The sequence below is a fragment of the Triturus cristatus genome, chromosome 12 (genome assembly GCF_964204655.1).
Source record: "Triturus cristatus chromosome 12, aTriCri1.1, whole genome shotgun sequence".
NCBI classification, from domain to species: Eukaryota; Metazoa; Chordata; class Amphibia; order Caudata; family Salamandridae; genus Triturus; species Triturus cristatus.
Window position 1 is genome coordinate 450,686,686 of NC_140595.1, and position 72,089 is coordinate 450,758,774.

Sequence of the window (72,089 nt, forward strand, 5' to 3'; positions counted from 1 at the left end):
TTGGGTGCCACCAGCCAGGGGTCACCCACATGCTGTATCACAGATGGGCTTCATGCCATTGTAGCACATTCCAAAAAGCCCATCTGTTTGTCAACTTGACATGCCGCTGTTTCACTTAGTTGTTGGCCATGGCCCTTTCTTTAGACGCAGCATGTCTAAAGAAAGGGCTACGTCCTAAATGAATGTGAAAGTGCTGCATCTGCGCGGGTAATTTGCAGTGCAATAGATCGCATTCGCCAGAGTTTAAGTTATTGCATTGCCAATAGCTCAAACTCTCGTAAATGCGAGACCTATTGCATTGCAAATGCTCTGTAACTTCGCCACGTTCGTACTTTGCAAAGCTGGCAAAGTTTTCAAAAACTGTATATGAAGTTGCAAACCATTTGGCTTCACAAATTGACACACTCCAGTTATAAAGTATGTACATCACTTCTAGGAGAAGGGCTCAACTTGAACCTTCACCCAGCTCATGATGGATGCGCGTATGGCTTCCTTGTCTCTAGGGCAGCATATTTCCGTGTTAAATATGTTGAGGTCCACACACCTAACATAACATGGAACCTCCAGCACCTGGGCCTTGGGGAGCCCCTCCCTTCAGGGAGCCCCCCTCTACTTAAAGCCTATGAATATCTTTGAGATAGGAATCTCTGATGGGGCTCCTCGCCTCATTCTGCAGGAGACCCCATCCTTTTGTGTCAAGACACTGTCCACAGGTCTATAATATTACCACAGATAGCTGCAGCCACTTCCTCTGGAGACAGCGTTTAATGTAAGAGAAGCCAGTCTCGGTGAAAAGCAGTTGTTCTGTGAAGGGCCGTGCATGTACAGCAGGCCCAGGTGTCGCTGGCTGCAGAGCAGCTGTGCTCTGTCTGGAGGCGTCGGCTCCCAGCTGCACGTAGGATTTTTCATTGTCACAACTCGTGACAAGAGTTTCCCAGTGGGGATATCAGTGAATGCCTAAAACCCCTGAATCAGTAATGTCCTCACCAGATGGCGCCTGGGTGGGTCATTACAGGTCAGTTATGCTTAATTCAAGAGTGTTCTGACTCGCATTCTTATTACATGTTTATAAGGCTGCTTATCTGTCCAGACAAAGTAAAGTATTGCAATTAGCACGAAATAAAGCAAGTTTTTTTTTAACTAGCATCCTAATTAGGCATTTAAAATGATAAGTAGATCACTCATAGCATAGATACCCAACAGCCTGCGATTCCGATTCATATCTGAGTAAATGCATTTTGATCCAGGCAAACATTAACATTTGCAAGTTATTTCAGTAAAGTCTCCTCCTGATAGATCATGGCTGATGAAACAAGTAGTCACAGATAATGATCGGAAAGTTGATTCGCTGAACATTTTAATTCTGTCCTAAAATTTATTTTGGTAGTTCGAATTCAGACCAGCGTTCGGGCGCTGGCAGATTGCCCTGCAGGCTAGTCCAACCCAGCAGTCAGGTGAGAAGTCTTTCCTAACTTCTTCAAAAAAGTTAAGTGCTTCGTGAAAGTGTGTCACATCAGCACAAAGCAAAAGATAAAATAGGACTCCATTAACGACCAATGACCTCAGTCTTTCAAGTCATCTCCTCACAAACCGAGGTAAACCAGTGTATGAGACAGGTATGAGGCTGCTAACTATATCAAGTGATAAACCAATCCACTAGCCTTCAGCCAATCAGGATTCATGGCCCTAGTGGACATCCAAAGTTTCCTACAAAGAAATGGACATATGGGTAAGTGCAAGCGGCAACATAGAAAATACACATGCACATACATTTGTTTATATACATAATTTGAATCTGAAGCCATTGTATACATGTTACATTTTCTAGTTTGCTACCACTCGTCCAGTGATAAAGTTCTCATGGTCATTTAATGCTTTATGGCTATCATAAGCGTTATTGTTAAATTGTAAGTGTGACGTTCCGTCAGTGAATTTTGGGTCATAAATAGCACGTTCACCATGGAGTTCATCCAGAGAGCTCTGACTATACACAATATCAAAGAGGTGTGTGTGTGTGTGTTTCTGCAGGGTCACCCACAAACGCCTCCTCCCTTTTTTGCTGAATTTGTTTTTGTTGGCAGTAGGACTCTGGTCACCTTACCATTGCTAACCAATGCTGAAGTGAATGTGTTCCCTACTTAAGACATGGTAACATTGACTTATCCACAATTGTCATATTTAATTTACTATACGTCCCTAGTAAAGTGCACTACATGTGCCCAAGACCTGTACATTAAATGCTGCTAGTGGGCCTACAGCACTGAATGGGAGCTTAGGAGTGCCTGATTGTCCATCTGAATACAGCATGTTACAATGCATGCTATTACATTGCTTCCCTTTACAACGCGGTCATTACAACAACCTCGTTGTTAGAACGCGATATCTTTACAAAGCAAGTCATTAGATCAACTTGCTGTAGGGGGCGCGCTGGACTTAGGAATAGTATAATTTACTATTTCAACTCCAGCCTGTGCAGCAGTGGGGAAGGTGTTGGAATAGTAGATTATACTATTCCTTAGGTTAGAACGCCCCCTACAGCAAGTCAATCTAATGACTTGCGATGTAAAGGCATCCCGTTCTAACAGCGTGGTCGTTGTAACAACCGTGTTGTAAATGAAAGCGATGTAACGGTTTTGTTGTAAACCTTGTTTCCCGGGCCATCCACATTCTGATGGGCCATCCTCGGCAGGATGGGAGGGAGAAGCTGGCACCTACACCTGAATAGGCTGTACCTGTCAACGCACAAGGGCCTGCATACCCCCCTGACTCTCTTTGGAGTCTCCCCCACTTCAAAGGCACACCTGGGTATAAGTACTGGACCCCTCACAGAACCAACTGAGTACACTTCCAGACCTGGAGACACTCTGCCAGGAAGAAGGACTGCTGTGCTGCTGAAATGACTGTCACCCTGCTGGACTCTGCTTGACTTTGCTGGACTCCTTTTCTGCGGTGTCTGCCATCCTTCCCTGAGAGTGAGAAGGACTGGGCCTGGATCTCTACATCCCCAGAATCAAAGTGACTCCAAGGGCTTGCTGGCTTGGCACCTGTTCTGAAGTCTCACGGACATCAAAGACTTCCAACAACCCTTCCACAGCACTCTGACTCTGCCAAATGTGAGTCTTGCCCTGCCAAGTGGTGCCAATCTAGTCCTGGGTCCTTGGAAGTGGGTTTTGTGTGCTGTTTTCCTCTAAATCCATGCATCACCAAAGTTGCGCCAGTCGGAATCAATGCATCTCATAGGGAGGCAATGATTTGCCTGCTTCGAGGACATAGATAGATAGATAGATAGATATTGAACTTTATTCGATATGTATAAAAACAATATCAGAAAAGTACATACATGTAAAAAATCCAATAAAAACAATTAAAATTACATTCAATTTGTAACATAATTAAAATCACAAAAAACAAAAGAATAGATACAATCAAAGCATCAAGATATAAGACCACTTAGGTCTGCATTGATGTTCTAAGCCTCATCGTCATTTTCAGATAGGATGAGATGGCTGCCAGGGCTAAAGGTGTTTCCAGGGTTTTTAATTTTTGGTAAGCCAATTTACATGAGCGTAATCCCCATGATTTAAGCAACGGTTTTAAAAAAGTGGTCCTTGGCAATTGATAAAATCTACAAAATAGAATGCAATGAATGTTGGATTGAATCGAAAGGCCATCACAAGGGCATTTCTGTAAGTCACCGGACCAGCAATTTGGGTTAGGAAAGGTTAGAAGTCTAAAAAAAGTATTGGTACGAAAGCGGGTCAGGAGCATGCGGGTAAACGGTGATGGTTCTAAAAGTAAATATTGTTGTATACCACTCACAGTAATCATATTTTGATAATCAGCAATTGTACTCTTCTGTTTTTCTAGGGACCATCGTTTACAGCACAAGTGATTTAAGACAAGTCGCTTTAGCTCGACTTTTGCTATGTTAACTAGGGTTGATGGGTCAGCAAAAAATTCAGGGTGCCCGATATCAGTGGACAACCTTTTGACGTAATTCAACCGTTTGATGTTCCTGACCTCTTTCAGTTTTAGACAGTCTGTGATAATTTCCCTATTAAATGGAGTTTCTTCGTTGGTCCAGACTTTATGCCATAAGAGAAGGGGGGAGGAATTAATCGTATCCGCAATGTAAGTGAGGCCCAGTTCAGTGTGCACCATATAGGTAGAAGTGCCTGAAGGGACAGCCAGAAGGTAACGTAGAAAAGCACTCTCAAGTCGCTGGATTTGTTCGACGGGATCAATCCCCCAGATCCCAGATCCATAGGTACCAGTTGAAATGCACTTCGCCCGATAGATCTGAAGTAAAGGGCTTATTGGGCGTCCCCCTAGTTTTTTAGAAAAGTTGGTCAGTGCACCTATGGCTTTAGACAATGCTAGACCTCTGGCTTGAGCCGCGGCTCGCCAAGTTCCTCTCTTATTGAAAGTAATGCCCAAATAAGGGAAACTATCAATGTTGATTAATTTTTTGCCGTTCAAAAAAATGGTGCATGGCTTTTTTCCAATCCCGAGGCCACAGGACATAGTGTAAGTTTTAGAGGTGTTAACATTTAGGCCTCTCTTTGACATGAAGTCGGTAAATTCAGTGACTGCCCTTTGTAGCCCAATACGGGTCTGGGACATAATTGCCGCATCGTCTGCGTAGAGCAAAATGGGAATAGGTTAACCATTGATTGTGGGGTAATCATGGAAAGTTCTGGTCAGATGGTGGCTAACAGAGTTAATATAGAGGGTAAAGAGTAAGGGAGCTAGTATACAACCCTGTCTGACACCTCGTCTGATAAAAAACCTGTCAGAAAATTCTCCATTGTTACCATATCTCACGTGGGCCGATGCATCCCTATACAGCTCTTTGATGAATGATATAATGAGGGGGTCTAAGCCAATCTCTGTAAGGGATTCCCATAACTGCCTGTGTTCAACGCAGTCAAATGCGGAGCCGAGGTCTACAAAGGTTATGAAGAGGTTTCCTTTTTTTGCCTGAGTGTATTTGGCTATTATTAGGGTCAGGTTTAGGCCCTGTTCAATAGTACCCTTGCCTTGTCTGAAGCCATATTGCATATCAGAAATAATATCTTGAGTGCTTAACCAATCATGTATTCTATTTAAAATAATTCGCCCGGCTACCTTCATAAGGGAGTCTAAAAGTGAGATTGGGCGATAGTTGGCGGGATTATCTCTCGCGCCTTTTTTAAAGATCGGGACGACAATTGCCTCTGGCCAGGTGGAAATAAAGCCGGTGGTGTTCAGAGAATTCAATACATTAGTTAGCAATGGGGCCCATAGGTCAGGCTGTGACTTAAAAACGTCTATTGGGACGCAATCTGGGCCTGGGGCTTTCCCGGAGGGGCTATCTTTTAAGGCCATCAATACTTCAGCGTGGTCAAAAAAGATGTTTAGGGGAAAGAGGTGAAAGTAGTTAGGTCAGGAGAGGAGTTGGGATCAGTTTCCCACTCAGGTGGACGATTATCCAAATCAGTAGGATTGTATAAGGTGCTGAAATGTTTAACCCAAGTTTCGGGGGTAATGGCTGAGTCCAAAATCGGGGGCTGAGAGGATCGAAAAAAGGGGGCATTAACTGCCCTCCAGAATGCAGTATTATCCCTCTTCTCAGAGGCTTCCAAAAGGGCTGACCAGGCCAGCGACTTCAGCTGGTTTTTCCTTGCCTGACGCTTGATACGATAGTTTGTCTGGCTTGCTGGACCTCTAAACGGTTTCTAGGGTTAGACTTCAAAGCTAGTATACGAGGTTAACTTTAGAGTTACCTCGATAGGATAGTGATCGCTAATAACAGTGTCAAGGGTCTCCCAGGTAAGTATCGACCCTGAGTACCTAGAAGATATAAGTGAGTAATCAATCGTGGTGTGACAGCCTCTCCCATTATAAGTGGCTTTAAAGCACTTGGGTGGAAGGCATAGGTCATTGAAAAAGGATAAATTAAAATGGGATATTATTCCATTTAAGAGATCTCCCAATTTAGTATGGCAAAAATGATTGGGAGAATCGTCCATATCAGTTGTCAGGCCACAAATGCCTTTAAGACTCTGGGGACATAAAGGGCAATTAAAGTCGCCTACCAAGATGATTAGGGTGTCAGAGTTATTTTGGGACTCTTTTTTTATTAGGTCGGATTTTAATCCATTGAGCGCCAGGTCCAAATGTGAGTTTGGGATATTATTATAGAAGTTGACCAGGACAACGTTTTTAAAGGAGCCACCAGTCAAACTAATTAACTGATAGTATGAAGACCCTGTGATATAAGTTGGTTTTAGTCGGGATTCTACAGAAATATAAGTCGTAAGTCCTCCCTTGTTTCTGCCATGGAGGCTGGGAGAAGCTGGGGTATGAAAAGTCTGGTACCCTAGAAGATGAAGCTCTGTAGTGGTCCAGGTTTCCTGCAGGCAGATGATACTGTATCGTGAAACGATTTGGATCCATGCGGCATTAGACAATTTGTCGAGGAGACCTGCCACGTTCCAAGACAAAAGGCTATCGCCCAGGAGGGACTCATCCGTACCAATAATACCAGTCGTAGAGTCTGTTACAGCCTCAGCAGTTTCTAAAAGATGCGAGGAGATTTTAGGGGGAGGAATATCTCTGTGGGCCGAGTGGGTGAAAAGAAGATTGGTAATCGGACCAGCAGACAAAGGCGTTGACTCCGAAGATGAAAAATGAGGAGCAATATCAGAAGTTGGCGTCCACCCCATGTTGTTAATGGGCAAGGTGTTATTCTTGGGGTTAGGGTTGTGTAGTACTGGAATGAACGGCGAAATACTCATGATAGGGGGATTGTCAACCATGAATCCAGGATTAGGAAGTCAATCCTGTTCGTCCAGGCCTGAAAAAGTGGCATATCTGTTTGAAGTTGGAATAGTGAAATGGGATGTCTCGATGATAGCCCTCGATGAAGGGTATGAAAGTGTGGAATTTGTCAAAAGAGAGCGGGGGTAAAAATAACTTAGATCGACCGTTGAGATTCCTGAACCCCTACCCGGGGTATACCAGTCCGCTATGTGGGGTAGCACCCTACGGTCTCGAAAGTTAATTATAATGACATCACCCTGTTTGTCCTTAGGTCTAGGGCCCAACCATTTCAGCCTCCTGACATGTAGTATTTCGCCATTAATTTCAGGGGGGAGTGGTCTATTTTGAGTCAACCAGTGTACTACTTTATTTTTGAGTTCCTGGTATCTCTCCGTTTTACCCTGAACGAGCGCAGGGACACCAATGAGAGTCACTACGTAAGGAGCCGCTTCGGGGGGCAAGTCAATATGGGAACTTTTATCCAGTTTGTAATCTGAGGAAGGCTGCCTATTGATGTTATTGCCCGGGGGCGCTACAGGGTTGGAGATTTGATCTTCTCTTGAATCCCCCTTAACGGTGAATTGTTTCTCTGGCATGGGCAGGGAAACTTGTATGTTCTGTGTGTGATTTGATATGTTAGACTGAGTAGTTGTTTGAGTGAGAGGAGGAGGCATAATAGCCACAGTGGGATTTTTACGTAAGTGAGAATTCAGATCGTTGTTTGATGCAATGAGAGAGGCATGAGATGCTTCCAAACATGTTAGCTGTATCGCAATGTTCTTAACTCTCTCTATTAAGGGTGAAAGTAGAGATCTTACCAGATGCTCTATATCCGTCAGTAAGTTAGTAAAAGGAGAAATGGGAGGCTGTGTCGGGGGTGTTAGAGGCCTGGTTCGTGTAGGAGTCGATATTGATTGGGGCATAGTTTTGGGCACATCCGGATGGCAATCTTTTCTCCTTTTTTTTGTTGGAACAGTAAGGATTTTTTTTGCTACGATCTTCGGGCAAGAAAACCTATTTTTTTGCGGGTTTTCTCTTAGAAGTCTTAGCAGTATAAGTGGAGGATAAGTCCACGAGGGAAGTGCCCGTTAAAGATTGGGAGTTCGAGGGAGATATGCCAGTTTCGTTTAAGATAGGCACTATATCTGTTGGATCACAAAGTTGCGCGAGGGGGCCAGGGTCGTTGGATAGTTCAGGATCAGAAGTCCTGATTGACGGTGAGGAAACCTGTTGGATGTGGCCCAGAGAGGAACGCTTCTGAAAAACAGGGTCCAATGATAGACGGCGTTCCGTGATGGCGATCTCTTTTTCTAGCACGGAGGCCGCCCTGGTAATAAAATGATCTAGGGTCCCCCTAACTGAGCCCCCTACCAGGGAAAGCCTTGGTTTTGTAAAATGTGTGGCCATATTAAATTACTTTATGAAATTAAAACACAGATAAAAATGGGAGCCAATGCTAACATGCAGTGAAGGGGATAGGACACATAAACCAGAGGACAGTCAACGGCTGTAGAGAACAGCCCCCTTGTACCCAAAGGGGAGACAGAACAGATGTCAGTCACCTGGCTCTGGAGCAAGTTGTAGCGTTTGAGTAGGCAACGAAAGGGGGGTGGCCCAGCCCAGCCTCGGTCGGCCTTGGACGGCCGTAGACGGCCCGCCCTTTGCCCGGGCTTAGCCCGGCGTGTCCCGCTGCGCGTCCCGCGAAGCGGGAGGCGCGAGGTCTTTTTAAAGTCCGCCGCCGGTGGAAAAGGAGGGGCTGCTGGTGATGACACTGCCCCCAGGTGCCTCTGGTCGTAGTAGTTCTGCAATCACCCAGTCGGCAAATCCGTACACCATGCGATGCGCGTCCCGCGAAGCGGGAGGCGCGAGGTCTTTTTAAAGTCCGCCGCCGGTGGAAAAGGAGGGGCTGCTGGTGATGACACTGCCCCCAGGTGCCTCTGGTCGTAGTAGTTCTGCAATCACCCAGTCGGCAAATCCGTACACCATGCGATGCGCGTCCCGCGAAGCGGGAGGCGCGAGGTCTTTTTAAAGTCCGCCGCCGGTGGAAAAGGAGGGGCTGCTGGTGATGACACTGCCCCCAGGTGCCTCTGGTCGTAGTAGTTCTGCAATCACCCAGTCGGCAAATCCGTACACCATGCGATGCGCGTCCCACGAAGCGGGAGGCGCGAGGTCTTTTTAAAGTCCGCCGCCGGTGGAAAAGGAGGGGCTGCTGGTGATGACACTGCCCCCAGGTGCCTCTGGTCGTAGTAGTTCTGCAATCACCCAGTCGGCAAATCCGTACACCATGCGATGCGCGTCCCGCAAAGCGGGAGGCGCGAGGTCTTTTTAAAGTCCGCCGCCGGTGGAAAAGGAGGGGCTGCTGGTGATGACACTGCCCCCAGGTGCCTCTGGTCGTAGTAGTTCTGCAATCACCCAGTCGGCAAATCCGTACACCATGCGCGCTTCGAGGACATTGCATAGCCAGCTGCAAATTTTAACAATGATGCAATGCCTATATCCAGGGCTGTTCTACGACTATGCATTTTCATGTGAACGGCTCAACGACAACATTTCACCTATGAAACGTAAGGGTTGGAACCGACACATCGCCTCCCTGCTCCTCGCACTTCGCCATCGACACTTCCTCCAACCAAGGTACTTTTTTAGCAGGACAAGGTTGGTCCTTATATCCAACCTGCGCTCCATTGTGGTTGGCCTGAATCTTTGGATTTGACCCTGTCAAGCACAGGCATATAGCCCCGGCTGGCGCTACATGCTTCAAGCAATATATTTGCAGATATTCTTTAAAAATTCAGAACGCTGGTTCTACTTATTGCATTTTTGTCGTTTTGGTCTTCTTTTGTTTATTAAATTAATCTCTTTGTTTCTAACCTGGTATGGATTATTTTTGTGTGGTGTTTGCACTGTTTAACTGTTTTTAGTTTTGCATAAATACTTTACACATTGCCTCTTTAGTTAACCCAGACTGTTCAGTGCCAAGCTACCAGAGGGTGAGCACATGTTGATTTAGGGTGTGTTTCTAACTTACCCTGAATAGGACTGTGGTTCTGTTCTAGGTTGGACAGGGTGCATACCTCTGTCAACCAGAAACCCAATTTCTAACATTGGTGATCGGAGGTTAGGATAGAACTTGTGTTTGTGCATTACTTTACAGTAATTTAGTGTATACTACCAATCCATACCTAAGACCAATCCCAATTTTTTTTTTCTGATTGGTATTTTTCTTCTTACACTTCCTGATTGGCTTTTAAAAGTTTTCTATTCTCCCCGATTGGCATTTTTGCTTTTTCCTAAAATCATGTCTTTGACTGGAGGTTATACATCTGCACCTGCACTGCTAGAATGGAATTTGAGTTAGCCATACTTAAAGGTCATACTGTGGCCCAGCTCATGGATTTTTGCGATGGGCTTGACCTTTATACTAAAGGCTTCACCTAGAAGGTAAAGCTGCAAAAGGCGCTGAGGGCCTTGATAGAAGCTCATGATGCAGCACATGTGACCCCGGAGGAGGAGGAACTGGATGATGATGAGGTGCTGGACCAGGATTCACTGAAGAATCTGGGACTGCCTGTGGGACAGGGGGCCCACATCCTGCCAGAAGTAGTGGTTCCCACCAGGACAAGGAGCAGTGTATCATCCTGAGGCCGATCCCCAAAGGAGCTGAAGTGCAGAAGGAAGTGTAGAAAGTTGAAATTGGAGCTGGACAAGCTCATATTAGAAAAGGAGAAAACTTTGGAAGAGAAACGATTGGCCATAGAAGAAAGGAAAAGGATGTTGGCTCAGGAGCTGAGCCTTAAAGAGCTGTACATAAAGGCCAAATATCCAAGCTCCAAGTTTGCCCAAAGCAATAGGATTGAGAACGACATCTGCCTGTAGAGGCCCGTTTGCGTGCTTGAAATGTTGCTACCGGCAGCAAATTGGTGCATGAAATGTTTCCGGGACTACAGTGTCCAGAATGGTCTATGGTCCTTTCCATTTCCATGGAAAATCTATATAGTAAAGAGACTAATAAAGGACTCGCGATACCGTGATCAAGGCTGAAACGTTGGTGGTGGTAGTGGTGTAATATGCGCTTGAAATAAAGCATTAATTTCAAAGCATTATGGGACGATATTCTAGAGTGCAGTGAATATTATAGTTAAGCGTGGGCGTAGTGCTCCGCTCCGCCTGCAGAGTGCGCGTAGTGCTGCCTACTTCACGGTCCGTGAAGTAGGCGTAGCAGGCAAGCTACGCACACACCACGGCAGAGCAGAGTTGCCTGCCACCTGCCTTTCTCCCGCCCTCTTTTAAAATCCTTTACAATGTTTAAAAGCATGTAAAAGTAATGAAAATGACTTACCTGAGCTGCGGCATCCAGGGGCTCCCTCTTCCTGCTCTATCGCCGACTTCTTCCTCACAAATGCGCCTCTCTGATTGCCTGATGTTTTTCAATTTCATTTTTGTGAAATGGTTATATGCTTTTTAGCATGTAAAGGTAAAGTTGATTTACCAAAGGGTTATGGGTACAGCAGGTAATTCCATTGCGTAGTGGAGTGGAAATTTATGCACAAAATCCGTGTTTTCAATGAAATACGTAGTTATCAAATCTCCGCAACTTCAACTTCCGCTAGCGGGGCGGATTTCATTGCCCAGGATTAGTCGCTACGTCCTGAATAAACGCAAAAACAGAAAATAGGTCTGAAGATGTTTTTTAAAGAAACTTTGAAAGAAGTATGTATATAGCAATATGTCTAGGGCATAGATAAGATAGGTTTTAGGACAAATCATTCATTTAGACACTTATATACCCATTTATTCTTCCATCAACCTTGAGATATACATATATAAAACATATGTAATTTTCAGAAAAACACACATTCACTGGATGCTGTCATCAGTGATGTCATCAGTGATGTTATTTGAGATGTCATCAGTGATGTCATGGGTGATGTCACTGACCATGTCATGAGTGATGTAATATGTGACGTCATCAGCAGTTGATTGTGGGCGCGCGAGTTATAGTTAGCTGAACTAACTATAAAGGGGAATTTCAATGGTTTTGTACAAGTGAAAAGTCCAGCTAAATATAATGCCCCTGAAACCAATGTTTTTTTCAGTGAATATATATATATATAAAAAAAAAATATATATATATATATATATATTATCTACTGGCGGTCGCCAGTAGATAGTTATAGTTAGGACCATGTTTCCATAGGAAATCCGCAACATTCTATTTGGAATAACTTTGGCGCCGATTGACGAATCCTCGCGAAATTTTCAAAATAGGTGGGGCGCTCCGCTCCGCTCCTTCCCTGAAAGTCTCGGGGGGATTCGTCAAGCGGGGGCTGAGAAAAAGGGGGGGTCCCAAAACGCGTTTTCCCCATGCATTTTTCCATAGGACCTTTAGTCCAAGCTACAGCCCGAACGGCTGAACAGAATTACTTGAAATTTGGCAGAGAGGTAGTCCTCAGTTCACGGATGTGCCTTTTGCAGGTCTTGTGTAAATCTGTTCATTAATTCCTGAGAAAATTGCAGTTAAAAGCATATATATATCTATAAGCGCGCACCGTGCGCGTACGGTAAGCATACCGTACGCGCACGGTGACGTGCGCGAGCGCAATTCTGATTGGTTGTTAGATGTCAGTAAACATTCGAATCAGTCGAAATCAGGAAGTCTCGGCCGCCATTTTGTCTCTCGCAGTCTGAGGCAATGAAAAACAAAGGGGGAAAACATGAGAAGGGGGCAGGATGGACAGGTCCTGACCCCCTAGCCTTTGTCAGGGGGTCACTGAAGGATCCCCAAGGGTAAAAAAAAATCACGGCACGAACAACGCATCGTGGGCGCTTGGTGCAATCCTCTGCTGATGACGTCAGATATTACATCACTGATGACATATGTGTCTTTCTGAAAAATAAATATTTGTAATATATGTATAGCTAAAGATTAATGGAAGAAGACATGGGTAAATAAGTGTCTAAATACAGTGATGTAATATCTGACGTCATCAGCAGAGGATTGCGGTCGCGTGAGTTATAGTTGCCTGCACTAACTATAACGGGGGAATTTCAATGGTTTTTCACGAGTGAAATGTCCAGCTAACTATAACATGTGTGAAACCTATGGTTTTTTAAGTGAATTTGCAAGGTTTTTTAAATGCTAATTCCTAACTATAACGTGTGTGAAACCTATGGTTTTTTCAGTGAATATATATATATATATATATATATATATATATACATATATGCTTAATTCTTCGTCCAATGCATCACCTTTGACATCGAAATGACAATCACAGACCCAGATTCGGTGCAATTTATTAATTTATTGTGTTTAGACGCCCTGCACCACCGCCATGACGCGTTTCGGGCAACACGGTGCCCTTGATCACATGACGCGCTGGTGGAGTGCTAACCAAAAAAAATAAAATAAAATGAAAAAAATATATATATATATTCACATTCATTAAAGATCTTATCAATTTAATTTCAATAGTCTAGATATAATATTTGTATTTATTTTTTCCATTTGGATTCCAACTATCAACACGACTGTCCCTGTGACGGTGGCAAAACATGCTCTAGATGAGAACATGATATACTGAATTAGATAGACAAGCTGCCATTAAAATTAATTTAGTTGCTTAGTGATAAGCTTTCTCCCTTAGGTAATTGGCTTAATATCTGACCACCCATAAAATAAAAGGATCAGTGAGTTAAAAGCCATTTTATTTGAGGCATTTGTCAAAACTATTTTTACCTCTCACTTACATTAGATCACTTGGTAAATTAGGGTAAGTCTCCAATACAGTCAAAACATCTTTTTCATCTTTAAACAAGGGAAGGACAGAATATAATGCATGGGTTAGCTTTAATCATTTTACAGGCTAAATTGTATTCAAAAGTCTTAGCTTACAGGATAAAAATATAAAAATATTGATAAACCTGAATTTGCCTACTATAAATTGGCTATTAACCCTGAGAGCAAACATACCTTCTAGGTGTTGACAAACAAAGACTTTCACTACATACATTTTGCCACTTGTTAATGTGGAGGTAAATTGTCCAGCTCAGTGGTAATTTCTGGATAGAAAGGGATCAGTTATTCAAACTTCTCATTCCCTGGCAGGGAAACAATACAAATATCAGGGAGAATGGATTTCCTTTTCTCCTGTCCACTTCCAATCAGCAGTCCCCACAACTTGTCTCTCGGGTGGAGTGTACCATCTGGTGTAGGCCTCTCTAGTATTGTGAAGTAATTTTTCATTGCCGAGTTGGAAGTGTAATATTGCATGATTCACTTCTGCGCGCATTGTCGTTTTTAACCGAAAACTATATCGTAATTTAGGATGGGTAAAATGTCTTATTGTTAAAACTATGTTGCGAAGAGCAGTGATCATTATGTTTGCACAAAATTATTGCATTCAGTTCTCTCATAAGTTTGATTAACTGACACTGTTTGTTAACTGTTGGGCACCTTTTTCACTGTTTAAACTTTATTAATTGAACAGAGCGGCTTCGTGAAGTAACGGAGAACGAAATAGTCTGTTTTTACTTTTCACTGTTCTATGGTCACATGATTATTTAAATGCTGTTTGACAAAATAACACGATACTCGTGAGAAAGGGAATCTATCCCGAAACGCGTCGAGTTGGTCGTTGTCTATGCTCGGAATAAAAAGTTTGTCTTGAGAGCAGAAAAGTTGTCCGTGGTTGCTGTTTGCTCAAGAAATGAACGTTACAGCGTTATGTGTATGTATATATATATATATATATATATATATATATTTCCCAAAGTTGCCCCTGAGCTTGAAGACGCCACTCCACAGAGGAATAGGTAAAACCTTTTATTTAACGAAACCGGGTCACTTTCCCAACTGGTACACCGTCCCTGACGCGTTTCAATGCTCCTGCATCTTAATCATAGGGAAGGGGAAAGGCAAAGACACGGAGCAGACTGCAATGTCATTTTCCCTTCTTAAATGCAACCACACTCCAGTGCGTGGTATGCTGGGTATTGTAGTCCGAAATTACACCCTCCGGTGGGGTCCGTGTGATTGTCATCATTTAAAACTCCCCAATTGTATTGTTCAATGTTTACAGCCCTCCGGTGGGCTTCAGGAAAATGCTCCGGTTTCCATTGATGATTCCTCCGCGCTGAAAGCTGGCTGCCGTTTTTCAAGCAACCACACAGACCTGTTTGTCAGTTGGCCAGGCGGTGCAATCTCCCACGGCCGAGGCCGCCGTGTAACAACATTTCCCAAAGTTGCCCCTGAGCTTGAAGACGCCACTCCACAGAGGAATAGGTAAAACCTTTTTTTTCACACACGTTATAGTTAGGAATTAGCATTTAAAAAACCTTGCAAATTCACTTAAAAAACCATAGGTTTCACACATGTTATAGTTAGCTGGGCATTTCCCTCGTAAAAAACCAATGAAATTCCCCCCGTTATAGTTAGTGCAGGCAACTATAACTCACGCGACCGCAATCCTCTGCTGATGACGTCAGATATTACATCAATGATGACATATGTGTCTTTCTGAAAAAAAAAAAAATGTAATATATGTATAGCTAAAGATGAATGGAAGAAGACATGGGTAAATAAGTGTCTAAATACAGTGATGTAATATATATATATATATATATATATATATATATATATATATATATATATATATATATATATATATATATATATATATATTCCAAAAGCCTCCGCGCTCAGAAATGCACTCCATGTGGAAATGTTCAACTGAACCTTTATTTCAGTAAGCGGTTTGAAACGCCCAAACAATTCATGTCCCATACGCGTTTCGGTGCACACCTGCACCTTAATCATAGGGTTAAAGCAAGTTAGAAAAAACGGCATTGGACTACCACATATTATACCCTCTTAGGTATGTGTGCTCCAGTGCACAGCATCCTGGGAGCGGTAGTCCCGATTCTTCTCCTTTGGTGGAGTCCGTTTTCACAACAAGATTTTATCTGCCACTATCCAATTAATTATCATCGCCCTCCAGTGGGCCTTAGGCTTGAAAAACCGCTCCCCCAAATTTCGGATTTCCTCGTGCTGGAACAGGCTGTGACAATGCACAGACACACAGACCTTCCTTCGATCATTAGGCAGTGCAACTTCTCACGGCTGGAGCTGCCGTGTGTAACATGTTCCGCTTGCTGAAAGGTTCAGTTGAACATTTCCTCGTGGAGTGCATTTCTGAGCGCGGAGGCTTTCGGAACATATATATATAATATTATCTACTGGCGGCCGCCAGTAGATAGTCATAGTTAGGACCGTGTTTCCATAGGAAATCCGCAACATTCTATTTGGAATAACTTTGGCGCCGGTTGACGAATCCTTGCAAAATTTTCAAAATAGGTGGGGCGCTCCGCTCCGCTCCTACCCTGAAAGTCTCGGGGGGATTTGTCAAGCGGGGGCTGAGAAAAAAGGGGGGTCGCAAAACACGTTATCCCCATGCAATTTTCGATAGGGACCTTTAGTCCAAGGTACAGCCCGAACGGCTGAACAGAATTACTTGAAATTTGGCAGAGAGGTAGTCCTCAGGTCAGGGATGTGCCTTTTGCAGGTCTGGTGTCAATCTGTTCAGTAGTTCCTGAGAAAATCAAAAGTAAAATCATAAATATATGTGGGCGGAGCCTAACCACACATCTCATCCTGAGATCTGATTGGCTGTCAGCACTTCATCCAAGAAGTGTTGGCAGCCATCTTGGGACCAATATACATGAAAGCACCTCATTAAAAAGCATTGCAGTTAATAGAAGGTTTTAAGACTTTAGTTACATTATAAATCATTTGTTGATGGTACCATACTCATTTTAGGAATTGTGGTATGTTCTAAGGTGATTTCACCATGTGAAAAAGCCTTCTGCTGGGATATCATGATTGAGAGAAAAATATTTTCTCATGCTTTTCCCACAGAGGTTTGGAAGGTGATCTATAAGCTAAACTGAGAGCTTATTTTCTGTAAATTCACATTATCTTTCTCAGTCATGTGAGAATGAAGTCTGACATTCTCAGTAAAACATGTACATCCAACAAGGGCAGAGACTGTCAGTTGATTCCTTTGTGTTCTACTGCAGCTTCCCAGAGTGTTCCAAAGAACAACTAGAGCGCTAACAGTCCTACTTATGATAAACGTATGGCACACCTGAAGCCATCTTGCTTGGATTAAAGTGGTAACTCTTAAAACATTTAAAATAAAAAGGAACAAAATGAGGGGTTTCATTTTTCCATAAAAAGTATGATGAGTGACTTCTCAAATCCTCTTCTATTTCATTAAAAAATTCTGACATGCAGACTGAAACATGCACTTTCAATACCAGCAGCAGTTTTCCCTGGTGAGCAGTAGCTTTACTACAGTGATCTAATGAGCAAAAAGAGTGCTAACATTCTGAATTTATGGCAAATGTGTGACACATCTGAATGCCTTTGGAATCAAAGTAAAAAACTGAAAGTATTTCCTACTGAGGAGACTGCAGTAAATGAGGAAATTAGGAAACTTCATAACAAATAAGTCTGCCAAGATGGCCACCAGAGACAAAAGAGCCCAAATGTAGCCCAAATATCACCCAGATGTAGCCCAAGTATAGCCCAATGACAGAATGTCCCAGAGTGTTCTTAAAAACAATTAGAGCGCTTACTGTCTTCATTATGACAAAAGTATGGCACACCTGAAGCCATCTTGATTGGAATAAACTGGTAATACTTAAAACATTTAATTTAAAAAGGAACACAATGAGGGGGTTCATTTTGCCATAGAAATTATGATTAATGCTGAAGAAAGAAAATGAGGGCACATTTTGAGTGACTTCTCAAATCCTCTTCTATTTCATAAAAAAATTCTGACATGCAGACTGAAGCATGCACTTTTAATACCAGGAGCAGACTTCCATGGTGAACAGTAGTTTTACTACAGTGATCTAATGAGCAACTAGAGTGCTAACATTCAGAATTTATGGCAAATGTGTGACATATCTGAATACCTTCATGATGGAATCAAAGTAAAAAACTGAAAGCATTTCCTACTGAGGAGACTGCAGTACATGAGGAAATTAGGAAACTTCAGAACAAATAAATCTCCCAAGATGGCCACCAGAGACAAAAGAGCCCAAATGTAGCCCAAAATCACCCAGATGTAGCCCAAATATAGCCCAATGACAGAAGTGTGCAAAACACTTATTATTTTGTGTTTTTGCAGTGTTATATAGTGCAGACTTGTCAGGTATTGGAGTGCTTTACATGAGCATTGGTTACATCACACAAGAACAAATTCATTTTGGTTGTAGACATGGGGAGACTAAGTGATTTGACCAGAATCACAGAATGTCGAGCTGAAGCAGAAACTCCAACCTGGTTCCCCAGTTGCAAAGTCTGCAGTTCTGGAAGTAACACCACATCCTCTCCCCTAAGTGCAACATTTAATCAAGTGGTCAACTGGATAAAAAAACATAAAGGTAACAAATAATTTAAAAGTGCTTTCTCGCTATTTGAAAACTCAGAAAATATGTCCTTATTTTAGTCTTTTAGAGCACTAACCATAATTTTGATGCCAATAAGACCCTCTCATATATGTAATCTCTAAAGGAAATGCTCTAGGTATTACAGTTTTGATTACATCAAGATGACGTCAGGCGTTCCACACTTTTGTAATAAATATAGAATGTTAGCAATCTAGTTGTTCATTAGGATACTGTTGAGAGGCAGAGGCCAGGGGCACGGACTCTGAAAATTGAAGGCAGGTAGGAGGGTGCAAAGGCAACAATTTAACCACACTGAGCAGGCAGGAAGGGCCGTGGCAGCACAACAGACTATGGAGGGCAGTGGAAAGGGGGGCAGGGGCAACAAACCAACAATACAGGACTTGCAAGAGAGGCTGTGGCAATGTAATAGACCATTGTGGGCAGAAGGAAGAGGCAATGGTAGTACAACCATACATGCCAACAGACCCGATTCAGCCAGGAAACGTCCAATGTTTTTAATCTCAAATGGACTTTATTTTATCTGTCTCCTGTCTACAATCTCCTCTTTTTCAATATAACTCAAAGGGGAAAATCAGTACTCCAGTTTTTTTTCAAAATCTCCCTCTTACCAAGTTCAAAATGTTCGCAAGTATGGTACATTGGATCATGGAAGGAAATGGGGTAGGGACATGGACTTGGATAACAGAGGACAGGAGGGACATGGAGAGGTGCACCAAACTGACCCTGCAGGGCAGGCATCAGGGTTTGCAGCAGCACAATACACCACACAGGGCATGCGGGACGGGAGTGCAGCACAACAATCCATAGAAAGCAAGAGGGAGGGGACAGGACCATGCACATGGACAACAGAGAACAGAGGGGCAAGAGGCAGGACCATAAAGGACAGACAGGAGAGAAAGCTGCAGCATAACAGACCATAAAGGGCAGGAGGGATGGATCAGGGGCATTACAATGGAACAGACAAGCCAGGAGGGAGGGAGTAGGGGTCCGTACATGTAAACAGAGGGCTGGGGGCAAGGGGGCAGGGCAGGAGCAGCAAGATAGCCATGGAGGTCAGGCAGGATGGGCACTAGAAGCAAGACACACCATGAAGAGCAACAGTGAGACTGTGATGGCATACACACATACCATGGAGGGAAGGTGGGAGGGGTTCAGGGGCAGCTAACTGACCACGCAGGGAAGGTGGGAGGGGCCATGGCAGCACAGAAGACCATGCATGGCAAGTGGGAGGGTTAGTGGTAGCACAATGGCTATGATGGGCAAGAAGGAGGGTGCAGGGGCATGCACAAAGGACGATGGAGGATAGAAGGGAGGGTCAGGACCTGTGCACAGACAAGAAAGTTCAGGGGAAGGGGCCTCACAACAGACCGCACGGGGCAGGCAGGAGGAGCAGTTGCAGCACAACAGACCAGGGAGGGCAGAAGGGTGTGGCAGTACAATGGACCATGTAGGACAGGAGGAAGAGGATAGGGGCATGGCATGTGGACAGGCAGGGTGGAGGTGGCAGGGACAGGTTACAGTCATCTGACAATACTAGGCAGGTGGGAGGGGAGTGGCATCTCAACAGAACACTCAGAGTAGATAGGAGTGGCAGGTCCATGGAACATGGTGGGCAAAAAGGATGGAGCAGGGGCATGCACAAAGACATCGGAGGGCAGGGGGAAGGAGAATAGGGGCAGCAAGCTAAGCACAGAGTTTAAGCAGGAGGTCAATGATGGGGCATAGAATTGGGCAATGGAGGGCAGGAGGAGTGGACTGGTACATCATACTAAATTGAGGGCAGTGGCAGCACATCAGACCATGCATGGCAGGAGGGAGGAGGCTAGTCCATGGATTCACACAACAGAGGATAGGGAGGAGGGGGATGGGGCAGCAAGCTAACTGTTCAGAGAAGGCGGGTATTAGGAACTTTATTGTTTTTAAAACAGTGTCTGTGCAAACTACTTAAAATATGAACAAGTATGCAGCATAATCTCACTTTTATTCAGGAAGAAGAGGACGTTTGTGCCTGTGACTCCGGGCTCACTTGGCAGAAACACCCCCTGACCCTCCACCCCCTATCGCAAAATGTAATGCCCGTGAAAAGGGTAGGTGAACACAGTGTTATATAGAACATAGTCCTGAGAGCACGATTGAAAATGAAAACTAGATATAGTGTATGGTATAAACTATGCACCAAAAAGTGTGATATAAGATGAACCGGGCGTGAAATATAATATGCAATACATTGTGCGCAATGACAGATTCATTGGAGAGCGCGAGATAGCACAGGCACTAGCGCGTGCTATGCGATATGCGCCTTGGAGTGTAATATGCACAGGGCAGTGTTGTGTAACCTAACTAGTCTCTAAAGTTGTAATATAAAATATGTGCTGGGGAGTGTAACGTTGCATGTGCACTGTGACAAAGATATGGATCCCAGATTGTAATATGTATGGCATACAACTGTGCGTTATAACATAGGCATCGAGGAAGGCACGTTAGATGGGGCAATATAACCCGTGCGAAGACAAGTGTGGCATGACATATTCACGGGGTGGTGTTACAGTGCACATGGGCTAGAGAGTGTCATAGCATATGCACTAGCTAGTGGAATACAACACAGAGGTGTGTGGCACTCAGCAGGCAATGGTGGGTGTAACACAGCATTGGGCTCTGCCAGGAGCGCGCTGTGACTCTCAAGTGATGTTCGTCCCCTTTCCAGAGAGTAAAATAAAAAGTATTACACATCCGGCAGTGGATGTGTGTTTTATTAACCGTGAGGGGGGTTTCTTGCATAGTTTTGGTCGAATTTTTGTCGAATCCCCTTTGAATGGCTTGGTGTGCATGTGTATTAAATGTGCCCGTCAATAGCTACCCATGTTTGTATAAATAAACGACAAGGGTGTCTACCGGGATTAGGCACGGTAGGGCATCAGACATGTCAGAGCTTCACTAGTGGTGTAAATACATTCCACGTGGATTCATTGTATGCATAGTCGCCTTTTAATGAATATCACGCAAATCGTCATGGTGATAGGTACGTACGGTTTGTCCAGCATGCCCTAGGTGTGTCTATAAATATATATTTTTTAAAAATAATAAAAAACAGTGGCCGGCCCTGGGGATTGGGGTCAAAAAAATATAATTAGGAGACAGGCCCTGGGGGATGGGGTCATCAGGGCCAATAAATTAGATTAAGAAGGGGAACCACACAGCCCCCCTTCTTAAAAAATTAAAATAAATAAAAGACTGGCATCGTGCCGGAGGCCACGCCCCCTCCTTGCAGCACTCTGCAAACGCGCCCCCTGGCGAGTTGTAAGTTGGGGTATTAATTCCTCTTCAATACTGAGGGTCCCTGAGGGCCAACTAGCCCAACAGGCATCTCCAGTATGCACCAGGGAGCTGCGCTGCAGACAGGTGTTCTGAGGCCAAGCCCCTTTTTACACCTCTCTGCAACGCAGCTCTGTGGCGCTTACTGGAGGTACCTAGTGGTCTAGTTTGACCCTAGGGACCCTTAGGATTCAAGGGGACTTAATCTCTCAACTTAGAACAGCCACAGGGCGCGTTTACACAGTGGTGAAGGGAGGGGACGGGCCTGAGGTGACGTGTGCAAACACGCACTATGGCACGTTTTAAATTGGGGATATAATTTCCCTTCAATACTGAGGGCCCCTGGGGGCTAACTAGCCCACCAAGTGCTTCCAGTAAGCGCCACTGAGCTGCATTGCAGAGAGGTGGTCCAGGCCGTGCCACTTTTTACACTTCTCTGCAACGCAGCTCTGTGGCACTTACTGGAGGTACCTAGTGGGCTAGTTGGACCCTAGGGACCCTCAGGATTCAAATGAACTTAATCTCCCAACTAAAAACGGACACAGGGCATGTTTACACAGTGGTGAAAGGAGGGGACGGGGCCTGAGTTAACGTGTGCAAAAACGACCTGTGGCCTGTTTTAAGAGGTAGTTTTAATCCCCCTGCCCTATTATATACTAGGGGCTTACAGAGGAGGTCATGCTAATCACAGGGGGACCCCAACGCATAATGTTCCCTAGTGTATGTAGGTGTTTTCACTGTATTCTAAGTGTCTTTTAACATAGCACTGGCTCTAGGACTGGTTAGTCAGACTCAGTTACCACCAGTATCCGTCTGAAAAAGTTGAGGGTACAGGATGATTTTGCAACAAGGCTTCTTTCTGCTCTTCTTTTTGTTCTTTCTGCACGTTATCCTTCTTCCTGCACTTTTCTTCGTCTTTGAGGACTTCTGTTGCTTCTTTCTGCACTTCTTTTTTTTCTTTCTGTGCATTTTTTCTTCTTTCTTCACATGTCCTATCTCTGTAGGCATAGTTAGAAATTAGCATTTAAAAAACCTTTGAAATTCACAGAAAAAACCATAGGTTTCAGGCACGTTATAGTTAGGAATTAGCATTTAAAAAACCTCAGAAATTCACAGAAAAAACCATAGGTTTCAGGGGTGTTATAGTTAGCTGGACTTTTCACTTGTACAAAACCATTCAAATTCCCCCGTTATAGTTAGTTCAGCTAACTATAACTCTCGCGCGCGCAATGCACTGCTGATGACGTCACATATTACATCACTCATGACATGGTCAGTGACATCACTCATGACATCACTGATGACATCTCAAATGACATCACTGATGACATCGCTGATGACATCATCCTTGTGAGAGAGTGGCAGACCTCCTCTCACCCTAATATAACCTTTGATACACACATTCAAAAATAGAGACTAAACTTTTCAAAACAATGGACATACCAATACCAGTTACAACAACCTCTTCAGTAATTCTAAGATCCACATACACATCCACTCATTCACCAACAGTCCTATACAGTCACTCATACATGTATTCACTCATCATATGTACTCATACACCTATACATCCTGTTACACAATGCCACTCATCCATAGAGTTACTCACACACATAGTCACTCATGCTAATAAAGAATCAAACATACATTTATTTGCATATACAGTTATACACACACCACCACACTTACTTCTACGGAAACTTACACATACTTAGTCTTTTAAACAATCACTTATAGAAACACATACTTATTCATACAGGAACTCTTTCAATCACTCACTCTCACATATACTCACTTATATACACCAATAGTCACATATACTAGTATAAAACATATGTAATTACTCATAAAGACACTATTGAGACAGCCATTCACTCACTAACACACCCATACACACACTCATCCACCCATACAGTCCTGCACACATGCTGTCTTCAACACATACAAAGAGTGAGTCACTCATTCATGCACCTATGCACTACGTAATACCCCCCACCGAACCATGCAGACACTCAGACTGATACTCAAAAAACCAACTAATAACCTATATAGACACCCATGTAGCTACTCACCAACCCATGCAGCCACTTATACACAAAGTGAGAGACTGATACAGATATTTACATATTTAAACATTACTCACTAAGCCATGTATTCACTATGATACACTTAATCAGTCAGTTACACAATCAATTTTTCAAAAACAAATCATCCATTTAGACACTTATATACCCATTTATTCTTCCATCGACCTTGAGATATACATATATAAAACATATTTAATTTTCAGAAAAACACACATTCACTGGATGATGTCATCAGTGATGTCATTTGAGATGTCATCAGTGATGTCATGAGTGATGTCACTGACCATGTCATGAGTGATGTAATATGTGACGTCATCAGCAGTGCATTGCGCGCGCGCGAGTTATAGTTAGCTGAACTAACTATAACGGGGGAATTTGAATGGTTTTGTACAAGTGAAAAGTCCAGCTAACTATAACACCCCTGAAACCTATGGTTTTTTCTGTGAATATATATATATATATATATATATATATATATATATATATATATATATATATATATATATATATATATATATATACAAAACTTTTAAATGACATTTCAGGCTGTTTTTTCACAAATTTGAAACAACTTTATTGATTCTAAAAAGTACGTTCATTATCTTCAACTTTGAATCCCTTGTCAGTGTCTGATAATTTTGAGAATTTAAATGGAGAAGCAACTGAATACATGAGTTCTGCATATGATTAAGACCCGGTTGAGGGTTGAATCGTTTTATGCTTTTTGATGGACATTTGTATTATTGCTGTCATGCTGTCATGCTGCGAGGTGCGTGACTGGTCGTTTGGAATATATTAAGCGGGAGACTCTCCGCAATCAAGCCCCGACCCCCTTGACTGAGGTGTCCTTCAAGCATCAGTTTCATTTGGAATCGATATTTGGGACGCCCGCCGGCTGCGAAAGAACTTCGATTGGAAAAAGTGGTTTGAGGCTTGGCTTCTCCTGGATAATAGGAGTCCCGCCCGCTATTGGCTTTATGAATAGCTCGCAGCAGCTACGATTTGTGAGGATTTTTGTTTCTTCGTGTGGCGAGACTTGAATGAAGTTCTAAAAGAGCATCAGCCATCACGGGAGAAACTTGCTACAACAACATATAGCTAAGTGGTGTTGCCTTGAAAGATACAATGATGCTAACAGAAAAACTGAAAGCAAGGGACTGATATAATAAGTAACAGTGTGTTATTCAAATTCAGCGGTGATTAAATGCGATACTACTATAGCTTTTATACACGGTTTATTTAAACCTGAACCCTAAAATGACATTTCCCCCTGTTTCTTCACAAATTTGAAACAACTTTATTGATTCTAAAAAGTACATTCATTATGTTCCTCTTTGAGTTCCTTGTCAGTGTGTGACAATTTTGAGTATTTAAAAGGAGAAGCAACTGACCACATGTGCTGTGCATATGATTAAGACCCGGTTGAGGGTTGAAACGCGTTATGCTTTTTGATGGACATTTGCATTAATATAACCTTGTTACTTGAACTCAGCTGGAGGGCTTGCTTTATGCTGCGAGGTGCGTGACTGTTTGTTTGGAATATTTTAAGTGGCTATCAAGCCCGACCCGCTTGGCTGAGGCGTCCTTCAAGCATCAATTTCATTTGGAATCGATATTTGAGATGCCTGCCAGCTGCGAAAGAACTACGATTGGAAAAAGTGGTCTGAGGCTGGGCTTCTCGTAGATAATAGGAGGTCTACCCGCTATTGGTTTTATGAATAGCTCGTTGCAGCCAGGGTTCGTGAGGATCTTTGTTTCGGCGCGTGGAGAGACTTGAATGAAGTTCTAAAAGTGCAACAGCCATCACGGGAGAAACTTGCTACAACAACATATAGTTGAGTGGTGTTGCCTTGAAAGATACAATGATGCTAACAGAAAAACTGAAAGCAAGGGACTGATATAATAAGTAACAGTGTGATATTCAAATTCAGCGGTGTTTAAATGTGATACTACTATAGTTTTTATACACAGTTTATTTAAACCTGAACCATAAAATGACATTTCCCGCAGTTTTTTCACAAATTTGAAACAACTTTATTGACTCTAAAAAGTACGCTCATTATGTTCCACTTTGAGTCCCTTGTCAGTGTCTGATAATTTTGAGTATTTAAACGGAGAAGCAACTGACCACATGTGCTGTGCATATGATTAAAAGTCGGTTGAGGGTTGAAACGCGTTATGCTTTTTGTTGGACATTCGCATTAATAAAACTTTGTGACTTGAACTTGGCTGAAGGGCTTGCTGTCATGCTGCGAAGTGTGTCTTCATGATTGGCGTTGAAATTGCTTTTGCTGCACTTCTTGGACTCAAAGATGCATTGTGCATATTGTTTTCATTGCAAGGCAACAATGATGAAAATCATTTTAGAAGCGTCAGAATTCTATCATATTGGGGTGGATATAGTAATAGAAGAACAGCATCACATCATGTGTGGAGGAAAATGTTTTAGTGAACTTTGTTTTTTGATCATTAGCACACCTTCATTAGTAATATGACTAGATGACACCATGTCACATGTTTAACCAGAATTGAAACTTTCAAAATGCACTGGGTGTAAAATAAATGCCTATAACTGGACTAGGGTCCACATGAACAAAGCTCAGAAATTGCGATTCCCTAGTAGCGAAAAATAGCAAAATGCAATTAGAGAATTGCAATTAGGAATGTACGTGGGCCTCGCACAGTGAAAGTGAGACTCGCAAAGCATGCGAGTAGCAAATCTAGGAATCACATTTTGCGATTTCCAAATTATCGAATACATTCCCCAATCGCGAATGCAATTTCAAATTTGAGAAACACACTTCCTGGAACAAGGGCCACACCCAAAGCCCAAACACCTGGCACAGGAAGTGCTAATTAGGGCATGCCAAAGAAGGAGAGAGAGAGGGACAAGGCGTGGCAGACTTCTCTGACTTTTAAAAGCTGCGACACTGGAAAAAAACACCCCTACCCCAAACAACATGGCAAGCCAGGAAGCAGAGAAGGAGACAGGGGGGAGAAGGAGGAAATATACATTTAGTGAGAAGGTGTTAGAGTCGGGGATCTCTGGTTGGCGCAAGGTTGCCCTTGTGTCAAGCAGGAACCCTCTCCTCCACGTCAGGGCGCAGGATAACCCCTCGCGAATGACCCTTGCTCACCCTCTAGGTGCGTGGCGTGAGCAGCCAAGGCGATTCCTCAGGCGTTGTTGGTTAAGCACTTACAATCGTACACACAGTAAATACATCAATCCCCCCAGAGACGGACACCAGACTTGGATATATATAAAAATACGATTCTTTATGTAAAAATAAGGTATATATATCTCAGCAGACTTATCACAAGACCAATAACGTTTTCGCTATGCCACCAGGTTGTACGGCGGGCAAATGTTCGTTGTTCGTAGCTTCAGATGGATAGTTCGTAGTCTCTTTACTTGTAGTCCCAGTACTCACAGAGATCGGTTCCTGCGAACGGGGAAATAAGGCGTTGCGGGCCCCGAGCCCGATACTGGACTTCTTTCGTGATTAGGAGAGTCGGCACAGGTCGGTGCGACTCTCAGCTTGGGAAGTGTTCTTGGGTCCTCAATCAGCAGGTGTGGGCAAGTAGGCAGGCGCGGCCCGCGACCCTTTAGCACGGCGGTGCAGGGGGGTCTCCACAGCGGGGGCGGCGCGGCCTGAGATGTCCGGGGATAGCGAAGCGGGGTCACAGGGCACGGTCAGTGCAGCTGGATGACCCGGCGTAGATCACAGTCGTCGGACGGCTTCCGGCGGGAGGGGTGATAGCGCGGTCAGCGCGCTCCAGTAGCAGGCGGTGACAGGGATGCAGGCGGCCTGGCCCGGGAACAGAGAGCGGCTCGGGACGGAGCGGGGCTCTCATGGGTTGGAGGCAGGCGAGCTTCTGAGTGTCACGGCCCTAGGAGGGGCGATGAGGGGCGTGGTCTCTTTTCCAGCGGGATGCCCACACGGCTCGAATTGGAGGATGAGCAAGAAGCACAGAGAACCCACTGGTCCTGGGGTTCAGTTCAGGGGGCAAGCTCAGATCAAGCCCTTGGAGAATGTTCAAGCACAAAGTAGCAAAGTCTTTTCAGTAAGTCTCTTCCTCTCCTTTCTCAGCAAGGCAAGCAGCAGGCCAGCTCCTCCGGCGTCTTCTTCTCCTTCTAGTCGGGCAGAGGTTCTTTGTGGTAAACAGGATTCTGATTTCTTAGGAGCCAGGCTCCTACTTTTATACCATGATTCTTTTGTTCTTTAGCGCCAGGGGGCCTAGGCCTGGCTCAGTCCAGTTCTGGAGCACTTTGTTATGGTGACTCTGCTCTTTCCTTTCAGCAGCAGGGCAGAGACATCAGCCGCCCCACAGGGGGTGGCGCCGGCTTTGTGGTGGCAGAGCACAGGTCTATTCACGAGTCAAGGTGTACTCCTCCCACCCATCCAGGTGTCACCTCTCTACCCACCACCTGGCAGCCAACCTGTCTCTGGGGATTCCCCAACCCTGCTCCTTACTGTTGCCAGGCAGAACACATACACACAGCAGAGGCGGACTGAGATGGTCAGGTCAGTAAATACTAACTTTCTAAAAGTAGTATTTACAAACCCAGGATATTAAAATAAACTTGACTACAAGAAGTATTTTATCATCCTGAGTTCAGGCATACTAAACTTGACACTTCTACCATGCTCTCTGAGTCCACTGGGGTCACAGCGTTGGCGTGATCCCGGCAGCCCATTCTGGCCTATGGAGAGCAGGTAGCCTTCAATAGTGAAGAACGGAAATGGCTGTAATTCACTACTAAGACATGCCACACACATCAGGGCCTGTCCTACCTTATGCCTACAATGCACCCTGCCCTTGGGCCTACCAGAGGGGTGGCTAATATGTAGGTAAGGGAAGGTTTAGGGACTGGCAAGTGGGGGCACTTGCGTAGTCAGCGCTACGGTCCCGGACCGCGCACAGGGTCTGCGGTGGCAGACCCTAGACACATTTTACAAGGCCGCTTCTGTGGGTGGCGCAACCAGCGCTGCAAGCCCACCAGCAGCATTGGCATTCACGAGCCCTGGCACCCCTGGTGCACTTTACTGGGGACTGACAGTGAATCCAATAAACCAATCATGGACATCAATTACAGATACACTTTACTTAGGGAGCACTTGCACTGCGGCACGGATTAGCCGTTACGCAGTGCCCTGAGCGGACAACACCAGCAAAACAATCGAGGCACACCATAAAAAAAAGTGGAAGGGAAACTCACGCCAAGGTGCCAGGTCTAACACGTGTCCCCTCCAGCTGAAATGTGGGGAGAACTACCCTTGCCCAGGGGGTTCCTCGTCACTAAGGCGGAAATACCTGGACAGACCGTCAGCGTTGGCGTGATCTGTACCAGGACGGTGTTCCACCGTAAAGTCCATACCCTGTAGGGAGATGGACCACCTCAACAGCTTCGGGTTCTCACCCCTCATTTGCATCAACCATCTGAGGGGCCTGTGGTCCGTCTGAACCCGGAAGTGAGACCCAAACAAGTAGGGTCTTAGCTTCTTCAGCGCCCAGACCACAGCAAATGCTTCTCGCTCAATTGCATTCCACCTACTTTCCCGTGGAAGTAACCTCCTACTGATGAAGGCTACGGGTTGGTCCCAGCCCTCCTCAGTCATCTGTGAGAGAACAGCCCCTACACCATGCTCTGAAGCGTCTGTCTGTACTAGGAATTCCTTGGAGAAGTCAGGGGCCAAAAGCACGGGCGCCGTGCACATGGCAGTCTTCAGGGTGTCGAAAGCTTTCTGACAGGTGTCAGTCCAAATCACGTTCCTGGGCTGCTTCTTCGAAGTCAGCTCTGTCAAGGGGGCAACGATCGTTCCATAGCCCTTGACAAACCTCCTGTAGTACCCAGTGAGCCCCAGGAAGGCCCTCACTGCGGTCTGCGTCTTGGGGGGCTCCCAAGCCAGGATGGTCTCAATTTTGGGTTGCAAGGGTGCCACCTTGCCACTCCCCACTTGGTGTCCCAAGTACACCACGGAACCCTGCCCGATCTGGCACTTGCTTGCCTTGATCGTGAGGCCTGCTCGGCGCAGCGCCATCAACACTTCCCAGAGGTGGCGCAGGTGTTCAGGCCAGGTGGCACTGAACACTGCGATGTCATCCAGGTAGGCGGCACTGAACGCATCCAGCCCAACCAGTACCTGGTTGACCAACCTCTGGAAGGTGGCAGGGGCATTCTTCATCCCAAATGGCATGACTCGGAACTGGAAGTGCCCATCTGGGGTAGAGAATGCTGACCTCTCTTTGGCCCCATCGGTCAAGGCGATCTGCCAGTACCCAGACGTTAAATCAAACGTACTGAGGAACCGGGCAGCCCCCAGCCGATCAATGAGCTCATCAGCTCTGGGGATGGGGTGCGCGTCAGTCTTCGTGACTGAATTGAGTCCTCTGTAGTCCACACAGAACCGGAGTTCAGGTGTGGCTCCCGGCGCAGCAGCCTTTGGGACCAAGACCACGGGGCTGGACCAAGGACTGCTGGAGGACTCAACCACCCCTAGCGCAAGCATTTTGGAGACCTCCTCCTTAATGCAAGCTCTGACCCTGTCAGTTACCCTGTAAGCCTTGTGCTTTACAGGTAAGCTGTCTCCTGTGTCCACATCATGGACGCACCAATCTGTGACACCAGGAACCAGGGAGAATCGGTCGGAAAATTGTCCCAGCAAGTGGCGGCAGTCTTCCTGTTGTTCGGGCGTCAGGGTGGGTGAGAGGTTAACTCCATCCACTGACCCATCTTTCTCAGAGGCCACTAAGAGGTCAGGAAGAGGCTCGGTCTCCTCTTCCATTCCATCATCAGTGGCCAGCAGCATGCCCACTTCGGTCCTCTCTAAGTGGAGCTTAAGGCGGTTAACATGTAGGACCCTCAAAGGGTTCCTGGGAGTCTGCATGTCCACCAAGTAGGTGATAGGACTTTTGCGCTCCACAACCTCGAATGGACCTGTCCACTTATCCTGAAGTGCACACGGCTCCACTGGGGCCAAGACCCACACCTTTTGTCCAGGTTGAAGCTCTACCAGAGTGGCATTCCGGTCGTACCACCGCTTCATCTCCTCCTGGCTGGCTTCCAGATTTGCCTCGGCAAGTTGCCTGAAACGCCGAGTCTGGTTTCGGAAGGCCAGCATGTAACTATATACATTCTGGGGAGGTTTCCTGGGAGATTGCTCCCAGCCTTCCTTTACCAAACTCAGAGGTCCTCTTACCGGGTGACCATACAGAAGCTCAAAGGGGCTGAATCCTAGAGACTTCTGTGGCACCTCTCGGTAAGCGAAGAGCAGGCATGGCAAGAGGACGTCCCACTTACGCCTCATTGGACCGTCCAGGCCCATGATCATGCCTTTGAGGGTTCGATTGAATCTCTCAACCAACCCATTTCCTTGGGGGTGGTAAGGAGTGGTGAACTTGTAAGTTACCCCACACTCCTTCCACAGGGATTTCATATATGTGGATATGAAATTGGTCCCCCTGTCGCTCACCACCTCTAGAGGGAATCCCACTCGGGAGAAAATTCCCATCAGTGCCCGTCCCACCACGGGGGCCGTCACTGTCCTCAGAGGGATGGCTTCAGGGTACCGGGTGGCATGGTCCACCAAGACCAGGATGAACCTGTTGCCCAGGGCTGTCTTGGGGTCCAGAGGCCCCACAATATCAATACCCACTCGTTGGAATGGCGTACCGACCACAGGGAAAGGTTGCAGAGGAGCCTTATGCTTCCCTCCGCTCTTACCACTTGCCTGGCAAGTCTGACAGGTTCTGCAGTAGGAATCTGAATTCTTATGCATTTGGGGCCAGTAAAAGTGGGTGACAAGCCTGTCATAGGTCTTGTCCATCCCCAAATGTCCTGCTAACGGCACATCATGAGCCAGCCCCAGTAGGAAGGTTCTGAACTTCTGGGGTACCACCAGCACACGGGCTGACCCAGGTTCAGCAGCCTTAGGCTCGGAATACAGGAGGTCACTCTCCCAGTACACGTAGTGTGTTTTGGCCTGAACACCATTGGCCTGGTCTGCAGCCTGTTGCCGCATACCCACGAGAGAAGGGCATTCTTTCTGCTCCCTGCAGAATTCCTCCCTGGAGGGACCTCCTTCTTGCTGCCAATGGGTCAGCTCAGGCAGATCTCCCAGTTCGGCAATCTGTTCCCCGGTAGGCTCCAGAGCATCCCCCTCAGGGTCTACTTCCTCCTGGGCCGTGGGAACTTCGGGGGCCGGTTTCCCGCGCCTCCTGCGCCTTCTCCCTAAGGCCGGTTCCTGGACCTCTCCCTCAGGCTCCAGGACCCTCTCAACACCCCTACTGGCTGCCATGGACCGGGTGGTCACGCACGCCCAGTCGGGTAGACCCACCATCCTCAGATGCGTGGTCTTCTCCACCTTCTCCCAAGGGGAACTCTCCAGGTCGTTCCCTAGCAGACAGTCTACAGGCATGTCAGTTCTCACAGCGACTTGTAGAGTACCAGAGACCTCCCCCCACTCAAAGGGAACTTGAGCCATTGGACAACGACTCTCTACGTTGTCAGCATTGACAACCCTACAGTAGGCATTGGGTACAATCTGCTCTTGAGACACCAGGTGTTGCCTCACCGAGGTCACGCTGGCTCCTGTATCTCTAAGAGCCTCCACCTTCTTTCCATTGATGGTCACCACCTGCCCATATTTCTTAGTGTTAGAGGGCAGGTAGGTTACAGGGACCATCTCACTGTCTCCTAGCGAGACAAGGGTCATCTGCCCGGGACCCCCACCCTCCTGGACTGCTACTTCCTCCCCAAAGTTAACACTAGCTACTTGCCGTGGTGGAGCACCAGTGGGTGCGGTCTTACCAAACAGGCGACACTTCGGATCAGAGGCAATGTGACCCGGGTCACCACACTTATAACAATTGAAGGGCCCCTTTGGAACAGGTCTACCTGTCGGGGCCCCGTTCTGCTGCGGGGGTGGGGGAGGCTGAGAACCCTTCTGCTGGTTCCCTTGGGAATTACTTTGGGGGCCTTTTTGGAACCCCTTCTGTTTACCCTTGTCCCCCCCACTCTTCTGCTGGGGACCCTGCCCACCTTTGGCGGAGTCTCCCACTTGACCCTTGTGGACCCTGGTGCTGAGCCAGCGGTCCGCCTCCTCAGCAAGCTTCCTCGGGTTGGACAGCTGGCTATCGATCAGGTGCTGGCGTAGCTCAGGAAAACATTGACTGGACAAGTGCTCCCATGCAATTAAATCAAGCAGCCCTTGATAATCATTCACTTTGCTACCCTTCACCCAACCATCCAGCGCTCTGCAGAAAAAGGTCACATATTCCACATACGTACTCTCAGGGATCTTCTTGGTCTCCCTGAACCTCTGTCTATATAGCTCAGGAGTTAACCCATACCTGGTCAGTAAAGCTTCCTTCATATGGGGGTATGAGGTCTGGACTTCTAAGGGCAAATCTAACAGTGTGTCCCGCCCTTCCGCAAGGAACCTTCCCCACAACCCCGCTCCCCAGTCTTTCTCAGGGACCCGGTCTGAGGACATGGCCACCTCGTAGGCCCTAAACCACTGCCCTATGTCATCCTTTCTAAAATACTCCTTTACTACATCTTTGGGGATGTACACCTTGGACTCTACCTGCGCTGGTGGAGTGCTGCCACCAGAAGGAGCGGTGTCCAAACTTTTCGCCTTCAGCTCCAACTCCTTCAATCTTATGTCATGATCCATTTGGCGTTGTTGTGCCTCCAGGGCCAACTTCTGCTTTTCCATTTCCATTTGTCCGGCCAACTTTGCCATCTCCATTGCATGCGCCCTGTCGGCTGCCCTGTCTGCCAGCTCCTCTGGCGACCGGACTCTGCTGGGCTCCTCAAGGTTGTCGGGTGGAACGATGTCCCCCGCATTCCGTGGGTCTCGTGACTCCTTCCAGGCTCACAGCGCCTTGGCGTACTGGGTTCTCCTCTTGAATCCAGCATGGGGGACTCGGAATTTTACACTGTAGCCTTTCAATTGCTCCATCGAGTAGCCTTCCAGTCTCTCCCAATCCACCTCATCTATTCCAGAAATCACAGAGAGTGCTCTTCCAGCGGAGTGCGAGCCAGGCATGGTTGCAGTAATGGCAGATGTCTCAACAAAGTTAAACCTGTGGCTGCGTTATTTGGTCTGCTCTCACTATCTGGTGATTAATAATTCACTGTATGCAAATTACAAGTGCAAATCCGAAATCCCACCCGCTGCCAACAACGTTAGAGTCGGGGATCTCTGGTTGGCGCAAGGTTGCCCTTGTGTCAAGCAGGAACCCTCTCCTCCACGTCAGGGCGCAGGATAACCCCTCGCGAATGACCCTTGCTCACCCTCTAGGTGCGTGGCGTGAGCAGCCAAGGCGATTCCTCAGGCGTTGTTGGTTAAGCACTTACAATCGTACACACAGTAAATACATCAATCCCCCCAGAGACGGACACCAGACTTGGATATATATAAAAATACGATTCTTTATGTAAAAATAAGGTATATATATCTCAGCAGACTTATCACAAGACCAATAACGTTTTCGCTATGCCACCAGGTTGTACGGCGGGCAAATGTTCGTTGTTCGTAGCTTCAGATGGATAGTTCGTAGTCTCTTTACTTGTAGTCCCAGTACTCACAGAGATCGGTTCCTGCGAACGGGGAAATAAGGCGTTGCGGGCCCCGAGCCCGATACTGGACTTCTTTCGTGATTAGGAGAGTCGGCACAGGTCGGTGCGACTCTCAGCTTGGGAAGTGTTCTTGGGTCCTCAATCAGCAGGTGTGGGCAAGTAGGCAGGCGCGGCCCGCGACCCTTTAGCACGGCGGTGCAGGGGGGTCTCCACAGCGGGGGCGGCGCGGCCTGAGATGTCCGGGGATAGCGAAGCGGGGTCACAGGGCACGGTCAGTGCAGCTGGATGACCCGGCGTAGATCACAGTCGTCGGACGGCTTCCGGCGGGAGGGGTGATAGCGCGGTCAGCGCGCTCCAGTAGCAGGCGGTGACAGGGATGCAGGCGGCCTGGCCCGGGAACAGAGAGCGGCTCGGGACGGAGCGGGGCTCTCATGGGTTGGAGGCAGGCGAGCTTCTGAGTGTCACGGCCCTAGGAGGGGCGATGAGGGGCGCGGTCTCTTTTCCAGCGGGATGCCCACACGGCTCGAATTGGAGGATGAGCAAGAAGCACAGAGAACCCACTGGTCCTGGGGTTCAGTTCAGGGGGCAAGCTCAGATCAAGCCCTTGGAGAATGTTCAAGCACAAAGTAGCAAAGTTTTTTCAGTAAGTCTCTTCCTCTCCTTTCTCAGCAAGGCAAGCAGCAGGCCAGCTCCTCCGGCGTCTTCTTCTCCTTCTAGTCGGGCAGAGGTTCTTTGTGGTAAACAGGATTCTGATTTCTTAGGAGCCAGGCTCCTACTTTTATACCATGATTCTTTTGTTCTTTAGCGCCAGGGGGCCTAGGCCTGGCTCAGTCCAGTTCTGGAGCACTTTGTTATGGTGACTCTGCTCTTTCCTTTCAGCAGCAGGGCAGAGACATCAGCCGCCCCACAGGGGGTGGCGCCGGCTTTGTGGTGGCAGAGCACAGGTCTATTGACGAGTCAAGGTGTACTCCTCCCACCCATCCAGGTGTCACCTCTCTACCCACCACCTGGCAGCCAACCTGTCTCTGGGGATTCCCCAACCCTGCTCCTTACTGTTGCCAGGCAGAACACATACACACAGCAGAGGCGGACTGAGATGGTCAGGTCAGTAAATACTAACTTTCTAAAAGTAGTATTTACAAACCCAGGATATTAAAATAAACTTGACTACAAGAAGTATTTTATCATCCTGAGTTCAGGCATACTAAACTTGACACTTCTACCATGCTCTCTGAGTCCACTGGGGTCACAGCGTTGGCGTGATCCCGGCAGCCCATTCTGGCCTATGGAGAGCAGGTAGCCTTCAATAGTGAAGAACGGAAATGGCTGTAATTCACTACTAAGACATGCCACACACATCAGGGCCTGTCCTACCTTATGCCTACAATGCACCCTGCCCTTGGGCCTACCAGAGGGGTGGCTAATATGTAGGTAAGGGAAGGTTTAGGGACTGGCAAGTGGGGGCACTTGCGTAGTCAGCGCTACGGTCCCGGACCGCGCACAGGGTCTGCGGTGGCAGACCCTAGACACATTTTACAAGGCCGCTTCTGTGGGTGGCGCAACCAGCGCTGCAAGCCCACCAGCAGCATTGGCATTCACGAGCCCTGGCACCCCTGGTGCACTTTACTGGGGACTGACAGTGAATCCAATAAACCAATCATGGACATCAATTACAGATACACTTTACTTAGGGAGCACTTGCACTGCGGCACGGATTAGCCGTTACGCAGTGCCCTGAGCGGACAACACCAGCAAAACAATCGAGGCACACCATAAAAAAAAGTGGAAGGGAAACTCACGCCAAGGTGCCAGGTCTAACAGAAGGAGATAGAAATCCTTATGGAAGAATGCTGCACCCACCATGACTTGTTGTTTGGAAAGGCCTCCATGACCATCCCTGAGACCCAAAAAAAGAAATCTGGACGGAGGGAATACTCAAGAGGTGGTGTGAACTCTGATCGAGGACCAAGGAGAAGGTTCCCAGATACCCTGCAGAGAGCCGTGTGACATGGGTTGGACCTTCCACTGTACTTCCACTTGCAGCTATCGAGGCAATGTTAGAAGGCACCATTGAGCCCAAGGCAGTTGCCAGATTTGGACAGCTAGACACCTCAACTCCCGGACCCAACCCAAGTAAGTGCTGGTAATACAAATGGCCCATACAATTAGACATGTTAAGGTAACACTTACTGCAGCCAGACCAATGCATCCTTGGACATGTAGTACAAGTTACACAGTGATGTTACTCAACATTTATTGTAATTAAAACAAAAAGGTATGAGTAGTTGGCACACAAACAGATAAAACAGAAGTTAACAAGAATATTTTCTGTAATAAAGCTGTTTTGGGTCAGCTCACAGAAGGGGCTGAGTTCAAGGCAGTTGAGGCCCCTCACATGGATGAGAATGAAGACATCAATCCATCACAAACTGGACCCTCCACATTACATGCCATCCCTGCCAGTGCTGTCTTTTCACTTGAGCCAGCATCACCAGAGGAGGATGAGGGACATCCTCAGACCATGAGTCCCATAGTGAGACCTCACCATCCACGTATATTGCGACATGGACAACAGTGACGCAGGGCACGACCTGAGCCAAAAACTGTCACCTACACCGAAGAGTAGTTCCCACTGGAAGCATCGACCATGGCTTTCACTGCAGGCCACAGCTGGGCTATCATAGCACGTCAGAAAAATCACCGAAGCATGAGTCCTGAGCACCACGTCACCGACGTCAGTGGCACCCACTCAGACTCCGAAGAAGCACCTGCCTGTGGCTGAAAAATGACACAGCGCCTGCCTTGTGGCTGAAAAATCAACACAGTACCTGCATCACCCCTCCTCATCTGTCACCTTACCTCCCCTGCGCCTGCCACCATCTTTGATTTTTGATGCATCTAAAGTAATTTGTGCTAAAATGAATGCATCCATTGATTTTAATGGACTAAACTTGCTTAATCTTTGAAAAGAGATATCTTGACTTGGCATGTTGGATTTTTGTTGTTTTTGTCCTGTTTTATTCAGATAAATATTGGCTATTTTTCTAAACTGGTATGGACTCCTATTGTAGTGTTTTTACTGTGTGTGTACAAATACTTTACTCATTGCCTCTGAGATAAGCCTGACTGCTCGTGGCAAGCTACCAAGAGGGTGAGCAGGGGCTATCTTAGCTTTGTGACTCCCTTACCCGCGCTAGAGTGAGGGTCCCTACTTTGAGAGGGGGCAAACAACTGCCGACTAGTGACCCCATTTTTAACATCTGTCATCGAATTCACCACTTTCGGACCGTCTGTTTATTCTGCTATTTCTAAACATCTAGGAGTCATGGCTGGTTCCTGGATATAGCGACACTGTATTAGTTATGATGCTGTGGGCAATGCATCCCACCTGAATGTTGAGGGAATGTGTTTTTTCCTGTTTCTAAAAAAATATTTGAGATGGGAGGGGGGACATACGGGCACATGTCCCATCGATGGACGTGGTGACATGTGGAAAATTCACAATCACGTAAAAGTATAACTTGGTACTCTGCAAGTTCTGGGCATTTCTGGGTGGGTATATGTGTGGGTGAATGTATGTTAGCATGTCTTCTAGGAATGCATGGAAGAAGCACTTTGTGACACCTCTCCTACTGCTGCAACCACACCCTGGTAACTGCCAGAGGGAAATAGGTGTACTGAGCACAGCACCTGTACATGAGTAGGGATTGCATTGCTGCGCAGACTCCTGCTTTCTAGATATGGGTGTAAGAGTGCAATAATCTCCAATATGACAGTGCTACTTACTGAATTTCTCATATATTTCTTCCTCAGTTTGTAACAGTTCCTACATTTCTGCTTTTGACAGTGCTTCCTCCTCCGCTGTGCAGCCAGTATTCACATCCTCTGTGCAATTTTGTAAAGAACATCCATTGTGGTACTCTCTGATGCACATTTATGTACTCTCCCCCCATTTACCATCTCTTTCAAATTTGTGCTAAATTGCATGCCCAAAAACTCGATTTTGCGACCATTCACTATTTGCATCCGTCTAGTGGTCCTTAGGCGGCGAAAGACATGTTCTTGTGTGGTTCAATCATATTATTTCTGTAAATACTGTTCTCGACAGTGTCTTTGTATAACCTCCGCACTGTGCCCACTCCAGAGTACATGCCACCTTCCCCCTCAGTATTCCTTGGAATGAATAAGCCACATGCAATCGTATCATGTAGTGGTCATTTGTTGGCTGAGGTTTTTTAGGAATACAGGTATATACTTGTCATAATTTGCATGTCCCTGGTCATAAATCATTATTGGTGAACTGTCATATTTGCGTCATAAATCATATGCATTTGGCATACATCATCTCTGCCATAAATCATGTGTACATCGCAAAATAGAAATTAGACTGACAGTTCGTTGGTTAGCTCATTTGCAGCCTTTGTCTTGTTTCTTGTCCCTTCTGGGTCATGTCTTTGTTTGGTTGGGTTTGCGCTCCCTTTGCGCGGGGGATAGCTTCTGTCCCAAAGTTAGGCCACAACTCGCTACCTTGTAGACTCTTTTTGTGCCCTGCCATCCGGCAGGGGCTGGGCTGCGAGCGCCGTCTCCGTTTGCTACCTCCTTTTGGTAGGCCAACTCACCCAGCTGTGAGGCATCCCAAAGTGAGTGGTCCTACACACCGCCCTTAGGCCAACTCACCCAGCCGTAAGGCATCCCAAGGTGAGTGGTCCTATTCCGGCACCCCGCCCTCCGGTGTGGCTCCATACCAACCATTCTCCCCGTAGCTCTCTGCCAACGCTTTACACGCTTCCCAGCACTGCAACATTGTTGGTCCTTAGATGTGGGTGGGTGGGACAAAAGTTATATAGTGCCGACGCTGCTCCCTGCTCCACGAAGATAGGAGCTTACCTGGGTGAGTGGTGCTTTTTATCCCCCCCTGCGACTTTCTCGCCTTGCTGGTGGGTCTTCACCCATTGGGGGGTTCTTACCCCGCTCGCGCCCCCATTGGCCGAGGGGGCCGGCACCTATCTGGCGGACGCCGCAGTGGGGGGTGTGGTGTTTCTCCCGCTCCTGGGTGCACAAGTGCGCCAAAAACCAGTTTTTTCTAGGGGCTCGCCATCGGTTATGGCGCCGGCCCTCGAGGCCCCCTATGGGGGCAGCCTCTGCAAGAACAGAAGAAAATTGGTGATGTACGTGCTTCTATTATGCCGTAGTTGGTTTACCATCTTGCAGCCATGTTATTTTTTACTTCACAGCGACTGTTAGGAAACCCTTTCAGCACTGCATAGTACCTTCCTAATGACTGTAGCACCCAATGCAAGAATCCATATTTACATCAAAGAATTTTCTTTTTTTTAGCATTATGATATATTTGTTCCTTTAATAACTTTTGACGGAGTGGGGTGAATACACTGCAAGATGTGACAAATCCCACTGATGACATAGATTCCATTGGTGCTAGTGAAATTGCACAAACCTTTCATGATTATTCATTCATTTCATTCATAAAATCTTTACTCAGTCGAACAGAGCAACCATAAAAGAGCAGAGTATAATACTGTAACAAGTATATAAATAACAAATAAATTCATACAAAACAGATACAAATTCAGAATAAGAACAAGATTAAAAGCATGATGTCTGCTATGTGCATGCTAGCGTCAGTCAGGTCTCGAGCGTGTAGATGCCAGGGCTGCTATGGGAAGGCGATGTGGGGTTGTGTTAATACTCTCTACATCTAAACAGCAAAAAACATTTTTTAAGACAGTTGTTACAGGTACAAATGGTTCTGTCTGGTAAGAAAATTGCTTTTAGAGTCAAGAGATACTACTCATATAAAATAGGTTGAGCAAATAACATCACACAGAGAATCCACAGGTTGTATTCAATCCTTCTCCTGTACTGTTTGAAGGTGACTGTCTCCCTCGCTGTTACCTTGTCCTGAAAAAGGCCCGCCATGATGCTTTCTTGAATTGTGCATACGTCAGGATCTAAACGTCGACGTCCTTTATTGGTTCATGACCATTAGGTCTTCTGGCCTTAAAATTTACTAAGCACCTGTGCTTCTTACCAGAGACACTTGATCCAGAACATTATTGGTCGGACCTCAATTGTACCCACTGTATATTTTATATATAACTGTGTATTTTCGTTTCACCATTGTATAAATGACACTTATTCACCCATGTCACTAGGTCACTTTTATTCACTCTACTTTATGTCACTCTTTTCTTTTGAAATGTTGACAGCTGCATAAAAATATTTGATTTACAGAGGAAAAGTGAACACTTACCGCTCTGATAAAATTGTTTGTCTCATGTGTTCCAACATAATTTGTAAAGTAATTGATGTTATATGCTGAACCTATTCTATATGATTAGTATCTCTTGACTCTAAAAGCAATTTTCTTACCAGACAGAACCATTTGTACCTGTAACAACTGCCTTAAAAAAAAAATTCTGCTGTTTAGATGTAGAGAGTATTAACGCAACCCCACACCTCCTTCCCATAGCGGACCTGCGAAACGCTCTTCGACACATAGACTTTAAGGAAGACTTGCGGAGACCAGGAACGCAAACTATGCACAAAGGAAGCCAAACCCCCAGTTATTTTAGTGAGCTCCACAATTTACTGTTTTTAGATGGCACCAGTGATGTATTGAGGCTGCTTCTCTTTAAAAACAGAACAAGGACAATATACTGCACCACGTATAATCCATAAAAAGTGATGTATGCTGTGGTGGTGTTTCTGGTGGAATTAAATGGCTTTCCAACTAAAAGTATCTCTATTGGAAGAGAGTAATGACTGTGGTTAGATGTCCTGAAGATGACGATACTGGGCAGATCTGGACATAACTCTGTTCTGGCGACCAAGAAGAAAGACCCCACAGTCCTCTATATACAGCAGCCTCCCATCCAGGTCTTGCCAAAAGAGAAACTATCATGAACCGAATTCATTTATAGGTAGGTATTTATTAAAACAAGAACCGTGCAGCAGTGCCACCCGCCATTTTTTTCCTGTTGTACCTGAAGCACTCTTGTAATATAAATGTAGGCAGTAGTTTATTGGACCCCTCGTCACTCAATTTACGGGATGGTGCTTCTCCAAGAGGGGTAGCCAGAAATTTCCAGGTGATTCGCAGTACTAAAATGTGATTGTGCAGACAGAGATGCATTTATTTTGCTCAGAGAGCTGTAACAGTAACTTTACAGAGAGGGTCTGGGGTTCTCTCTCAGGACTATGTTTTGAGAAGTTTTGACAAATTAAACATTTTAGGGTATAGTGGGCCTGTAACATTGGTTGAAATTTGATAACTGTTAAAAATCAATTTGATATGAGGTGGGAGTAGCTCTCCCAAAGAATATTTAGGAAAAGATTATGAAAAGGCCCTTGTTGTTGCACATAGGGTCAGCAATTCTGATCAAAGCGAGATAAAATGTAACCCTTTCTGTGTTTTCTCCTTCAGTGCAAAGCCTTTTTTTTATATTTGGGGCAGTTTGTGCAGGACACAAGTCCTAAAAAAAGAAGTGGGGGGACTAACCTAGTTAGGCAGTATGCAAGTGACATCACGGCATGTGACATCACAGCCCGCAACATCACGGCGTGCACCATCACAGCGCATGACCGGCGCACGACATCACGGCGCATGACATCACACATGGCATCACAGGAATTAACATAGAAAGTGGCATCACAAGCCACGACATTACAGGAAGTGGCATCACAAGAAGTGACATCAGATCTAGAGCCCTCACATATATGTTTAGCAGGTCTATCATGTGTACGTTTGAGCGCATTGCGAGGATAATTGCACATGCTATGGACGATAGATGATATGTGACTTCAACCCCTTGCAATCCCCTAGTTGTATGTAACGCATCCTGTACATTCATTTACAAACGTAGATAATTTATTGTACATGTAATATGCACGTGTTGATGTAAAGCGCTCTGACACCCTGAATTGGAATGAGTAGGGCTATACAGGAAAAAATAGTGGTACTTAAATTATTTCAACGCTTCCTCAGGGGAAGTAAGATCTGTATAAATGCAATTTGCTTTGTGTAAATACTGAGAAAGACCAACACATCTGACATTTTTACATTGCATGCATATCTCCTAAACAGGGACTGAACAAAGTGAAAAGCTGCCTCTCTTAAGTATGTGTGAAATGCTAACAAGGTGTGAGCCCTTGTTTCCTCTCTACTTTATTTACATCAGGTGTGAGGCTCCTGACTGCTCCCAGCCAAGAGACTCGAACAAAAGGAGGCCTGATGATCCCTCAAATTCGGCCTTTGTTATGGGCCCAGCAGTTTGTTATGGGCCCAGCAGGAGTCTTAAATAAGAAAGTCCTGTCCACGCATGCACGTTGTTGCTTGTTGCAGATGGAAAGCAGACAGCGTGCAGGCGCTGCTGAAAGTGTCCCGGTGTTTGGAAATTACACTTGGATGAGTTCAGCTCATAATTCTACGGGGCCCAAATACTTGGCAGGGTGGAGTGTGTTTACCCTGTGAAAAAAGTGTGTGGACATCGTCCACCCGCGTGTACCCCCGACTCGTGCTTAAGCCTTCATATCCTTTTTTCCAGAAAAGATAACCAGGCCACTTTTGCGTCCTTTCAAGGTCGTGCCGGCATGAGCATGCACTCTGGCTTGCCAGACTTTTTTGGTTAATAATAGGCTTGAAACTCGTTTATTGCTTATAATTCTTTGGCTTCATAATCATTCTTCTTTGTGGCCTTCTAACTGGATAGCGCTTGCAATGCTGCACCTCCTTTTCTTTCTGTGGCACACAGACCAAGCTCAGATTAATCTATGTTTGATTGGTGTCCCTCTGCTGGCCATCCACCGCTAGCGCTGTGATTCAGTACTATTTCTTCTTAAAAAGTGCTATCGCATTGTTAGCACTGGCTGCATCATAGCACTTTTTTTTACCTTCTTCCCATCCCTATCCCTGTTTCTTTTCCCATCCCACCCGTTCCCATCTTGTTTCTTCTCCCCACTCCTACCCGCCCTGCTGCCCCTCTTTATTGTCCTTATCCCACCTGCCCTATCCATGTTTCATCATCCCTTCCACCTGCCATCCTGACCCTATTTCTTCTCCCGACAAAAGAAAAAAAAATGGCTATAGCTGATCCACAGCCCTTGTTTTAACTTCGATTCTCACTTCAGTTCGGCTTATGAGCAACAGAATGGCGTTTTCCCTTGCGAACTAAGGGGCAGATTTACAAGCCCCTTGCGCCACTTTTGCGTGACTTTTAACATGGGAAAAGTGACGCAAAAGTTGCGCAAGGGGCTTGTAAAACTGCCCCTAAGGGCCTTATTACGATAACAGGCGGTCGGCCTATTCTTTGCACAGTGCTGAATCTGAGCTGTTCGGTTCTGGGGTGATGCTTATGCGGTTTACCTAGCTATCGAGGCATTGCAACACTTTTTCTTACAACTTGTCATAGAGGATCTACCTGCAAGCAAAGCGCCAACTGAGGTTAGACGAGTTTCTGTGAGTTTTAAAGCCGTGGGTTCACCATTGCAATGGAATTTGTCGACAAAAACATCTAATTCGTGAAACCATGCGTCCTGTGATTTATCTAAGTGTCTCATGCATGACGCCACACACATATCTTTTTAATACCCTACATAAAAAGACGCAAGAAGATTTTTAAGTCATATTGTTCGACATATCACTGCAATGTCTGCTTCTAGCAATTTGATCTATAAGCCTGATAAACCTTAATATCAAGTTGATTTAAATGTTCTTTACATTTGGAATTAATGTATATTTATATGGATCTATAAAAAGGATAAATGAAATAAAATTACAAGTCATAGAGAATCTAAAACTCATGCTATTCAAAGGGCAGCTCATAAATGTAAAAAGTCAATGTTTCATTTGGCAAAAGTTGTTAAAACCAAGCACATGGATGCAGTTACAGTAAAACTGAGACCTACCAATAAAACGTCATTGAACCTTTACAGCATAATAATAAACAACTGAATGTAGTGCAACCACTTTTATATCATATGCGTTTTCATAGATGTAGAATTGTTAAGTGGCACACTCAATCAAGGCCGGTTCTAGTGCAGTGCGACCAGTGCCACCGCACCGGGTGCTGAGGTTGTGTGGGGCCGCCAATATTTATGGTTTTAAAAGCACCTGCTGCTGATTTCCTGACCTCAAGCAATTCGCAGCCAACAATAAAAATGTAAAAATGACTCCAGTGATTAAAGTGCTTCCTGGAGAGAGATCGGAGGTTTGTGTAATGGAAGTTTCTACTCATCCTAAGGTAGCGCAGAGGGGTAATATGCCTGCTGCAAAGAATGTGCAGATCACAAAGTGCATATAGTGGAATGTAAATAGGTCAGTGGGTTGCTATTTTGTCAGAGAGACCATATTGTTGCTAGCTTTTTATGAGTTAAAATCCTAATGTGGAACAGTGAGCAAGTAACTGTAATCAAAGAGCTGCTTGAAAACGGCAAGGTGCAGGCTGGATCCTTATGATTTCACCCAGTTTTTCATTATCCTCATGTTGTAAAATGGGTTCATATGGGTAGAAATCAATTCTTATTAAATAAGAGAACCCCCCCTAACCACGGTGTTAGGTTTTAAATTCTAAGTTTCTGATTCTCCTGACCAAGCATCAAACTATCCTGCCTACAAGTATGGATGACCTATGACTTCTATACCTTCTTGTCTTCTGTCTTATGTAACATTTCTTATACACTGATTTACACACTCATGATTGATTGTCTCTGTGTAATGTGTGTGATGTAAAGTGTTCTGACACCTTACACTGATAGGAGTGGTACTATAAAATGAATTAAATGCATCTGAGAGAGAGTGGCTATGGATGCTTGAAGGGCACTGTGAAAGGATAGTTATGAAAAAATCCGTAGTGGAGGTGGTCGCTGGGGGCGTCAACAAGCATTGTCGCACTGGGCGCCACCAGCGCTAAAGCCGGCCCTGCACTCAATAATGTTTATTACTTGGTGTACTAGCTACCGCTTTTCTAAGACTTAAGTACCTTCATGTATTAAGAATCAGATGATTAGAATGGGTTTACCAATTACTAATAACATTCTCAATGAAAAATGAAAATACGTTCCTGATATTTTTTTGGGGATTACCCCACATTGCTCTGCATTTTCTCCATGTCCTTCTGAAATTTAAATTTCAACTTTGATTGAAATTGCAAAGGCCCTTTGCTTTAATGAAACAAAGAGTTGAATTGAGAACGTGGGTTTCAACTGCACTTTCAAGTGGGCTTCAGTAGCCCATCGATGCAGTATACTAGTCGCGGCTGACAGGGAATGGGGGTGTCGGGGTAGGAGGGCAGGTTAAAAAAAGATAAAAGAAAAAAAAGCACTTACCTTTTTAATGGTCGCTGTCTCTCAGTCGTATTGCTGCTCTTCTCGGTAAGGTTCGGGAAGCATCCAGGCTCCCCATAGCCGATCACAATGCTGCAATGCAGTGTTGTGATTGGCTCCCCATAGCCAATCACAACTCTGCAATACAGTGTTGTGATTAATCTGAATTCTGTGGTTCGACACTCAGACTGGGACAGGGAGCCGGTGCATGTTCCTCACCAGGCTGTGTGTTACAACCTGATGGGGAAGATGCAAAGTGTGCATGACTCTTTGGCTGGCCCAATGGCTGGTGGCCAAACAGTCATGGCCACTTGGAGTGTGCAAACCACTCCTGCCCCCTGTGACCCCCCACCCACCATGCCCTAACCCAGGCCCATAGCAAATACAAATATAATCATAATAATAAGGTTATTATCATTTAATTTTTTTTCTGCTCTGCGAGCAGTGAGGTGACGCTCCTCTGCCTTAGTGGATGGGCGGCCCCTGCATTATCCATTGGTTGAAATAGAATTTGTGTTGACGTATTGTGAGAAGGTCAATTTCAGTTCTGTTCATTGTTTGATTTTAGATAGTGAAGCAGTTTCTCCCTACCCCACCTGTTTCTAACTCCCTCCCACCTGCTTCCATCCTGTTTCTTCTCCCCATTCCTGTTTTTGTGCCCCTCTCAGCCGCCCTCCTGTACCTGTTGCTTCTCCCCCTCTCACATGCCCTCCTGTACCAGTGTCTTTTATCCACTCTCAACAGAAAGGAAAAAAGCACTATGTAGGAGCCAGCATTGGCTGCTTCTTAGCGCTTTTTTTAACAGTCCTGTTATCCATCCAGACCCTGGTAACCACCCTATTTCCATAGCGAATAGCTCGCTCATGGGAGAGACATCTTGGCTTTTCCAATGCTTGCTTTCCATATGTAGGGGAGTTCTAGTAGCCAGGGTTTGTGGAGCACCCAAAATATAGCACATTTGTGTGTAAAAAAAAAAAACTCGGGCAAGAACTTGCATGAGTGTTTTTTCTGATCAAAATCACTTTTCTCATCCCAATTTTAGCAATTTCCTAAGCGGTAGTCAATATTTCTTGTTTTTGTGGCTTATAACTACTGACATTTTATTGGTAAAAGGGGGTTGATGCTCATGGATGGATGCCTCATGGGAACAGTCCAGCCCGAACTGCCAAGCCATGTTTTCCCTGGACCGGAAACAAGCTTCCTAGGACCAGTTTCTGGCATTTCAGCTGTCTTCGGCCAGGCTTGCTTGAATCCAGTAGCAAAGTGAGCAAGGGACTCACGTCTGAGCATACCCTGCCAACTTATGTCGAACAAAGCAAAAACCAAAGGAAATGATGGACGGAGTGTTGAACATTGCATAGATTTTGCTATATTTTCTTACCCACAAAGCTCTGTAAACTCCAGGTTTGGCTAAAGTCTCAATTTTTGCTCTCATTTCTCTGAAGGGAAGAAAGAGTTTTTTAAGAGCAAGAGGTTGAGCTGAGGGTATCCTGGCAGCCAGGTAACTCCAACAAACCCATACATTTCTGGAAACTAGACACAGTGAAGTACCAAAATAGCCTTCAATACCTTTCAAACATAAACCATTCAGAAAAGTAACAGACCCACAGACACATGTGGGGTAACATTTCTATCTCAGGAAGTGTGGGAATACAGAATAGTAAGACTTTTGCCATTCACGGTAGGTTAATGAGTTTTACTGTCAAATAAAGATGTGGGTATTGAAGTTGAACATAGGTGCCTGCTCGCCTGGGGCCCAAAATACTTCAGTCACACATTCATGTGAGGTCACCATTGACTGCACCTGGGTTCATGGTAAGATGTTTCCACTCCCAAGGAAAAAGTACATTCACAAATGTCTGGTATTATTTTCGCCTGGAGAAGTGATGAACGGGCTAAAAAACCTAATTGACAGGTGGCATGAGTTTCAGAACAGAGATGCAGAAATTCCAGCTATGGTTTCTCCACTCTTTTAATGCATTTTGTTTTAATCTCTTGACTATGTGCAGTGCTTGAAATGGAACAATAGAAAGTCAGGTACCCTGTACCAGAGTACCTGCTTCTTTCTGACAAGTGCTGGTACTCTCTAATTAAATTCCCTTGAGAAGTGCAGGTACTCTCCCTCTCAAAATAAAAAAGGGCTGTTACTCAGTGTTTGATTTGGCATTCTTGGCATGGTTTTCCCTAACTTTTTGCCTTTAGACCTCGTGTTTTTGTTGACCTCATTTTTCCTGGCCTTAGGATTCTGTGCACTTTACCACTGCTAACCATTGCTAAAATGCTTGAGCTTTCTCCATAAAATGTGGTAACATAAGCCTATCCATAAATGGCATATTTAATTTACTTATACGCGCAAAGTAGTGTGCACTACCTGTGCCCAGGGCCTGTAAATTAAATGCCACCAGTGGGCCTTCAGCACTGATGGTATCCTCCACTTCAGTATAATAATGTAAAAGAGTCCAAATCAAAATGCAGAATGTTTTATATCTTCTTTATTGTGTTTGTAGAGTAGACATATAGATCCAAGTGTTACTGCAAAATAAACCAGCCAACGCGTTTCGTTCACCACTGTGAACTTCTTCATGGTGTTCTTATTTTGTACAGCCAATATATCATGATATGCGTCTTGTGGAACTGTAATTCACCATATGAAAATATACCATACATGTATTTTTGCACTCATGTGGTGTGTGTTGCAGTTTGCCTACTATCCTGGACACGGAATAAGATGTCAAGTAGTGGTTCGGCCTGGCCTGATAAAAAAAGGATCCAGGGTGTGCATTCTAACGGGGTCCCGCATATATATGGTATATTTCCATATGGTGAACTACTGTTTCACAAGACACATATAAGAATATATTAAGAATGCCCTGTGGTGACCGAAGCACGTTGGCTGTGTTTTGCTGTAGAAATTAGATCTATATGTCTACTGTCAAAGCACAATAAAGAAGATATGGAACATTCTACATGTTGATATGGACTCTTTCACATTATTATTAACTGTTGGGGTACCACTATATGTATTTTTCAACCTTGCATTTGCTCCTGGACTCTGCCATCTGTGTGTCCTGGACCCTTGGAAGTGGGCCTAAGGGGCTTACCAGCAGAACAGACGCATCTCCTCTGCTGAGCGGCGCATCCTCTAGCTGAACCAAAGCATCTCCTCTGCTGAGCGGCGCATGCTCAGAACCAGTGCATTGCTGAAGGCGCTGCGTATCTCAGACCTAGGTCCTCACATCTTTCACCGATGGCAGCTCAATGAAGACACAGGACTCCACTTCGCAGTTTTGCACCTCCTTGGAACCAAATCATCGCCAACTGCACATGGCATCCTCAATGCCCAGACTTAGCAGATCTAGGATGGCAAAGTGAGCTAAAGAAGGATGATGGATTCAACCCAGATCTGTTACTGGGAGTGAGTGTCTGAAACATTTCAGCGATCCGTCCATTATCTACTTGTGTTTGCTTTGTTTGCCCTAAGTTGGCAGGGTATACCCAGACGTGGGTTCCTTGTTCACTTTGCCACTAAATACAAGCTAGCTTGGCTGATGAGGGGTGTTCCCTGAAACCAGCTCCAGGATGCTTGTTTACGGTCCAGGATAGACCTGGCATGGCAGTTTGGGGTGGACTGTTCCCACGAGGAAGAGGGTCAAGACTGATTTGCATATGGCTGGGTCTGACCTGGGGTGGCCAAGTGAGCTGAAGAACGATGATGGATTCAAACCACATCTGTGACTGCGGATGAGTGTATGAAAAGTTTCAGTGCTCCGTCCATTATCTCCTTGTGTTTACTTAGCAACAAAAGCCCAGTTGACGGGATGCTCAATGTTAACGCAACAGGACCCCGCATCACAGCCTTGCTGCATCTCAGAACTGACTCATCGCTTTGGCTGTGCGACTGTAGTTCGCCTCGGGTCCACTTAATGGTCCACAACCAGGATTTAACTAAGGTTTTTTATTTATCGGGCCTAACATGGTTCCTGTAGCCAGCCTGTGTTCCATCGCGGTCAGCCTGGACTTGTGACTTTGTACCAGTCTGGCACGGTCAGATAGCCCTTGTTGGTGCTTTGTGCTTTTTAGCACTATTTTACCCTGAAACTTTGAAATTCAATATCTCTGGTTATCCTGATTGAATTTATGTCATTTTGGTCTTGTTTAATTGATTAAAAATCACTCTATTTTTCTAAAACTGGTGTGGGATCTTTTTGTGTGGTATTTTCATTGTTTTTCTGTTTTAAATGTTGCACAAATACTTTGCGCATTGCCTTCAAGTTAAGCCTGAGTGGTAGATCCTCAGACACTTAGGGGCCGATTCCGATCCGGGTCGGAAGGGCACCGAACGCGATCCGGCCGGAAAAACTACGAGCTGTATGCGTGTTTTCCACCCGACTCGTACAGCTGTACGAGCGGGCAAGTACGATGCGAGCTACGTGAAATTCACGGACCGAGTCGTTTCCGGGTCCGAACCGCTCCGTACGTCTCGGTCGGAAGCTAACCGTGGCGTGCAATGGATGCGATTAACGACCGAGCCAGTACGATGCACGCGTCGGACAGCCTGTGTGAGCCGGAGTGTCTGGCTCGCAAAACGTCCGGGTGGTTGCCTTTGGGGATCCGCGTTGGGCCCCCTGTCATCCACAGCCCTACGACTCGGACACAGGGGGAAACCCAAGGGTCCCCCCAACACAGGCATGTACAGTGCGGATGGCACTGACGCGTACCGACTGTAGGGGGCGCCCTTGCGCGAGACGTACCCATTCAGTCAATGGGAGCCCATGTACGCGTCGTACGACCGGCTCCCATTGACTGCTATGGGAGTCCAACCGAACCGAGTCTGGCAGCATACGGCCGCAAGTACTCGCTCAGTCGGACTGCAGGACTCCGGCTCAGTCGGAAAACACTCCGGATCCGGCTCGGCCGGAGTGCTTTCCGACCCGGATCGGAATCAGCACCAAAGTGTGGCATGCTTTATCGTCAGATTCTCCCATCTATTAATAGGTAGTTTTAGTTTGTTAAATTATCTGGCATTACGTAGCACACTAGCTTGAAGTGATTAAATGTGGACCTATATCTGTGGATAGGCAGGTGAGTGTTTGCAGGATGACCAGCAGGATTTGTTAGGGAGTCATTACTAGGGATGGGCATAACTTGCATACTTTCATGTACCGTAATCATGTGGAATTACCAAGGAATTTTGCGAGATTACATGGAATTATGTGAGAAAAGTAATTCTGCATTTAGCACTATATCTTAGCGCAAAAATGCCCCTGTGCCCAAAATGGATGCGAGAATGCATTTTGCACTAAGAAACAGCGCTAAATGCAGAAGAATATGATTAGCGAATGACTGCTCGTGCTTCCTAAAGGATTGTTCCCCAATATACTTACGGCATTTAGCGTTATTTTCTTATTACAAAATTCACCTTCAAGCCCAAAATGGATGCAAGGATGCACTTTAGCACTAAGAAATACCACTAAAAGCAGCAGAGCAAGAAGGTGTTCTCGCAGTAGGATTTTTCCCCCCAAATTACGCGAGCAGGAGTAGTCGCATAATTATCGAGAATTCCACATCAAAGAGTAACGCGGAATTACAGAAATTTCTCAGATTACTTCAGCGTAAAATAAATTCCACCCAAGCCTAGGCTTTTCCAGTATGCACTCTCAGGCTGTATTTGTAACCTGTGGAACTCTCTCACAACATATAAATCTTAATGACTTATTGAGGTCTCTTGCTTGGTATAAACTGCCTGAACAGACACCTGCCATGTGTAAAAGGTCAAAGGCTGGTTCACTGCTATATTCTGATCTGGAGTATAAATCTCCCGTAATTTTGCAGAGAAATATAGATTTTGAACAATTTGTCTTGATTAAATGGTTCAGTGAAAAGGCTGCAGTTACCATTATAATAGGGCACACATTGCAGAATCAGAAAACGATCCAAGCTCAGGACACATAGAAAGCTGGGTGTTGCCCAAATGGTGAAAGAAGACCAGTAAGACTGTAATTATGGTTCGCACAATGTTCTCATGAGCAAAGTGATGCCCAAAATATTGTTCAACTCCACAAGTGAGGCAAATACTAAAGTGCTTCCATGCTCCCTTAAAAACTGGCAAGCAAATGTATTTCCTGCACAGTTTCATCATGGAACACGTATGCAGAAAGAGTAGTCAATGGCCAAAAAAGTAGCAATGTTGACTTTAAGTCAAGCACCTCTGAGGAACGGAGGAAATACAGACCAAAATATATTATGGGGTTGCCAGATGAGCACCATTGCTTTGATCTGTGTGGCACAGGTATGCACTCTGGATTATTCTCCATTCAACTTTCTCGCCATGTCACGGGTTGCACCTTTGAAGGGGCATCCCATCGGCCTTCCAGGGCATCATGGCCATGTATTTCAGTATTTACTTGAAGAGGAGTCATGATGGAACAACATCAGTGACAAAGTCTATCTCAGATTTAGAACTATGACCCTCACACTCTGTTGTAGTCTCATTGCCTGATCTGATCTCAGAGCCTTCCATAAAGTCTGAGGAGCAATCACCGAGCAAAAGACCATGGCTCATTTGTATTGAAAAAATCATCCTCACATACTGTGTGCTAGGTACTGTTCAGAGGTACTCAGAGAAATGTGTATATACTGTGAATGATAAGAGGTGTGTGGGAGATGTGAATATGAAGTGAGAATACACTGCACTGCAGTTGAAGGTAGGATGCAAAAGTATTCAAAAGATTCTGCAAACGGCTAAAACAGCAAGAAAAGCATTGATAGCAGTCAATTAAATGAAAATGCTGATCCCACCAGTCCATGGAAGCAGCAATTTGCAGAACCTAAAACGAAAATTAAAAAAAATACTTAATGTTGAAACAAACCCACATCCCAAAGGCACATTGGAATGCAACTGTAATAATGTAACTATGCCAGGGGCTTGCTCCACCGAATAGGTACTCATAATGGCATAGTGGAAGATTCCTGCACAAGGTTAGTGAGCCCAGCCACAATCCTTGAGCACAAATCCTTTGCTGAGGGACACTATTAGAAATGGTGCCCATCTTTCCACCATATGTGCCCCGGGGGCGGCAATACGATAAAATAGCAGCTGCCATTTCCACTTCCGTGGTAATTTCCCCCTAAACCAGAAAATGGAAATTGTACAATTTACAAATTGGCCCCAGCTGTAAGGGTTCAGTGCTTGGTACCCAAAACCAAATGTAAGCATTTCCTGGTGGCCTAGTGGACATTTCCTGCTCAGGGATTAAAATCTATGAGCACAAATCCTTTGATAAGTGTGCCATTGGAAAGGGCAGACTCCCTCCTCTTCAGAGGTGTCTGTCATGTTGTTCACTCTGCCTAGGGGAGTGGCACTAAGCCCCCAGGGTTAAAGTGGCGGGTGATCAGAGAGAACGGGGCCAATCAACCTATCATAGCAGAGAAAATGGCCAATTTACAAATGTCCCCTGGAGGGCAGCCCTTACTCCAAGAGGCCCCCATCTAGTGGCTTCGTGGAAAATTTCTGCTTGGGGAGTGTGATCCCAGGTCACCATTCCATTGCTTAGGGAAATGCGCTTGGAAGGGGGACCCTTACTCCATTCCAATGGTGTACCTCGTGTGATTCAATTCACCTGCCCTCTGGGGGAAAACATAAGCAAAACAAAATGGTGGCCACTATTTTCCCCTATTTGAGGGGGAGATCAGGAAACACTGGTTTAAGATCACCCATCCCCCAGAGAAAGGAAGATGCAAAAATTACAAAAGGCCCTGCAAGAGGCTTAGCTGTTATACCAGTTAGGGCAGCTCCCCATAAATAAACCATCCCTGATCGTTGGTGTGTTATTCCTGCCTCAGTGATCACAGGCCCAACCTAGATCCCTCAGTAAAAATCCACAGGAGAGGGACACCATTGTAAAAGGGAAACTCTCCCCTTTATGATGGAGCCTCACATAACTTTAGATTCTTCCAGGGGCGTAGCAAAGCCCTCTAATGGGGGCATCCATTTTTCCCTTGAGGGACGATTTGGAAGGGCTTTGGCAAAATCATCCCTCCAGGGAAGGGAAAATACTTAAGTTAAAAATTGCCACCAAGGGCAGGAGGGTGTTTGTCCCTGTACCCTGTTAGGTAATTGAGTATACCTGCTCAAGAATCACAGCTGGGTGGCATGGTGAGCAAAAACTATGGATTAAACCCAGATCTATGACTTGGTATGAATATTTGCATTGTTCAGCATTCTGCCCATCATCTATTCTTTTTGCTTTTGTCACCCCTAATGAAGGCCCCAGGTAGCCCATAGGGCAGAGTGCTGTATGAGTAAAAGGTAAGACATGTACTTATATCATTTTGCAAGTCCTGGAAGTGACAAACACCCACATTTATTTTTTACTACTGTGAGGCCAACCCTTCTCGGAGGTTTGCATTGGGAAGTTCTTAATACACTATTAGGCTGTAATTTCTGATGAGAAAGGAGTAGCTGCCTCATGTTTTATATCTTCGGAATGGTAATGATAAATCCTCTTTACTGGTAAAGTTAGATTTAACATCACTGTTTTAGAAATGCCACTTTTAGAAAGTAGATATATATCTGCTCTTCCTTCTCTGTGTGCATGCAGCCTGTCTCCAATACACGTCTGGTGTGGGTAGCAGCTACTTTGGCATACCTCTAGACCGCTACAAACTCAGGAAGGGTAAGTGTGATAGAGAGCTCATCTGCATTCCTTGACATTCTGATAGCTCTTCCTGGGCAAGAAGAGAGGGGGCAGCTCATAATTGCACTTGAGTAGGTAGTGTCATGTATTCCACTCAAAGGGCTTATTTCCCCAAGTCATGAGCCAGGGATGGAAGAAAGGCAAGTGTGCACTTCAAAGACCCTTCTTTAAAGACATGCCAGCTTCAAAGGCACAAGTGGGCTCTGACCCTACAAATAAGTACACTACTGGACCCTTTAAAGAACGCTGCCAGGAGCAAAGACAAGCGGTGGCTCCTCTGCTGTAGCGGAAGAGCGCCACCCCTCCACCAGCTGCCTCAAAAACAGCAGGAAAACAAAGATAAAACGATAATAAACACGGTTTATTATTGTTTTATTGTTCCTTGCCTGACGCGTCTCGGGGGTCATTAGGGACGACAGCCATGGAGGAGTGGTAGTGCACTGTGATCAGTGCGCATGACAGTTTGGCCGGCCGTCTCAGGCCAGCCAAACTGTCATGCGCATTGAAGCTCTCTCCATCCCGAGCTTTAGTGCCGAGTCAGAGAGAGCAGGTACAGGCCCGTAATCTGTCTGGGAGTGCAAATCGAGGGTGCTCAAGCCAATCCTGAAGCTGCTTTCGTGGGTGAGAGCAGCTTCAGGATTGGCCTGAGGGCAGTCTGGGAGCCTGTGGCCGGCTGCAGGTAAGCTTTTTTAATAATAATTTTTGTTTTATTTTGCTGTGCCACGACCCCTATGACTCCCCCGCCCCCTGCTTGTGTTAGAATAGAAAAGATTCATGTTTGATATGTAGGTTAGCATTTGCTGCGCCATTTTCTATGTGGGGGCCATTTTGAGTTATAATCGAAACTAATCCTCTGTCATTTCTGAGACGAGGCCTCAGTTGGGTTTAATTTCCCCGAGGCTGGGTTTTGCTTCACTAATGAATACACTGTTCTTATTAGCGCATACCTTTCCCTCTAGATGAAGGCCTTCTCCCCCTTGTCTAGTGGCGGGCAAGGGAGAGCGAGCTTGTGTAGTAGATAGTGTGTGCCCGGCCTCAGAATCTAAACTTATTCTCTGTATTTCACTGTTTTGCTGCATCTGCTTGAAAATTCCATTAAGGGCGTGCCTTTATTGGTTCTGCAATGTACATAATGTACTTTTATGCTTGCTTGGGTCAGTCCCTCTGCAGCACTCCTAGCGACTGGGCAGACTGGGCTCCACTCTGAGAGTACCTGAATAAATAGACATTGGTTTGTATTCTCTACTGTCTGACCGACTCTTCATTTGGTATGGAAGGCTGAGTGGTGGTCGTGAGTGACCCGGGTGACCCTAATCGGGCCACTTCTTTCATCTACCTTGCCACTAGTCCACAACACCGGCCGCTACTGGCAAAGACTGCTGTGCTATAAGGATAGCAACTGACTGCTGCTCTGGAAGAACTGTTTTTTCTGCTTTGCTGTGCTGCCCGACTGCCTGCTGATCTCTGCCCTGCTGAGGACAAGGACTGGAGCAATCTCACTTGAACCCAGAGTGACTCCCAGGGCTTGCTGGCCTGCTCCTTTTTCTGTAGTCTCAGGGCCATCAACAACTTTTTAAAACTCTGAAACATCATCTGGACTCTGCCATCTGGCGCCAAACTAGTCCTGAGCCCTTGAAAGGTGATTTCTGCTATCCAGAACCATCAAAATCGATTAAGTGAAGCATTGGCTGCATTCGGAACCGATGCATTGCACTTCAACTCAGGAGCCAATTGACATTGCTTCAATGGACTGCGCGGCTCGACGATGACAGGCAGTGTGGCTTGACGATGATGCAGTGCCTGCATCGTGAAGGGGTTCGTCAACAAAGCCATCATCGCCTGTGCAGATTGGAACTGACGCATTGAGTCTTCGACGTCGACGCTTCATCCATTCAAGTTTTTTCAGCTGGACCTGTGTTACTTCTGGAGCCGACCTGCCCTCCATCGCGGTCGGCCTGAACGTTAGATTTACCCGACTCCAGTGCGACCTCTATTTGCTTTTAAGCACTACATTTTGATTTATTTTAAAAAAAATGTATAACTCTGGTTGCTACTTATTGCATTTTTGTCATTTTGGTCTTATTTTACTCGTACAAATATTATCAATTTTTCTAACCCTGTGTGGAGTATATTTGTGTTGTTTAATTTTGTTACTGTGGTTGGGTGTTGCACAAATACTTTACACATTGCCTCTTTAGATAAGTCTAACTGCTCTGTTCCAACCTACCAGTTGGTGAGCACAGGTTATCTTTTAGTGTGTATCTAGCATACCCTGACTAGAGTGGTGGTTCCTGCTTGTACAGGGTGCATACTCTGACAAATAGAAACCCTATTTCTAACAGTTATCTTACCTTGTGAGATCTGTTATAAACTGTATGATGCATTTAAGAAAACATACATAAATGTACCCAATCAAGTAATGAAAATCTTGAACTAATCCCATACATTATACCAATACACAGTTACAGCACACAATATACGAGAGGATAGTGGCATAAAGTAATAAGGAAGTATGAGGATTCAGCCAAAAGTAAGGCAAAGCATGACAGAGACTTATGGTATGGTTGGTTTACTGAATCATAACAGGTGAATTTACATTTTTTACGTTATATTTGGTAACCGTAACTGTAATTTTAACTGTATTTTGTAAGTGAATTATAGAGTTTTTTAGCATGGTATGGTCTTATAAGCACACCTAACCATAACTTCAATTTAATCTTTTATTTCATCAGTGAATTTCTGGGATTTTCAGTATATTCCAAACGGACTACAGCTAACCATCACTGTGGACAGATTTTAGCTGTACATATTAGGGAATGGCTGCAGGGCTGCCAACTGCTTGTAGTATGCCGCTTACCCTTATACCACATGGTCTTTAACCATTAGACGCAGAGGTTGACTGTAGATCATGACCTATGATAAGACCCGCTACCCAAACCGTACTGTGTTGAGTCGCCAGACCCTGTTCATAAACCTCCAGGAGATGTAGAATCTCCAATGTTCAAGGTCTTCAGCTATGTGCAGTGGAGCCGGGCTGCAGGATCTTAGCTTCATCCAACCCCTGTGCTCCACTGTCCACAAGCATCCAACTCCCAATGTGAATGGCCTTCAGCCACACGCAGTGGCAGTGGTCAATGCAGCCTGGCTTCCTGTGTGCCCCCTTCTGCTTGCGTCTGGGCCAGGCTGTGCACAGGGATTGGTGTTGGTCAGCAGAGGGCAGGGCATAGGACCTGCCCTCCAGAAATAAACTCCATCATATTCTCCGTGAATGTGGAATTTCAATAGCAATCAGACCTTGGCATGTGCAGCAGGGGTGGGTTGTTCATGATTATCCACATGCATTCAACCCTCTGTGCAAGGACTTTGGCCAGACCCTCTGACTCACCCCATTGGAAACCCCCAGTGCAAATGACCTTTGGCTATGTGCAGTGGGGGTAGGGCACAGACTCTAAAACAGCCCTAAACCCCACCCTTCCTGGACATTTGACCCCGACTGCACGTGATCTTTGGCAGCAAAGATGGGACACAGGGCCTGAACCCCACCCGTCTCAGACATCTAAACCAGATAGACATCCAGCTCTCACCTAGGCCAAGCCCGGGACCCCCCAGTCTGCAGAAGTAAACAAAAAAGTTAAGGGTGGGATGCTTGAATGTATCTCAGCCACTGGTAAGTACTTGGGGTCACATCACAGTCCATTGCTTTTTTGCCCACAAGGCCACTGCAGATTAGACCCAGCCATATTCAAATCATCCTTTATCCTTCTTCAATAGCTACAGTCCACTGCCAAGCCAGGTCCTCTCTGAACTGGAAACACAAGCAACCCAAGACAACTTTAAAGGGCTTTAACATTGTATGTACTGCAGAGTGGTTTGATGGTTTGAGGGCTATCATTAAGAAAATGAAATCCATCATTCAGAGGTAACTATGAAATAGTTCTCCTATTTCACTTTTCAATGTAAAATATGGGTTTTAAAAGCACTGATTTTCTGCGAAAACATGTTTATTGGACAACATGAGAATGCTGTCATTTTCTTCTCCACAAGCTGATGCCTTTACCTATTTTTGTGTGGTCAATGATCAGCAAACAGGACTGCACTGAAAACGAAAATCAGCCCTGACAAAAAGTTCAAAAGTTCAAACCAGTTCCATACTGGAGGTCTTTGAGTTGTATGGAACCCTAGGGGCGTAGTTGGGTCATGGCAGCCCATCTCAAAGCAGTACCTTAGCCTGCAGCAGGGCTATGCTTAAGTGGCAGCGTAGACAATCCTACTGTGGCAGCAGACATAGGTCGGGCTTGTGAGGTCTCTGACAATCCTGTGCTTATGTTTTAATTTTGCAATTTTTGCGGATATTTCATCGTGTAGCAAACACAAGATCACTCTGCACCGTTGTTAGCCCCACGGTGAGTGCCCCCGTATCCCATCTCCCCTTCTGAGCCTGCTGATAGGCATTTCCCCACCTGCAACCGTGGCACCATCTGATTAGGTGCTGCAGTGCAGGCGGCGAAAACCCGTCTCAAGCAACAATGCGGGCCAAGGTCCGCATACCCACTTTATTCACCTGTAAATTGACAAAACGCCCACGTCCCTATGTCCAGGGGCGTAGGAGACACTAAGGGGTAGATTTATGTTGCACTTGCGCCACTTTTGCGCCGCCGTTGCGTCACTTTTGTGATGCAGCAGCGGCGCAAATCCTGCGCCATGGTGCGGGGTATTTACAACGTGACGCATCTGGGAGATGCGTCACGTTGTAAAGCCCTGCACCACATGTAGGCGTTCCAGGGCAGGTGGGGGCGTTCCGGCGCAGGAACGCCTCCTAAAAGTGGCTGAGTGAAATCTACGAGATTTCACTCAGTCACTTTTAGGCCCATGCTGTGTCAAAACCCTGCGCCTGCTTGAAGTAGGCGTAAGGATTGACGCAGCATTGTACAGATAGGGCCCCCCAGAACATTGCTGGAGCTGCGTCGCGCCGCCTGCTTGAAGCAGGCGTAAGGATTGACGCAGCATTGTACAGATAGGGCCCCCCAGAACATTGCTGGAGCTGCGTCGCGCTTGCGACGCAACTCCAGTAATGCGCCACTTTTACGGCACAGATGCGGCACGCATCTGTGCCGTTTTTGCCCCATGGTGCGCCGCATTATAAATGTGGCGCATCCATGGTGGCGCAGCTGTGGCGCATAATAATTGGCGCATCCCTGCTGATATGCAGGGATGCGCCAGTTAACATAAATCTGCCCCTAAATTTCTGGGGGAGACAGGGGCATCGTTGTGGGCTTTCCAGTGACCTTATAGAAATCGCCTGTTGCACGAGACCGTACGCTCGTACAATCGGATAGCTTTAAAGTGAAATATTTAGAAAGCAGGGCCAGACTGGCCGTAGCGGGCACCGGGCAATCCCCTAGTGCGCCGTATAGGTGGGGGGCGGTTTTGGGACCCTTGGTGCCGTTTTTATTACAGGGCCGTTATTGCAGCATAGCTGCAAAATCGGCCCTGTAACAAAATCGGCCGAAAACCGGCCCTGGCAAAGAGCTCGGCGGCACCCCGGGCTGGTTTTGGTTCCCAGTCCGGCCTTGTTAAAAAGACAGGCATATAGTCACAGTTTGCAAGTATGCTTTATTGTTATTTGCATTCAAAAAGAAATTAGACAAATGTAGAATAATCATGTATACTTTTTTATAGTGCTACTCATAGTCCACTCAGTTCTGTGATCTGCATGGTACACGTTCCTTGAAGCAGGCACATTAACCCTCCACACTACTTTGCGATGAGGCAAAACTTCCACTAGACAAAATTTCGAACTCTCATTAGTAGGAACATTAATCACCAGAGTTATTTGACATTTGTATTGTTGCCTGAAAACTGCCTGATGCAAAAGGAAGTTCATGTACTTCTAAACCAAAAATTATTTTTAAACACAGCGCTCCCCCACCTAAGTCAACACCAGGTGTGGCTGTATCAGTCACACCGTCCTAAAGCCAGTCCTTCTCCCAGCAATAGGGCAGGGCAAGCATTTCCAGAAATGGGGTCAGAGATAACCTCATAGTCATTATATGAGGAAAAAGATCTATGTAAGTGGTGGGGTGTATTACTCCCCCCAAATTGCAGCAAGCAAAACAATTTAACAGATTTCTTGTAATGATTTAAGGGAGAGTAAACTTTTCCACTGAAAATTGTTCAAATTGATCAAATTTCGAAAATGCAGCAGACCCTTAAGGGGCATTCATGAAATATTCAGTACTTTCATGGTGCACTGGGGAAGCCTGGCTTTTCGTAGGAATAAATCAGATTTTTTTAATTGTCTTAAGTGAGAAATAACTTCCACTATACCAAAATCCTAATTTTTCATGGGTGAGCCGCTTATGCCATTGACTACATTCCATGTGACAGCACCAGAAATTTACCATGGATACTGCAGCCACAATCATGGGTACCTTTAAAAACTCACTCTGGTATACGTGGGTCAGAATTTTACCATTGACCCCCCCCCCCTATAAAATGAGTACTGGAAATCTTATGACAAGAGTTACCTCAAATATCAGTTCCAAAGTTGTGCTATGGATCCACCCCATATGCTAAGAATTATGTGCATCATATCAGGGCCTTCAGTTAGGTATGGTGGTGTGTGTTCTGTGTCCCTGCCGCTGGGTATGACTGGGTTATCGGCTTTCTCATTTGTACAGTTTGAGTCCCCACAGCCAATGATGGTGTCTTAATAGAAGCATGTCAGGGCCTGCAGTTTGCCGTAGGTAACACCTCCTATCCATATTCTATTAGTGCCCTTGCCCATAAGGCAAGAAGAACCTCCAGTATGCCAGACCAGCAGCACACTTGCATGCATAACAAACACTCACACACACATTCTCACTATATCTCTTGCACTCTTTCGTATCTTTGTACTCTGTCACACTCGCACACATTGCCACTCACAATTCAATTAGTAAATTTGCTTTTATTGTGTTAGAAAAGCTTGCCCTGCTGCTTCTGCTTTACCTGCCTTGCCTTTTACTGAAAATGAATGAAAACAGATTCTCTATTCGTCATTCAAAATAATAATTTATTGCCTTGACAATGTGGAAAGAAGACGATTGAGGCGTAGTAGTCTTCTTGTACTTTAATAAGATTACAGCAAATAGGACCACCGGTTCAGACAGTAGCACAGCTTCAACTGCCAAAGCCCAAGCCCTTCCAGAACCTCCACACAGTTCATGTCATGACGCTTGGAATGTACATACACATTCCAGCCACAAGAAAGGAAAGCAAGATAGGACAGAAAGAGAAGGAAGAAGTGTAAGAGAAGAGATATAGTAACCCACAACACAATGTTTGTTACAAGTATGATGTGAATGAAAAATTCACTTCCTAAAATAGCTGTGTGGGGCTTATGTTTGGTTTCTCGTGTTGATCAAGCAGTTACAGTATTAGAAATTCATTAATCCACATTCCAACATGTAGTATCACAGCATCAAGCTGACCTTATGAAATGCTTGAAGTCTTCAGCAACTATGGATTTCTTCCAGTAATACTTTACATTTTCGGGTTTTTGAGACCCAACTTGCAATGTAAAAAAAAAAACCTGCATGTCTCGAGATGAAGCATTGTGGTGAATGGAAAGCCAGGAATGGCTGAAGCTGTCACATGTTCTTCATTACAGCACCATACCCGAAAGCCTCCACCCTAGCCTCCCTCAGCGCGCCATCCCACATTCTCAGTCCATTCTCCCCTCATGCCCCAGCCCCATTGTTGCAAATGGAATTAAGTAGGCATCTCATACCACGGAAAGAGCAGGTATTCTTATGGGTGCCTTTGTAGAAATATGTGTAGATTCATGAGAGTTGTGTATTTTTTTACTGTGCAGAGTAAGAGGTGTGCTCATGTAAGTGCTGGGTGATGGTGAATAGTGTGAGTGAATGCAGCATGAGTGGTGCGAGTGTAGGGTGAAAAATGTGCCGATGTGAGTGTCAGGTGAGCTGCATGAATGCAGTGTGAGAGGAGGGCCCATGTGAGTGTCGGGTGAGATGAGTGCATGCAGAGTGAGAGGAGCAGGTGCAAGGTAGTTTGAATGGTGTAAATGCAGGATGAGTGATGTGCCTGTTTGTGGTGCAAGGTGAGCAGCAAGAGAGAAGGGTGATCAGTGAGAGAGACTGGTGAGTGCATGGTGAGAGGAGTTAGTGCAGAGTGAGTGGTGTGTTCCTATGAGTTCCGGCACACTATTGTCCCTGTGTGCAGGCAGAGAACAGGGTGTCTGTATGAATGCAGGCTGAGAGGTTTGAGTGCAGGGTGAGAGGATGAAGTGCAGGGTAACTGGTGTGACTCCAGGGTAAGTGCTGTATTTGTTTATGTGATATGAGTGCAGGGTGAGTGTTGTGCCCATGTGAATGAAAATGTGCTTGAAGATGTGAGTGAAGGGCATGCTGTGAGTGACAGGAGTGCCTATGTGAGTGAACAATGAGTGATGTGACAGAGGGAGAGTTGGGTGAGAGGAGTAACTGCAGAGTGAGTGATTTGACATATGAGTTTTGGTGCGGGTGAAAGTGCACAGTGTGAGAAATTAATGCATGGTGAGAAATGTGCTTGCTTGAGTGAGAGTGCAAAGTGAGTAGCAAGGTGAGTAAAGTGGCACATGAGTGCAGTGTGAGTGGTGTGCTTGTGTAAGTGCAGGGTGAAAAGCGTGAGTGAATCGTGAGTGGTGTGAGTGCAGTGTGATCGATGTGAGTGCAGGGTGAGTGGTGTGCTGATGTGACTGCAGGGTAAGTGGAGGGAGAACGGTGTGAGTTCATGGCGAAGGACATGAGTGCAGTGTGGTCTCTGTGAGTACAAGGTGAGCAGTGTGCTCGTGTGAGTGCAGGATAAGAGGAGGATGAATGGTGTGAGTGTAGGGTAACAGCGTGAGTTCAGTATGATGGCTGTGAGTGTAGGTTGAGCGGTGAAAGTGACATGTGAGTGGAGTGTCATGTGTGTGCAGGGTGAGCAGTGTGCTCATGTAGGTGCAGCGTATGAGGAGGGTGAATTGTGTGAGTGCATAATGAGCAGTGTGATCACTGTGAGTGCAGGGCGACCGTGTAAGTGAAGGGTGAGTGATGAGAACGAGGAGTGAGGTGCCTGAATGCAGGATGTATACCCAGACACATGGAGGAACTCAGCATTGAATTGATGTCTGAGTTGTATATGCACAGTATGGAGCCTTGCCACAGATTTAAGCCTTTTGGTTAAAAGTTGTGCTAGTAAAATGATCTCTGAAGTGGTGAATTAATTAAATTCGAGTTACAAAGGTTCTACATCTGTGGAAAAAAAAAATTCCATTTGCAATTGCGGGAATTTTTCAGGATGATGTCCTGGGGCTTTACCTTTCTGTTGGAAACAAAATTAAGAACCAGGTGCGGGGATGGAGAAGGGGGGAATCACAGGATGAAATTGTTTTGTGAGTGCTTGGACGCCACAAACACTCTTGCTACTGGGCACGTTGCCAGGGCACCTGTGTCTCAAAACCTCACCACACAGTGTGGGAGTGATGATATTTCCCCTGACTGCAGCATGCTGCTGACAGTTCTTACTGTCTATGGTCCTTGCAGTCTTCCTTTTCTGGATAGCTTCTCATTTGTACAAGAACTCATACAGCACCCCTCCTCACCAGTCATTCAGCTCTTTCCTTCAAAGTAGGCTCAATTAAGTTGTTCTCCTAGCAGCAGCACTTTTCACATCTCTGTTCCCAGCACCTGGTGAAGTGGAGTTGTCAGTCAGAGACTCCAAACCTGAAGCACAGAAGAGTGTCTCATTCTCCAGTTGTGAGGTACCTCGGATTCTGGTTCCAGAGAAAGCCTGGCACATTGGCCGGTGGTTTCTGTCCTGTACTTATAGCAAGTCGGCAGACAAACTAAGGTCTGTGACCTGTTTCAGATAGTCCTCGTATTTGGTGTATTCCTTACAGCCATATTCTGTACAGACATTGCCTTTGCTTCAGTGCCAGCAGGAAGGCAGGGTTATGTTGGGTGTTTCCTATCAGGGAGGTTTATTATCTGGGAGTGTTCCTGCCAAAGGAGCCCCAAAACTAAGGCACAAAAGATGGAGAGGATTCTCCATTCAATTTCCCTCAACTTGTTGTGGGCAACACCATCAGGAAAGAATGGAGCTGTAGGGGACAAAGGGTTTCCTAACACTACAAAAGGACCTACGTCTCCTTCATTCCAATCCTTAAAGTCTGGTCTACCACAGAGGACTTCAAAAAGGCATTGGAGGAACCCTGCAACTCATAATGGTGTCGGGGCTCTCTTTAACTACGGTATGCACTTCACCAGTACAGGAAATCGAAACCGATTCCTGAGTGACCACGGCTTAATGTAGCCTTTAAACTTGGCACACATCCTACTTGACACACATAAGCTACACACTCATAAGTCATCCATGTCTAGAGTCCCAGCATCCGAAGACAATTTTGAGGATTATCTTCACAGGGAAGAAGGGCACCTCTAAAAGAGGGACCCCTGGAATTCCATCACGTGATTTCCTTCTCAATCTCAGCACATCAGCATCAGATCCACATAATCCTCCACCCGGATGTTGTCATGCTGAGTGCCACACTGCATTTATTGTCTAATGGCTTCAAGCATCGTCTAGCATACCTGTTGAACCATTGGCTGTCTGGAGGCGCTTCAGAACACAAGTCCTGAATTTCAATTGGAGAGCACAGTATGACTCGTCCTAGTCGGTGCTGCTTACTTACTGCTGAAAATCTACACTTACTATGGATCGCGTAATCGCTCAGCAGAGTTTGGGGTGCCTGTGCATCAACTTCATGGACAAGGTAAGGTAAGGTAAATTTTATTGTTTGGTCAATTAAAACCTTAACAATGGAAGGCATTTTAAGAAAGATATTTAAAAATTATACATTTTTTTCATCATTTTAAGAACAATATTTAAAAATGGTTCATTTTGCATCGATAAGAAAATCATAAAATATCATACACGGTTAAAATTTATTAGTCAAAGTATTGTCCATTTGCACTGCCAGAGTTCAAGCCCTATTAACAAGCTTGTATTTTTTTTTTCTTTTTTTCAAGCGTTACCGTCTTCTGTGTCACTTTTTATCAAATCAGTTTTGAGGGCCTGGTCAAAGACTTTAAAGAATGTAATCAATTTACAATTCAGTTGTGGGTCTGATGGATTTAGGCACGCGATTATTGCAGCTCTGCAGAACCTGATGCCTCTAACATTAAAAAATTGTCACAGTAGTGTGACTCGTGCATTGTAGAGTTTGTTGCATATACAGATTATTTGGATAAATTCCTCTTTATGGTAACCGCAGAGTCTACATGATTTTGGCCCTATGTGCACCCAGGTAGGCTGATCCGCTGTTGTTGGTACTTTTCCAAACCGTATTGCCATTAATTGTCTTTTTAAAAAGATAGAGAATGTCATATTCAAGTAAGTGGCTGGTGCAAGTAATTTATAATTATTAATCACCATGCAAGCATGAGACCTTAACCTGAAGATGTTTTTATCATACTGTAATGAATGAGTTTTTGAAGCTTTGTTTATTGCTTGTTTGAAAGACTGGTATGGCAGGTTTTTGTTCCATAAGTCGGTTGTAGAGGTTATTGACAAGGATTTGTGACGGTATTGATTATAAGGTGATTTTCTGTCATTGTCTACTTCTGTCCAAAGGGCTTTATTAATTGGTGAGGTCGCCGCGCTCAGTTTCAGCCGATACCAAAGCTTTAATGTGGTATACATTCTCCCAATTGTTTCATTTGTGAGGCCGAATTCAAGACGAACCTGTGCTGGAGAAGCTGACCGTTGTAGATGGAAAACCTTTTTATAAATTAAAACTATTAATTGATTTAGAAGCTCTGAGTCTTTGCCATGTAAGGCAGGACTGGCGTATGTTATCGTTGGTATGATTTTCGCCACCATCACCGCTAGCAGTGGTTTATATAATGGGCCATTCAGCTTTTTTACCAGTTGACTAAATGCGAATGTGAGAGCACTGGTTCTCTGTGTCATATACGTTTTTTGCTCTAAATGATTTTGTAAATTGTCCATATAAAATCCCAAGTATTTATAGTTTTTACTTCCTCTAAATGGTTGCCATTGAGCCAGATGTTCAGCTTGCTTCTCCGGTGATTTCCAATCAACATTGTTTTGGATTTTGATGTGCTTATTTCTAATTTGTTGGATGAGATGTAGTCTGACATTTCATTTAAGACTCTTTTTGAAGACCGATCTTAGTTAGACTCATTAACACCACATCGTCAGCGTATGAGCGATGTGTGAGTACTAGCTTACCAAGTTTTGGCGGATGGCAAATAACGCGGTCTAGCCTCTGTGCAAGATCAGACATGAACAAATTGAAAAGATGCAGGGCCAATATGCAACCTTGTTTGAGGCCTTTAGTCGTTATCAGCTTTCTTGATAGTCTGGTGCCATCTCCTATCTTGATTCTAATCCATGTGTTAGAGTAGAATTGCTGTATTCCTTGTAGTAACCTTTCGGGGATGTTCCGGGCTCGCAGTTTTTTCCAAAGGAGGTGACGGTCTACGCTATTGAATGCTGCCTTTAGGTCTATGAAGCAGAGGTGAAGTTGTTGTTTCATCTGCTTACATTTGTTTGCTATTAGTGATAAGGCTCAGATGTTTGATATCGTTCCTATACCTTGCCTGAAGCCTGTTTGGCTTCCTTTAGGTCTTCCAAAATAAGTGAGGCGTGATATTTGGCTTCGACATCCAAAAGGGCGATTAGCCTGTAGTTCGATGGGTTTGCTCTATTTCCTCCTTTGAAAATCGGTGTCAGTATCGAGCCTTGCCAATTCAGTGGGATGCAGTTTAGGAGCTCTATTTCTTTGAATAGCTTGAGTAGATGCTTGCTCCAGAAAGATGGATCATTCTTAAAGATGGCTTGTGGAATGCTGTTAGGTCCTGGAGCACCGTCTCCTCTATCTTTATTAATTATGCGTATTACTCCATCAGCTGACATGGAGGGTTGGTTTGTCTTTGCATTTGGGGAACTGTTGCCATTCTTCCCCTTCGATTTGAATTTTTCCTCCATTGGCTTAACTTAATGCCGGAAACTTTTTTTTCTCTTGTTTGACATGTGGTGACCTCTCCTGAGTTGCTTGTGTCGGAAACCCTTTGTGTGGTGATTTCCGATATATTTTTTTCCTCGGCTAGTTCCTGGGTGTTCAATTCTGGCATGTCAGGAATTACGATTTCTGTGAACTTTGTGGTTAAAGATTTGGCCCACTCGTGTTCTTGTATGTTTGATGATAGCATATTCACCGGCCTATGCAGTTTATTTATTATTTCCCAAAATGTGTTCGAGTTGGATTTCTTAGCACTACAAAGCAACTCAGCCCAAAATTTGTCATTGTTGATTCTCTTTTCTTAACATAACTTTTTTTTTATAGGTTTTCCTCAGCTGACGTGCATTGGCCCAGGCTACTTGGTCGAGGATGTTGTTTTTAGCCTCCTAATTGCTTTTTTGAGTTCGCATTTCAAGAATCTCAGCCCAACAGGTGTTTATTGTTTGGTTTCATTATTGTTTTTTTTAATTTTTAGTCTGATATTGTCTACATGGCATTAGTGTTGTAAGGACTAAAGTGAATTTTACCCAAGATTGGATTTTGTTTGGGGCCTCGAGTTCGCTGACCGTTATCATCCTCTTTAATTTAGTCTGGAGTGTTTCTATGGTTTCATTAGACCATTTTAGGCATTTTAGATCAGTTGTGTGGATACTTCTTTCTATTGTCAGGTTTGCCTTATGCTTGGCAATTTTTAGGCTGAAATGTATGTGCTAGTAAGTATGGTCGCTCCTAGTTGTGTACTCTATAGAAAAATGAGAGAGAAATGGCATCAGTGCAACTGAGATGGCTGTATAATCCAGTCTTGATCGTGTCTTTCCTCCGTGGAATGTATGTTTTGGTGGGAAATCATCCGTTGTTCTGCCATTTATTATTCTCAGTCCAAGAAACTCTAGAGCATTTACCAGACATTGGCCTTCGGGGTCCGGAGATGGTCTCTTTAGCTGGTATTGTTGTGGAACATTCCAGTGTATATTGTCAGCTGCTAACTTCTCATGTTGGGGTATGTATTAAGTTAGGTTAAAATGCCCTGTCAGTATCATGTCCCATGACGGGTATATACTCCTTATATCTGTAATTATGGCAATCAACTGGGCGTTGTGGGCAGTTTTTTTTCTTGCTAAAGGATGTGCATATGTATTGATCAACAGAACGGTTTTTGATCTGCCAACGTTCCCAGAGGTAAGTTTTATTAATTGTATATTTGGTCCCGAAGAGACAATATGTTCTGTTTTAATGTTTAATGCAGTGGATATGTAGACTGCCAGACCCCCTTTGGGCCGTCCATAAATTTTGGTTTTTATTGCAGGTACTGTGAAGTGTATGTAATTTGCCAGGGGGAAGTCTTCCAATGCCCATGTCTCCTGCAACGCTATTATATCGCATGAGTCCCAGTTATTAGGTTGACAGCCGTTTTCTAGCCATTATTTTGCCCCAGCAATGTTCCATGAGAGCAAATATATGTTTTCTGAATCTTGCTTAACGGATGTCTTTTGCGATGGTCAGTGGCTCTTGTGTGAACTTAAAGCTCCTGGCAGCCAGCTCCATCTATCCTGGGCTGGGTCATTTACAATTGACCGGTCATTATGCAATTCTCTCCTCAGCGAGGTTGGTAGGTCGCTACTTTTATCTCCTTTTAGAACTGTTCGTTTGTGCTGGTTGTTTTCTCTTTGACTTAGTCTGTAATTCTTGTTGTAATTTGAGTTTACAATCAAAGGGCCAGGATAGCGTGGTATAGTTGGTCTAGACAGTTTAATTCCCCAAGCTTCGAATTGCAGATTAGAGTTCATGATGAGCTGGGCGTCTTCTTCTGACTGCCATGTAGTCAGCGTTTGTTCAATAGTTTTATGATTTCCTTTTGCTATAAATTCTACTGCCAATAAGTTCGACAAATTCAAATGTTTTAAGGCTGGGATCTTTGCTGTTAATCTCAATATGTTCCCTCTGTTCAGCGTATCTTGTGGCCCTCTTGATTTGTATTCTGGTATTAAAAGTGTTTGCTGTTTCGGAAGTTGATGACATTGCTCTGTCTGTAACATTGGGTCCTCGTTCGTATTATCAGCTGTGATTAGTTTCTTTTAATCTTTTATTTGGACCCTTAGGTTTACGTATTACGCCGTGTTTCCCTTTCTGGTGTTTTGAGCTGGGAATTCTGACAATGCCGTGTTCACCTGATTCATCTCTTTGTTGTTGCTGATTGCTAATCCCTGCCCAAAATTTCCTTGGTCTCTCTCATGTCTGTGTGCCAGCAGGAGTTTCGGTTGCGTGTTCTTAGTTAGGCTGACTTCTCCTGCGCCGAGATCTTGCACCGTTGAAATTTCCGTTGTCGGAACTACCCAGATACTGCTTCTATAATTGAGAGCCTCAGGCTTTAAGTTCTCTATTATTTCTTTTTCCATTTTAGGCTCTCGCCGTCCATCCTCATGGGTTTCTGTGGAGCCATATTCGTTTTTCCGATCTCATTGTTTATATGCAACCTTATTGTTGGTGCTTTTTTGAGCGAGGGCAGTGGAGTCCGGTGTTTTCCTCTCTGTTTTCTCTAACTGTTCGTGAATCTTCCGGTCTTTATCATTGACCTCATTACCTTGCCTACTATTATTCTGTGGCTGTGACCTGCTTACTTCATTTATCTGAGTTAGTAGCTTGTTTCCTGTTTTGTGCCTGGCTACTGTGTGTTTTTTCTCGTGACCATATGTTATGTGTACTTTCCTGTTTATAGTCTCCTGGGTTCCCACAAGATCTATACCTGAAACCGGGTTTATGTTATCTCCTCTTTCTAGGTTCTGATTATCTTCGGGCATTTTATCCTTGTTTGACTTTTCTACCTGCTTATTGATAATCGAGTCTTCATCTGAACATGCTATGAAACTTGCCTGGTCTGTGACTGCCTTATTCACCCTGGTCAAGCAGAAAATTGGATATACCTTAGTGGTCTGCTGTTTTGTTTGTAATGCCATTTTGTTTCTTGCTTTCCTATCACGTTTTTTTTGTTTTCGTGACAGCTTTGTTTCTTAGTTTTTTTTGTCCAGATTTAAGACTCCAACGCTTTTCAATGTCAGATCTTGGTTTGTGACATTTCGATGAGCCGGGCTTTGTTGGACTAGCATGTCTTCTGATTAGGGTGCAATTTTGATTTGTTTGGATTCCTCTTTTGGTAGAGGCTTAGTTGCAAGGTATTAACTGTATCCTTATCTTGCACTTCCACACTGTTGTCTCTCGCTTCCATGCTTGATTTATTAAATGATATTATCTGTTCTAATACTGTCGGTTGAAGGCTCAGTTTGTCGAAAATCGGGCTGCAAGCACACTGGACTGAGTATTTGGATTGAACTCTTGAAATAAGGTTATTCATGTTGTCTAGTTTTGTATTTATTCCTGCAATTTGTAATGCTATGATGCTCATTAAGTCTATTTGTATATCCATTTTGTCTGTTTTCATATTGAATGCCTTTGTAGTTGTCTGTAGCGTTTGTAGTAAAGAATTAAGGAGCTCTAAAAGGCTACTTTAGTCCCTCAGTATCTCTCCTTGTTGAAGCTGTGGTTTTGATTCTTGGTTGGGATTTTGATTTTGATTAAATGGATAACTAGTATCATGAGTCAACCTGAAGGAGCTATTGTTTGTTTGAGTGATTTGTGAGCCTTGTATGTCCATAATGTCTTGTGTATTATCATTGTGCATTCCTCCTGTCGGGCACTTGGTTCAATGATGGACATTTGTAAAGAGTCTTTGTTAGATTCAGACCTTGGAGAGTTCTGCCATGGATCAATCGGACCTTCGGGGTCATCTAGGTCCTCCTGATGGACCTGTGCTGCTATTTTTAGCCTTGACGTTGTCTCATTGTTTTTTACAAACTTTGGGCTGGAGGATGTCAGATTTCCTTGGAGTATTTTAAAGTTTGTTATCGGTGAGTCTGTTTTTTTTTCCGCGTTCGATCTCTTTTAGTCCATACTGTTGTAGGCATGCTGATTTGTTCATATAGTCTGATCTTCCTTCCTTGTTGTCTTTTGTAATATCTGAGCTTTTTGTCCTTTCGTCTAAAAACTGTTCTTTACGTAGGAGCGTTTTCTCATTGTTTTTCTTGTCTATGCTGGCTTTCTTAAACACCTCTTCTAGGTCAGCCACAATTGTACCTGGCTTGTCCGTATCCAGGTTCAGTTTTCACGGGCTTCCTGAGTTGTATGAGTCGATTATGCCTTGTATGGTGTCGTTTTGTGGAATTTTTTTAGTAATAAGTAAGGCTGCCTTCTGAGGAGCTAATGGTGTCATGAGGCCTGGTACCTCCGCTGATGTCAAATATATGACTGTTCCGGGATCTTTGAGGAATGAGAATCTAGCACTCAAAGTTGACTTCCTTTTGTTATCTTCCTCTTTATTTCTAAACATTATTATTATTGGGCATATTAATGGGCTTTTTTGCTTTAAATCCAGGCCTTCAGATTTAGTTGTTTGTTTTGGAAGCTTTTATTACTTTGCTTTTCACTTTTGGCCTTCTGTATTAGAGTCTGTCTGACTCTGCCTGATCTAATTTCTCTCCACACAATTGTCTCCTCTTTTTAGTTCTCAGTGGTTCTGTGGTTCCGTTGTTCTGTCAGTCAGCTAGCTCGTTTGTTATTTGTTTATTCAGCTGTATTTGAATATCCTTAAGCTTTAGGGTTGCTCTTGGTTAATGAGGCTTCCAGGACAGTGTGAATAACCTTAAGCTTTAGGGTTGCTC